General features: G+C 30.2%; 3 protein-coding genes across 7 annotated transcripts; all 3 read right to left on the bottom strand.

The window, feature by feature from the left end:
- Nucleotides 1-4,571: 4,571 nt before the first annotated feature.
- Nucleotides 4,572-9,565, bottom strand: LOC124838913 (PLATZ transcription factor family protein). Its single transcript, XM_047314636.2, has 4 exons — nucleotides 9,061-9,565; nucleotides 7,394-7,468; nucleotides 6,974-7,114; nucleotides 4,572-5,112 (listed from the first exon to the last, which is right to left on the bottom strand). The coding sequence occupies exons 1-4, from the start codon at nucleotides 9,292-9,294 to the stop codon at nucleotides 4,810-4,812; spliced, it is 753 nt and encodes a 250-aa protein (XP_047170592.2). The 5' UTR covers nucleotides 9,295-9,565; the 3' UTR covers nucleotides 4,572-4,809.
- A 13,622-nt stretch (nucleotides 9,566-23,187) lies between these two features.
- On the bottom strand, nucleotides 23,188-42,553 carry SDG25 (SET domain protein 25). Of its 5 annotated transcripts, XM_088105789.1 has the most exons (21): nucleotides 42,289-42,553; nucleotides 39,869-40,003; nucleotides 38,744-39,326; nucleotides 38,545-38,661; nucleotides 35,193-35,498; nucleotides 34,786-35,088; nucleotides 34,394-34,702; nucleotides 33,866-34,318; nucleotides 33,302-33,713; nucleotides 33,068-33,211; nucleotides 32,127-32,551; nucleotides 31,917-32,039; nucleotides 30,620-30,700; nucleotides 29,886-29,939; nucleotides 29,613-29,764; nucleotides 27,795-27,840; nucleotides 27,666-27,723; nucleotides 27,232-27,350; nucleotides 26,198-26,328; nucleotides 24,944-24,998; nucleotides 23,188-23,900 (listed from the first exon to the last, which is right to left on the bottom strand). In XM_088105789.1, the coding sequence occupies exons 2-16, from the start codon at nucleotides 39,979-39,981 to the stop codon at nucleotides 27,819-27,821; spliced, it is 3,597 nt and encodes a 1,198-aa protein (XP_087961915.1). In that variant the 5' UTR covers nucleotides 39,982-40,003; nucleotides 42,289-42,553; the 3' UTR covers nucleotides 23,188-23,900; nucleotides 24,944-24,998; nucleotides 26,198-26,328; nucleotides 27,232-27,350; nucleotides 27,666-27,723; nucleotides 27,795-27,818. The 5 variants fall into 5 exon arrangements, with proteins under 5 accessions (XP_087961915.1, XP_087961914.1, XP_087961917.1 ...); XM_088105788.1 differs by lacking the exon at nucleotides 27,232-27,350; XM_088105791.1 differs by lacking the exon at nucleotides 27,232-27,350 and having other exon boundaries at nucleotides 38,744-39,317.
- An 8,212-nt stretch (nucleotides 42,554-50,765) lies between these two features.
- On the bottom strand, nucleotides 50,766-51,402 carry LOC124838918 (large ribosomal subunit protein eL27). The gene has a single exon (XM_047314644.2). It carries the CDS (start codon nucleotides 51,346-51,348, stop codon nucleotides 50,941-50,943), a length of 408 nt encoding a protein of 135 aa, XP_047170600.1. The 5' UTR covers nucleotides 51,349-51,402; the 3' UTR covers nucleotides 50,766-50,940.
- Between the last annotated feature and the right edge of the window lie 7,688 nt (nucleotides 51,403-59,090).

Raw genomic sequence — 59,090 nt, 5'->3', positions numbered from 1 at the left:
AAACTCTCGGGCACAGTTTACCTATTCTTATATAACATTACAGAAAGACTCTTAAACACTATTCCTAACACATGATAATTCAAGTAAGACCATGCGGTCCCAAGAAAGACCGAACGCTCACTAATAACGCTCGACCATACTATCAACTTTGTTCAAAATACTATGGTTCGAAATTAAACTCTATTCCAACTCAGTTCACTACGTATATCATACGTCCATCCACACATCCAGACCAACAGTACAATCATATTTCATACTCATCCAATAATCAAACGTATTCATGCAAGCATACAAACATTCAACACAACAAGCTCAATTAAATTATATAAGCTTCCCTTACCTTTAAGCGTGACCGAACGTTCACAATTTGAACAGAATAGCTCACCACCAATCTCTTAGAAGACTACGATCACGACTTACGAAACTAACCAAATAAAAGACCAGAAAGGCGTTCAAAAATGGGTTAAGGAACTCATGCAACCGAAAATTGAGTTTGCATGTACAGAAAAACCACTCGGCTGAGAGAGAGATGAACTTACCAGTCCAGAATCCAAAACTGATCAGTTCAAACGAACGCCCTCGACGTCGGGAGTGTTCAGACGGTGCTTGAGAGGTGATCGGAAGAAGAAATGGTTAAGATTTCTTAGAGAGAATAAGGAGATTTTAGAGAGAAGGAGGAGAAAAGAGTTTCAGCAGGGTGGGGAAGAAGAAAGACATGCAGAGAAGTGACACGACATTTGAAATTTTGCCTTAAATACTGTCGTCGTCCAAAACGAACGGTCACTCCCTTACAGCCACCTGTTCTCCACTAGCTGAGACGCTCACTCACTTTTTGACACATAAATCTCACTACTTAGGATTTTGGGTACGTTTTTAATGGGTCTGACAAAAGGTAATATTATTCTAATTTATCTAATTAAAGACATAAATTAATCAATTAAAAATTTACAAAATATTTATATAATTATATATATATATATATATATATATATATATATATATATATATAATTTTAAAAACATAGAAATTAAAGAAAAATTAACAGATTAGTGCACTGGCCCACCGACCTGTTCTTTGGTGGGACAAACTAAACTTTTAATCTGTTGTTTTTCTATGGTGACTCGGTTTATTCCATTCTATTTTTAGGGGCCAAAGAGTGGATCATACAAATTCGTTTTGTCACCCTTCCTGAATCGCGATTTTACCAAATGTATTTTATTTTCTTTAGCTTGTAATTTTGTTTTACAAAAGTTATTTTTATTAATACACTACAATAAAATCATTAGATAACAACCCATCTTAGAGACAAAAATTATAATGACTAATAAATGCAGATTTATAAACTAAAAAATATTTATATTTAAAATAGTGTCTATTATGAACGAAAAATTATAATTAGTTGTGAATTACACTTAAATTAGTCTCTAACATTAGCTAAAAAAAATTAGTGTTTAAATTAGTGTTTAAATTAATCATTATATATTTTTGTCTCTAAATTAGATTGTTATTCAATTTCTTTTGTAGGATGGTTTTACAAATATGAATATATGAATATTATATTTTTTTCAATATTAACCCTTGCGAGTATTGGAATTTTTATGTTAGGGATTTCTTACTGATAAAATGATGTTGGGAGAAAGTTATCACTATGTGGTTACAAGGTTAACTTATATTAGTTATATTTCATTTAGACATTGTATGAAGAGTACATGTAGATTTGACCATTCCTTAACATAATTTTCTTCTTTGGTGGCTTCACTTATTGGTTTCATTATCCCACCATCATTGATATATCCTGTAAAATACTATTATAATCTGAATAAACAATGATCATGGATTTGTAGATAGTTTTTCGGATATCAATTAAAATATAGAACTTTTTCATGCAGGAACTAAAGTTAACTATGAAGAATGATTTTAAACAAAAAAAAAATCATATTCATGCACTTTCAATAATTTATATAATACTAAATAAAAAAATATTAAGAAGTTAAGGATAAGTTTTATTTAAGAAAATCTTTATGGTAGCCGTCACTGAAAACCTTAATTACTTCATAGACTAATAATAGTAAGAATGTGATATTAAATGTTTCAGTTATGTATATTCTATATGTTTGGGGAGGTTTTGATGAACAATGCCCTAGTAACATAGTAAAGTTTTTTCTAGAAAACATTGTAAAGTTTATAATATATAGTTGTTTAAGATCCGTTGAAAGCTAGGTGGAATGTGTTATGACGTTAGCATAAATACCTAACATGCACGTACAATAGAAGATTGAAGGAAAAAATCTTATCTTTTAGTACTTATTTCTGCTTTATTCTGTTCTTCTACAGATATAGCTTCCACCAATTCTCCATGCACCCTCATTACTCTCACTTTTCCATTATTCAAACCTCCTTTTCTTCCAACATAAAGCCTCTGATGTAGTGTCTCTGTTAGGCTAACATCGAAGAATACACACCATTTCTGTCTCAAACCTTTATATTTACAAATATATTTTTAATAAAAATTATAAGCATACACGTATGTGACTTAATATTAGGTCAACACCTATGTAGGTCACCGATTTAATTTTCCTAAACATATTTTACAGTAAGACTATTTTTAATAATATATGGTCTTATATTGTTATGTTATTTATATATACGAGGTTGACTTTGATGACTGATTTATTAGACTTAATGGTTTAAGGGCGCAACACTTAGCCTAAGCCTAAGCCTAATATAAGACAAGACATGAAATTTATTATAAGAACAACCTAACCTAACCTGATATTCATAGGATTATGTACTTGAAAACCAACTTTTGTCACTTATGAGAAACTAAATGTTTGAGAACAATCGTTTTAAAAGTTAAAAGTGTAAATAAATGTTCGTACCTAACTTTTTATACATTTAGCCTATTCAAATAATGGCGTTTCGACCTTTAATTACTTAGAATGAAAAGTTGACAATCAAATTTATAAAGGGCTGGGTTAAGCTTCCACAGTTGTAGATGTGTTTGTTGAATAATTAAGAAAAATAAAATGGTTAAATATTTTTTAATTTTTAAATTTTTAAATTTTACTGCATAATTGAATTTGGTCTATATCTTAAACCTTGATATAATTTCATTTTCAAATTTTAAAAATAAATAAATATAGTGTAATTGAATAAAATGTTTTTAACTCATCAAACTATATTTTAGATTGACGTTTTAGTTATTTACACAGGTTATAATTAGTCTAAAAAATCCTTTAATGTATAAAAAATAACCAATATAATTAGATTAAGAAAATTATATTAATTTATTTTTAAAATTTAGATAAAAATACATTTAAAAAAAAAAACTTGGGAGTGATAAATATTTCATGAAGATGAATATCATCTAATAACGTTTTTTATACTTGAGTTTGATCCTGCCATTCTTCACTCAGCCCTTGTTATTTGTAAGTTTAACGTCTTTAATCGACGGTGATAAAATAAGCGCACTTGGTAATAGGAGAAGGACTATAAACAACGTGTTTATTTACAGACATACATGCCACGTGTGAGTCAACTAGGGTACGTATATAATATAAGTAACAACATCATGGAATTCGGTCTAAGAAACAGTAATAAGAAGTTTATAAGTAAACTTGATCTGTTACCCTGTTTTCGTCAAATGGGTAAGCCGATGGGTATTTCTACAAATTCACCAAAACTTGAAAACAGAAGAATATTTTAAAATATTGGATCAAATGAAAGAAACGGCGAGTTCTTTCACTTTCAGGTCAACTGTGCAAACCGGCCTAAACTGTTAATGGGGTTATAGCTTCCTTTACCTTTATATTTCGTTAGAACTTTTACATATAGGTCAACCTCTTGGGGAGTTTAGTTTTGTAGGTTATTTTTTATTTTTTAATAAATAATATTAATTAGTATGTCTTCTTACTAGGAATCACGAGGTGAAATAACAAAAAGGTAAAGGTACTGTGACTGTGCCCTAGAACCTTCGAGCCTAAGATCCTATTACAAGAACCTCTTCCCCAGAAATTATGTTTAGAGAAAAAGCTACTTTATGTGTAACTTAAAACCATTGTCATCTTCCCTTCAATTACAATAGGATTTTCTTTACCAGTGAAGTCACCATCCCAAGTCAGACTAGGATCTAGTTTTAAAAGTTCTTTCAAAAGTACAGTTGCAGATAATCACCCGCTACAATACAATATCTCCTTCAACGATTTTAAACTTAATATACCATTCTTCTACCACTGTTAAGAATATTAAGTGTGTGATCTTTCTATATTAATCAACAGTGTTACAATCATAAAACTCAAAAGTCTTCTGATATCAGAAGATCAAACGGAGCACCACTTCGTATGAGTTCAAGCATTTTGAAAAGTCATTAATGAAAAACCAGACACAGAATATAAGATAAGGTGTTTTCCATTTATACAACACATCTGATAAACACTGCATGAGCCAGATTTCCATGGCATCCAATACAAAATCGGTGGTTTCAACAACCGCCAAAGATGACAATGGAGAATCCTAACCCTGCATCATGCATCATGCACATACCATACCTTCATTCATTCATAAAACAGCCCTTAAAACTGACCACGCCCTTAAAATCTACTAAAGAAAGCACATATTAATACATATTGTTTTTTTTTTACCATACATATATGACAAATAATAATTAAAACCCGGATATTTATTGTGGCCATAGCTTTATACTAATTAATAGTAATAATAATAATAATAATAATATATTATTAACTAAAATTTGAGGATTTTTATTATTATAATGATGATGATGATGATAATATAGAAGGTGGTGGTGATTCAGGAGAGGGGGGCCCTGTGAGGGGCACCCTTTCTTCTACTGCCAAGAGAAAGGACGATCCCTGGAAGGAAGGTGTTGCCCTTGCCCTTCTTCACGTTGTTATTAGGTTCACATGAAATTACGGAATTGCTGGTGGCCTCGGTGTTGGAGTAAGAGGAGCTAGGGGCAATCTGGGTATCTTCATCAGTTACCTCTGAACCATCCACTCTTAAACCCTCGAACTGCGATATTGCAAAATCAGATTCATCGAATCGATGTAAAATGTTTGACAAGCTTTGACCCGCGTACACCATGTAATCAACCTGCACTTTTTCATCGTTTTACGATTAAACATGCATTTTTCATCTAACAATGTAACCCATTGTTTTGTTTAGAGTAAATAACATATTCCCATTTGTAGTGACATGCATGTATATGTTACGAATGATGGTTTGACATTTGTAGCAGACATTGGTGAGATGGATGATAATGAAGAAGCAGGTTCTGCGACATGCAGGTGATATTGGAGGCAAGCATAGGAAGTAGGGCTAGGGTGGTGTTATGGTTTTGCATGTGTTTGGTCAGATTGAGTGTTTAAAAATGTCATGTTTTTTTAATAATGTTTTTATGGGATGGGTAAAAGGTCTTGGAACTTATTAAGCATGGGTTCTGGTGATGAAGTGGAGTCAAGGGTCTTTCCTTTTTGATGATTGGTTAATCAATCCAATGGTCTGCATTGGTAAATGTTATATAAAATTGTCATTGGTGTATGGATTATCATTCACCTAATATTCTTTCAATGCAGTAGTACATCTTTCTTATTCACATCAATGAAAAAAATTAGTGTTTGAAATAATTATATGAATATTATTATTTTTATTATTATTATTACAATCTTACATTCACCTTTTCACTTGCTTATTAAGGATCACATCAACTATTTTTTATATCACCGACAAAATTTTAAAGCATTTTCATTTACTGAAAAGGATTCATTTACTAGTTAAATGACAAAAAATATAAGTATTGTTAGTATGCTACGATCTTCAGAGAAAAATTATTTCCTTTAATATAGATTTTATTTAAAGAAAGTAAATTTTATATAAGACTACACTGATCATATCACATTAAATTTCTAATAATATTTAATAATGCATCAACAAGATATTATAGTTGTCCATATCAATGATATTATTTATTTAGTACAATACATCATAATTAATAAACTATTATTAATGTAGACAGACAACATTTATATTAGTAGTTTTTTTTTTATATTTAAATGCAATAACAATTAAGGTAATACAATGTGGCTAAAAAGTGACATCCAAAATTGATATAAAAATAGTTAATTAAAAAAGTTTTTGATGTATTAAAGTGTAATTTTGTTTTGCATTGTTCTGCTTACTTTTTCCCGTTTTCTTATGAGGGCAATGTTTGTGGTGGAGTGAGAAAAAGGGAAAGACAGAAAGAAGAAAGGAGAAAGGTAATGAATGACGTAATAAAAAAATGGTGGTAAGAAGAAGCAAAAGATATGCAATGAAAAGTGATGGAGAAAATCAAAACCATTTCTTCTAAACAAAGGAAATTAGAAGATTTTGAAAGTGACTTGAATATAAATGTGAAAGAAAAATACTTTTATCAGTTTCACAAATGCCATCCAATAGGGTGATTTTATTTACCCAAATAAGGACCCTTGCAAATTTCATAGATCAAATCCTATCATATAGATTTCTATTTTTTTCTCTCTTTCTTCCTTCTTTTTTCTACCATCAAGTGATCCATGTCCCCCATATTGGTGTTTCTTTGCCAAGAAAGAAATGAAAATTCTTTTTCATCTCCCTTAGACATTCCCATTTTGCTATATTTACTTATGCACTCAATAATTGGAATTGATGTTTTGTATCCTTTTATAATAAAACTGTGAACTAATAGTAATTAAGAAATGATCACTCACAAAGAGAGAGATAGAGAGAGAACCTAAGATTTGAATCCCTCACCAAACACACACATAGATTCCCTTACAAAACCTAGGTACCATTAGTCTTTATTTTAGAATAATCTATGTTGAAACATTTTACTTAACAAAAGTAAAACTTAATCATATGTTGACTGCTGATTTGTTTCAGGAAGTTTAAACCAAAAGAAGAAGAAAACAATAGTGTATGAGAAAAGTGATAAAACCTTGCATGATAGAGAACAGAAATGAAATGGCTCCTGAAGAATCCTGTCACAAGTGAAGCAAGCATTGGCAGGACCTTTGCATGTCCTTGATTGTGGCCTCTGATTTAAGAATATTACTTTGGCACTGTTTATAGTATAGGGCTGCCATGTATCCAATACAAACAAAGAATGTCCATTTCAGTCTCATAATAATAACTAGGATTATTCTTTACACATAACAAAATCATTTTATGACAATTTTTTTATCTAATTATTCCAACCTGAAATTATTCAGATATTAATTTATCAGTGCCACTTATTTATTTAATTGCATTTACTTTCTCGATGAAAATTAAAATGTATATTGGGCAACTCAATCATATATATATATATAAATCTGCAAGCTTTTTCATGTTGTTCCTTGGCAGAAATTTGTCTGACCTGAATATTGGAACAATCAATGAGTTTTTCCAGATCATCTAATCGAATCACGTCGTGATAAACATACCTTCGCACCTGTGGCATGGTATTAGAGCCTCTCATTATTGATGATCTTCTTCAAACAAATAAGGTTAACTTTGAACAAGTAAAAATCAAATAAAGCAGCTATACTTTCCATATTTATGTCAGCAAAGTTAGCTCAAGTTTCTAGTAGCCTCCTTTATATCTCTCTTGTGTATTTTATTTTATCTGGGGTAAACTTAACTGTCAAGAGTTACTAGCACCATTAATGAAATGTGATATTTTTTGAGAGGGAAAGGGTAAATTGCGAGAAGTTAAAGGGATCTGGTTGTAAGAGAGGGTGTAAATCTTCCATGAATTCAAGGGGGCTAGAGAAAATAAATGAAGTGTGAAGTGGGAGAAGAATTTGAGAGAAGTGGTGGGTACCTGTGCAAATTATTGAATAATGAGACACAGCATGAATTGGGAACCAGTGGGTCAAACTTTTCACTTTCAATGAAAGGAACAGCTGAGAAACCTTTGGAGGGAGAAATGGATAAAAAAGAAAGCTTCCATTAATGGGAAAGAAACCGAAACCAAAAAGGGGAATCAAGGAAGACATGGTGAACCCTTATGGAAACCATGTATAAATATGCATAAACACAGATATGGGGAAACACCAAATAGAATGAGACAATATTGGTGAGTTCAACCACGCAATTACTCACCCAAACCAAAGACTACTTTTAAGTTTAGACAACAAAACTCAATTGCTGTTCTTTTTCTTTTTTAGATTATAAAAATACTAAAAAGAATCTGGCAGAAGAACCCTGTAATTCCATTGACCACTTCATAGAAATCATTCAAAAGTGAAATTGCATGAACAAAGTTAAACTGATAATTTCAATTTGGTATCTTTTATTTCGTTATTTCCGTCATCTGCGGAAGAGAAAATTTAAGTTCACTCTTTTTTTGTTGAGACTATTACAAGATTCCAGAAAAGGGATTTGAGTGAAATCTTGGCAGATAAGAACTGTATGAGAAGAGAAGAGCATCTTTGGGTGACCATGGAAATTGCTGTTTAATTCATCCGAAATCAGTAGCTGATTGATGGAATCAACTTTAGCACAGTGGAGAGAATTAAAAAAAGAAGACAAATTAAAGCAGAAGGTGGTGGTAGCTAGGTATTACGCATATCCTCCAAAGTTGCATGTGAGAGAAAGCAAATAAGGTGACAAAAAAGCAGTCTTCAAAGAGAGAATTTCGATAAAAACCCTGAGAGATGCAGCTGCATCTGAATGGAAAAAGTCGAAAGGCAAAAGCTCCCAAAATAGGAAAGAGTAAAAAGAAGAAGCTCAGAAGAAAATTCTAGAAAAAGGAGGAAATAGCTAGGAACAGGTAAAAGTCCAGGTGTTTGGAAATACCCATCAAACAATTGGAGGAGGCAGGAAAAGAGCGAACTTGGAAAGAAAAAAGAGGTTCACGTGAACAATCTGCACTTACCCTTTTGAAATTTGAAGGCGACAAGTTGAAAGGAAGAAGAAAAGAGGGTGAAGAAACAGCAAAAATGGGAACTTTAAGGGAGAAGGAAAAGGAGAAGAAGAAGAAGAGAAAATAGAATGAAATTATGATGAGAATTGGAATGTAGTAATAGAATAATATAATACCTGGAGTAGAGGGTGAGAACGGTGGGAAGAGAGGCAGTGGGGGCAGATGCTAAGGCAACAGTGCAAGCAAAAGACGTTCTTCTCGTTCTTCCTGCGATCCTGGTGGACCCCACAAGCACCAAAGAATGTCTCAGCCATCAACCTCTCTAGCCATGCAGGTTTCTCATTCATGTCTCCCCCACCACAGGCTCTTGATGATGAGTATGTGCCCATGATGTCTCTCTCTCTCACCATGTTTTGAAATTCTCTCTCTCTTGAGTGTCTGAGATGATGATGATGATGAATGAATGAAAAGCCTTGGATGATGGATATTTATGAGTTGAGCCCTCTGCCTCTGTGCTAGCTAGCTACTTGCTTATGTCAACTGCTTGATGTTGATTTCTCTCTTTCTCTCTTTCTTTTTGATTTATTTGAAGAGAACCCTAGCAAAAACACATATCTCTCTGTATTATTCGATCTATTTATAGAAGAGGTTGGGTGAGAGAGAGAGAGAAAGAAAAGAAAGAGATGATGATGATGATGATAAATAATAAAAGGAGAGAGAAATGAATGGTTTTAATGGCGGGAAGACAGCCCACCAATCTGTACTGTCTGTGCATACTAACAATTTTTGCCCTCAGTCATCTGAGCACTCTCCACTCATTTATTAACTTCTTCTACTTTTACATTTGACCAAATGTCCTTACCACTTTACAACTAAATAGTATGTTTCTATAAATACATACATAAAAAACCTTTTCTTTCTTTTTCTTATTCTTCCTAACTAATGTAAATCAATCACTTTCTTAATTCATAATTAATTATTTAATTTTTTAATTAACATCTCAATTTAATTCAAATAACTTTTATTTTTAATTATATTTTTTACTGTTCTATATTATAACTCCTGAATTTCAAAGTTGAATATGATAAAAAAGTATATATTTTTTTTCAACTAGAATATTTGTCAATCAAATTATCTTCATTTAATATGATAAAACCGATAAATTAAATTTTAATATTTTTTTTTCTTAACAACGCATGTTTTATTCTTATTTATTAGTCCATAAAAGAATAAAACTTGATTTCCAATCGAATTCTGATTATCTGTGCTATTCTTTTAAATAAAAAACACGTACTCTACGTGAAATCTTGTGGGGGTGTGCTAACGGAGAGTAATCAACAAAAATATAATAAAAATAGATATCAGTAAAACCAGTAAAAATCCAAGAGTGTAAAATTATTATTATTATTATTATAAATTAAAATAATTTTTGTAACTAGTTTTTATTTTTTTAGAAAGATTTATAATTAAAAAAGTTAAGTTCAAAAAAATTATCAAATAAAAAAAAATAATTTTAAAAAATAATTACTTAAAAAATAAAACTAGTAAAATAATTATTGTAATTTAGGAAAGATATTCATTTAAAAAAATTGAATAAACATATTTAACCACAAAAAGAAATAATAACATTATTACTATTATAATTATAAAATTAAATATAAATAATTTTAATCACTTTAGATAGTTTTTTATTTATTTTGTAGATACTTTTATAATTAAAAATACTTAAGTTTAAAAAAACAGTGAAATAAAAAGATAGTTAAATTCAAAAAATATTTACTTTAAAAAATAAAAAAATTTATTTTAGTTAAAAAAATTATTTAAAAGATTTGAAAAATAAATATGAACACCAGAATCATTTATATAAATATAAATAGCTGTAAATAATAATTTTTTTAATAAAATTTTGTTATCCATGATGTTAATAAAAAAAAATTATAGATACTATTTTTTTTTTCTTATTTTCATATGTTAATTTTTCTACAAAGAAACGGTGATGCAAATAGTATCACTTAACCGACATGAAATGTTTATATTTTAAGAATATGTGAATAAACATAGTAGAGTGATTTATTTTGTATAAGTCAAAAATTTATGAGATCTTTTTAGAATGGTTTCATAGCATATGTCATTGCACATTTTAATTTCAATTTAATTCAATCATATATAAAAGACAAAGTTTTAAAATAAAATTGAAAAGCAATGCCCAAGTTATAAAATAGATGAAATTAAAATAAAGAATATGTACTTATGAGAGCTTAAAGTTACCTATTAGTTAATATAAACTGACCGTTTAAGTGTCTATATATAATATTATCTCTTTAAAATTTAAGAAATAATTAAATTATGATTGTATAAAGTTGAAATGTGTAAATCAAGCTCTTCCTTAGAATTAGTATCTAAAAAATCATTTAAATATTTAACAAGTAGCTATTTTTGTTTTATATTTTTTGTGGGTATGCAAAGGAAAATTAAATTATTGTATGTGTTGAGCCATACAATAATCTACTATCATATATAAAATTTAAAATACATAATTTGAAAAGGTCAACCTCCTTTTTTTTCATTCATAGTTTAATTATATATATAACATTTACCATTTTCATTAAATTTTAATTATTTTATAATATTGACAATTTTCACTTAATAGAGCAATCAAAATCATAGCGTATAAAATTTATAAATATTTCACAAGAGTGTTTAAATAATTTAAAACACATAACACAGTTTTTCTAAATCATAAAATTGAATAACTAAATTATTGTTTTTAAGAATTATGAAAATATTTGTACAATTAAATTTTGTTTGCTAAGAAGAAGAAATGGTGTAATTACATGTTCACTACCTCTAGTATGATACAAAATTTCGAAACAATCAACATCCAAAGTTATTAATTTATCACAAAAGTATCTAAAAAGAGGCGAACTAATAAAAATTGAGATTTTAGAGAAATAATAGATAAATAAAAATAAAATTTCTTTTTTTTTTGTCACCTATATAATTTAACTAAAGAAAAACATAATTCATCAGCTTTAAATTCTTTCCTCAAATATTTATAAAAAACAAGTCCTTGAAAAAATATGTCCTTTTATTCTTTATACATGTTATTTTTAATCTATAGAATTATATATTTCAGTTTATTTCAAGATATTAAAAATTGTATTATAAGAAAAAAAAACTGTATTATATTATAGATATTTATAACTATTAAACTTAAGTATTCATTATATATGTATCAGATGTGGGGAAGCCCCTTACAAAATTGACAGTCAGATAGGCGTTTAATTATATTATATTTCAAATCAAAATAAACCACTATAATTTTGTTCCAAAATATTTTTTTTTCAAAACATATTTTTATTTATTTAAAATATTTAAAAATCTCAATTTTTATCTAATATTTTATTCATAAAATAATAAAAAATTATAAATATATAAAAGTTTACTGTAATTACCGTCTTTCACAGCAAAGACCTGAAAATATGTATATTTATTTTTTCAAAATTACTGGAAAATTAAAAAAAAATTATGAAAATTGACAAGTCATTTTAGTTTGGTATAATTTTGTTGTGAAAAATCATATCAGATTAATAATTTTAGCAAAATTATTTTTAAGTTAAAATTTTGTTAATATGACACAACGATACAATAATATTTAGTTAAAGTAAAAATTGTATGAGATTAACACAATTTTGATTTTTCGTGTCATCTTAGCATAATTTCAATTTAAAAAATATCGCAACTAAAATAGTGTAAAATTAATACATTTTTTTTTAAATGAACTCATGTCAATACAAGTGTAGTCTATTTTCATAATTATATTTTTTTTAAAAATTCTTTTTGACAAGTTTTGAGAAAAAAATTATGCACCACATGCTTTTGCCTTTTTTTCTGACTTTTATTTATTTTGAGTAAACTTATTCAGAACTGGTTATATTATTTACGAAATATCTTATAAAACATGTTTTGAATTCTCGTTATTAAATTAATTATTATATTTCTCTTTGTTCCCTTGTTATTGTAACAAGCAAATAAATTTAAGATTAATTCCATGTTTTAAATTTAATTTATAAATTGAGATTTATACCCTAACATATAATATAAATTATGTGGATGATATTAACTTGCAACACTTTACACATGCTTGGGTTTGTAATGTAAAATGATATTACTGAAACTGTGGAAAACCAAACAGTAAAGAAAACCCTATTGAGCAGTATTGTAATGATTGATTTTTAAGACTAAATTGAATTTTGAAAAATAGAAAAGAAAAGAAGTACAGTTTCTTTTTTACCAATATACAGTAAATTGTGTTAAATCTTTCAAAAGCTCTTGGGAAAATATGGCCTCTGTACTGTCCAATCAATCATGTTGGTCAAATTTAAATGATATTTATTCAGTTACGTCAAGAGTTCACATTCCTCTTGGCTCTTATCACGCTACAGTCATCAATCAAAAATCATAATAATGTATGGGTGAATAACATAATACGTTTAAAGTAAAATCAAATAATATCCTTTACTATTTTAATAATAAAATAATAATATTTTTACTACTTTTATTCAGTATTATATTCTACTATTTTTCATTTATTTTTATGACTATTTTATCTTACAATACTATTTCTTCTACGTTATTTTATTAAAGAATAATATCATTTAAATAAATAAAAGTACGATAAACTATAAATTTAATTTATAAATATAATATATTCAAAACAATTATACACGTTATGTGATTTAAATACACTAAAATTGAGATCTAAATTTGATACACTTGATGACCCCTAATTACAAGAAAACTTATTAAGTAAAAATTAAAACTCATGTGTAATTTATGTATTAAAAATAAGAACATTATTTTTTTATTTTCTTAAATATTTAGAGACAAAATTTAAAGAACTTCTTTCCTTTAGTTTACAAGGAGACATTTTAATTATTAACAAAATATAATAATATTATAATATGTTTGAGTGTATGTACCAATTTTTTTTTTCCATAAGCAAGAACCAAATTGTGTATAATAATATATTATGACAGTGAGGAGTGTATTTGGTTATAATTTAGGATGATTATAACTGTAGATTTAACAAGTTGAAAGATTTATTATAATGTTAGAAAACTAAGAATTTGGTGGATTATATAGTGGTAAATCGAAAGACATATATTGTTATAGTGGTTATTCTAATGATGTTATGGCATAGCACTACCTCGGTTTCTAGCCTGGTCGTATGACCAAAGGCTCTTTCGTTTTGTACCTATCCGAAACAGTGGTATTCATGGTATGTTTCTCACCTCCTCTTATTTATTTATTCTGGATCTTCAGCAGAGAAGACACGTATATAATTGCAAATGCTGGAACTATGTATACTTGTTTTTTTTTTATTAAATTCATCGAGATTCTGAAATTGTTACTATTGTATTTATTGAATGACTCAAAACACCCAATTGTAGTCTTTCTGTCTACTAATGTTGGGAGCTGTGTCTGGTTTTCAATCTCCAAATTCATCTTAGTGTTGCTGACATTTGTAAAATTGCATATGACAGATTTTCAGCTGGAGAACATTCGCCAAACTAATCACACTTCTATTAAGTAAAAAAAAGATAGTTACAGTTTAGGTTTTGTAATCTTAATTAAAAGGGAGACAGCAGAATATGACAAAAAAAAAAAAGAGTGATAAGAATCCGATGCTGACTTGAAAATTTGCCCTTTCATTCTTAACTTTTCTTTTGACTCAGTTTGAAAGTGTTCTCTCCTTCACTTATTCTAATAATAATTTTTGTGTAATAAATTGCATAGAACCTGCACTTGGGAATTGAGATGAAACTTTAAATTTTAATTGTTGATGCAAGTTGGCCGAGTAATGTTTATCATGCATGTACAAACATGTACTTGGGATTAATTTTTATAAATAAAAGATGAACAATTGCTTGTTCCCTAGAAAAATTAAGGTTTAACAAGTTTAATTCAGGTCTCTTTTTAATTTACTGCATCGATATTTTGATATGCATTATTATTACTTAAACACTAATATTTGTGGATTTAAATATTGCATCTATCTTATAAGCACTTAAAAAACAACATGAAGAAGATTTTCTACTACTTTCAAGAGATTGATAACATAAAAATAGAAACGAAAGTTTGAATACAGATAAATCACTACCTGAACAAGTTGCTTTTAGCCAAATAGATCACATAAAAAAAATTAACAGTCTAGAAAGTAATTTTTAACTTGTATTGATTGGGCCTTAATTTAACTTAACAATTGAAACATGGATGAAATGATTGAGATTGAGAGAGAATGACTTCAATTTAAAAATTAATGTAGAGACTAAATTTCTAATTGAATTAGTGACCAAAATTTAGACACTAAATTCATAATTAGATTCAGCACATAAGATGCAATTTAGACACTAAATTCATAATTAGATTCAGCACATAAGACACCAAAATTTAGACACTAAATTCATAATTAGATTCATAATTAGTAACCAAAATTTAGACACTAAATTCATAATTACTACAATTAAGATGATATATCTGATATGACTAGTAAGTTACTACATTTAAGATGGTATAGAGTTAACTTTGATAATTCAATATTAGTTAAACATTAAAATATATTGTTTCACAGCTATTTTCTGCTGGAAATGTTTATATTGAACTTTTGTTGTGTATTATTTCTCCTTGAGCTATTCATTAAAACATAATTCTTAATTTCTTTTTGAGATTCTTAAACTAATAAATTTTATATTGAATATTTTTCATACCATTTATAATAGTTTCATATAACTTAATAATAAAGGTTTAAGATTTTTTTTCCCATTGGTGATTGACCATAATGTCATCCGGCCTTACATATGATATGATGTGATATTATTACATCTTAAATCTGATTATGTTATTATATATATGTATATATATGAAATAGCATTGTTGTATTGTTGGGGTTGAGTTTTGAACTGGGAAGTGTTGAACAATAGATGCTAAAAATTTGATCACATGGTTGATTGGTCCACCCATTTCTGCAAGATGCAGAATGGTTACTGCTAACCAGCTATGACAAACTACTTTCTAAGCTCTTGTCGTGCTGCTGAAAGAACACCATGATATGCACATACCAGTTGTTTTCAATAAACATAATTCTCCTTGAGACCTGTCAGAAAGTTGCTTCTTTCTCTTTTCTTTACTTGTTCGGTGAAAAAAACAGTAAACTACATTATTTCAATAACCACAATTTCAAATACTATATTAATTATGCCAAATTTAGAAATCTACACAGATTTAGCAATCATAAAACATAACTTCAAGTAGATTATATGGATCAATTGCATTGACTTGAAGCTTTATTCAATAATGATCAGTTCAGACCAGAGGAAAGGAGACTGTATGATAGCTTATGAAGTAACAAGACATGTAGTTCTTCATGTTAACATCAATCATTTCAAAAGTTTCAACTTCGTTTAATACACTCGAATTTATGTGTCTGGATATATATAAAAAATGAAGGTACTCAAAGTCTCAGTTTGAATTTAAACAATGTGAATTCATGTTTCATTCTATTCATTCTACTCAGACCTGCCTTTTTAGAACCTCTCTAATAGGAGAAAATGATGTGAGATTATATTGATTTGCTAAATAAATTTATATTATTTTTAAATTAAATATGTCTAAGTTTTTTGAATTATCGATCTTTAACTTAAATGATAAAATATAAAACATGAGAGGAGGAAGTTCAGTCAAAACAATTGTAATAATAAGTATAAAATAATATAGCTATAGATTTGACAATATTATAATCTTATATATGTGCTTAAGGTTTAGTAAAAATATGGAAGAAAACAATGAGTCCTCTTACTTATCTAAAGTGGGAAAAATTAAACAAGCGACTGGTTGAAAAATGCAATAAGGTGTTCCAATACTTAACTATCCAAATTGAAAAGGAACAGGGTTATAAAATGATTTTTTGATTAACTGAATACGCAAAATGAAACTAGGAAATAATTGAAAGATGATTATAGAATGATTTTATAATACTTTATTGCTAAAAATAGATTGAAAGGTATAAATTAGAATGGAATCAAAATCCCAAACTCACTGTACTGTATAATTATCTCTATTTTCGATGCAAGACTAAAACCACTTCCGGAGAAAAAAATAATAGTAAATTTTTTAGTTAAAGGAGGTGAGTAAATTTTATGAATTATTTTTTCAAAAATCAAACGCAACAATAGGGTCTTAATCAAATATGTAAAACATGAAGTTGATGCATTTAGGTTTGCTTTGTACTTAGCATGCAAGACAGACCAATCCAATTTACGTATTGCATGTCTTGCATTTCTTATAATACGTAGATTGAGTTGGTCTGTTTTTGCATAAAATATGTAGGTTAAAAATAGCACATCTTGTAATAGAATTGGTAAGCATACCTACCTGTATTTATGATTTTTTTTAAACTAATGATATACCATTAACATGGAGAATTTTGTTCACGTTATGCAAGTTTTTAATCAAATTTGGTGTGTCATATAAAAACCAATTTATTATATTGTTCTTTGATGTGTGTATGATACTAAACATAGTGAAGGAGACCTACACTAGTAGTATTATGAGATCTAATGCCTCTTAGATAAATCAACCCTTTATTTTTTATTTTTTTATCTATAAATATTAGTGGTTAGTTGAGAAATTGAACCTACAATCTCTCTTATAGACTTGCTAATTTTGTCCCTCCACATGGTTTAGTCCGACTCACATAGGCTAGGACCAAAAAAACTCAATAACCAAAAAGTCTTCCATTGAAAAAGTCTACAAGACCAAAATATTTCATAAAAGCCTTCTAGGTTAAGGTCTACCCATGGATCTTCTTTTTACATAAAATATACATTTTGAAATCAAGAAAAAATGCAATTAACTACTAATCTTCACATGTCTAAGTGTTTTTAATTTATCAAAGAACTACATATAAATATTTTAATTAGACTAACAGACTTTGTAAAAGATTTCAATAAATTTGGTTGTTTGCTTATATAAGAAAATTAAACAACAATATAAGAGGTTGAAATCTTTGACTGGTGAAACTTTCTTGATTGACTAAACATATTTTTAAAGTATATAAGATATTTATTTAATTTTGTTATGAAAAAAACTCATCTAGATTTAAATTAAAATTATGAATTTATGAAAACTAAGTTTAGGGAGTTTTTTTTATTATATGTTGTTTATTGTTTTCTTTTTTTAATGTGTGACTTAAATTTATAATTAAATTTTATTTATTTATTTTTCTTTAATAATTAATATATATATATATTAATTATAAAAAAATTTAGTGTGAATTTATTAGAATTAATCCAATATTATCATATTTTAGCTATACTCCATGTTTCTACTATTGTGTGAGACTTTATCACAATGTATTACATATTACTTTATTAAATGTTATAAATTTTGATAAAATTAATAAATACATCATAATTAATACTTCATTAAACTATATATTATATATTTTATTTAATAGAATAATAATAAATATGATATAAAAATATTGATTTAAATATAATAAAATTATAATATAGTAGATTATCTAATGAAATATATAATTTTATATATGTATAAAACTATTTTTTTTTCAAATTGAAATCTTGTAATAGAATCAAATTTATCTAAATTTTAAGCATAGCCCACTTAAAATAAAGAAACTTTCTTTCAACCTCACTTTAGAGACATTCTTAAAAGGGACATCTTTGAAAAGTGAACCAGAGTTGGTCCATGAAAAATGAATCAAATTGATAACTTTATTCTTCAGCCTCTATTCCAACTTTATTTCTAAGCTAATATTATAGTTATATGAATCTTGATTGTTTATTGTGTTATGTTTATATGTTTTAAATATCACTAGTCATCTTGTCCTTTGTCTCATCCATTATATTAATCTTGCATATTCAAGATTTCATGCAGAAGGGAACAAGATTAGGAGAGAGATGTGGTTCAAGCATGAAGATAAAACTAATTGTTTTAGGTTTGTGAAATTGCATATATCCAACACCATAACTAATTCATATAGAAGGAAGAGAGTACCTTCATCATATGTTACTGGGAGTAAAGCATGTCACATTAGAGTGAATCTTTTTACGGGAAGGTTTGACTTAGTCTTCTGAATATTTTCTAACACCAATCAAATTCATTTTGTTCATGTTATTTCTTCACGTATTACCTATATAGTAAATATGTTGTACTTTGTTTTCTTCGTCAAAAACAACCTAAAATAACAAAATTCATTCAGAAAGTTAAACTTGCATATTTATAATTAAAAAAAAAATATATATATATATATATATATATATATATATATATATATATATATATATATATATATATATAGGAATGACAAAAAAATCCGCAGCAGGTACTCATTATCCGCGAATATTTATTATTCGCGGGTAACCGGTAGCGAAATATTTTAATACCCGTTTCTAAACGGGTTGGGTGCAGGTATTAAACTATCCGCCCCATATATACTCGTTAACAACAAAAAATAATAAAAAATATTAATTTTTACTTTTTTTAAGTTAAATTTAATTAAAAATAAAATTAATTTTTATTTTATTAGGTTAAATTTAATTAAAATTAAATTTTAATTTATATTTAATTTACTTTATATTATATTATATATTTTTTTTATAATTTTATTTAAAAAATATATAAAATACATTTTTTTTTATTTTTTGTGGATATTTGTGAGTACTTGCGGGTTTTAAAATACTCTGAGGTATTTTTTAAGTGGATATCCTTGCAGGTAGCAGGCAGATTACTGATCAAATCTTTTTTGTAAGTCGAGTTATGAATAGATAATATCCGTGTTCGATTCGATCCAGTATACATTATGTTTGGAGAGGGGAGTAATATGTGAAATGCAGGCAAGATTCCTTTTGCCCAAAAGTATTCAATAATGAGTAACTAATATAGGGTGTAAGGATAATGGAGAACATTGTATTGGTGCATTCAATTCCATTTATTGACCAAATTGGTGATTTTTTTTCATCTTTTTAGCCTCAGATGACGTGTGCATAATTGAATGTTGGATAGAAAAGGAAAAGAAAATGTCACTGCATGATGGTTTTAATAAATTATTTTACAAAACAATGGATTACTTATAGATCAAGCACAACTATTTGACTAATTGTGTGAAATTTTTGTTCTTAATGTTACCAAATAATAGTCATTTTCTTGTGTTACATATCCTAGTAATAATTATAGTAAATTTGTTGTATGGCATGTTTTTCTTTCTCTTCTGCTTTCTTGTATTCTTCTTCTGTCTCTGGATCCTCTGAACAATTACTACCAAAATGAAGAAGTTGAGGAAATGATGCTACAAGGCATGCATTGGGATACTGATTCTACTATAAAGTTCAACCAGAAAAGTACAAAGAAAAACTGTGTTGTAATCTTATGTTCAGTCAAACTGAGTCAAAAGGTATGAGTTGTCTTGCGTCTCAGTGAATGCTACTTGCTTATGTATACAATTAATGCTGAATTAAGAGTGCCTATTTTCATGTATTGGTCATATTCACAAGGAAGTTCTAGCAGTAAATTCCAGTGGTTTAAATGCCAGACAACATCTACCTATCAATTATTAATAATGTCAAAGAAATATAATAAATAAATAGATAATTCATTGTTACCATTAAGAAAAAAAGTCATACAAGTTGGAGTGTCAATAATTCCTCGCAAGCCACTACTTTTGGCTAATTTTATGGGATAAAATGTTTGCATATATGTGTGTGATGAATGTTATTTTTATCAGCCAAAAGTGATATAAGTTTAATACATTAGCCTGAAACAAATTCTCTCCCTACCAAGAAAAATTCTTACCACTGTTGTGAAAATATAAGTATGAAAAAAAAAAGAAAAATAGAAACTACCGCTGGAATTTCGATGCCTATTACGTTTTGACAACATTTGACAACAGAAAAAATAAATATTTTACTAATAAAACATAATTCAAAGAATTCAACAGTAAATCAATCCATTCAACATGATCATAACAAAGTGAAAAACACCTAAATGTTTTAGAACATCAAAGACAGAACTTATCTAAGAATCTAATAAATAGTTTGAGAAAGGATCGAGAAAATATTAGTAAGACATTTTCATTGACTTTTTCTTTCTCCCCTTTCTGTTTCTCTCATTGCTTTTGTTTTCGGAGGATGCTAATCTTAGTGATAAATCTGTGGAAACATGGGATGATTCTACAAAACCTGTTATTTCTTGGTACTGCATCGTCACTATGAAACTCTTGAATTCTTCTGCCACTTGTTCAGTTTTTATTCAAACCATAGATTGCCTTTTATACAACGATCATATCTTACTTATTCATTACTTAACCTAATTAATATTCATTTTTAACCTATTTTTCCATATTGTTCACCTACAAATATAATCCAAACTTTATAAATTTGTTATGAAATATACATAAAAGATGTCTATAAATGGATCCTTAATAAACTAGGTACATGTTTAACTATTTCATCTTTTTATCTTGAAGTATATTTTCATTATGACTTGTTTCCTTTTCACTTCTATATATCAAGGAACACACTCGTATGGTGTATGACAAGTTCGTATCAAATATTCAATAATAAAGTGTATATATTTTTTCAATATATTAAGAAAAAAATTATAAATATTTAAATATCAAAGTATCAAATATTAATTATACAGAAAATGTTCAAAATTATAAAAAAAATTAATGATCAAATATTATAAATAAATTAAAAAAAATTGAAGACAAAAAATTTATAATTTAAATTAGAGATGAGCATACTCACTCTCATGATTCTGTATCTAATTAAACAAAAACAAAAGTAGAATATTACCTTTTATCCATTCTTATATCCAATTAATTTAGATTCTCATCAAAATCGAAACAAACTTCTAACAATAAAATGTGAAGATGTGTTGTTTAATTGACATTCTTATCTCAACAAAAATTAAGTCATTTATAACTTCTAATACTTCTTTTTTTATCAACTTCTAATGCAACTTAATACATAAGTAACTTTTTCTTTAAATGAAATAAAAGTCCGCCGCGCATATAATTTTAACGTCATACATATATTATATTTATTCTAAATTATATACACAACAAAAAACTATTAAATAGTGATTAATTTTAGTAACAAAAATATATTTAGAAATTTATTTTTTAATTAAAGACTAATTTAGAAACTAATTTTTTTATAGTCAAAATCTTGATAGTTGATGTTAGTGTGATTAATTAAGAGAATAAAATTTTGGTAGCTAATAATTAAATATATTTTATATGAATTTTTCTAAACATGTTATAAAAAATTTATTATAACTTTTTTCTTATTTTCCTCCAACAAATGCTCATTAAATAACTTTTACAAACATATTCTGAACTTAATTAACCAAGGTTTAAAAGAAAAATATAAAATATCGTTGAAAACAAAAACATATATTTTATCTGAGACCACAAATTAGAAATAAAAAAAGACAGAATTGAAATTGATAAAAAGAATTATTTACATAATTACCTTTGTTTAATACGTCTTATTAATCAAACCACCATGTGTTACCTAAAAAGGTTAAGCATTCCGTGGCATTAACATTATGACAAATTTAGACTACTGAAATCATAAGAATGTAATTAATTACATAGTCTTTGTAAAACATATATATTTTATTAATTAAAAATATTAAAGTAAAGGGAAAACTTAAATAGGGTAAAAACTTATTAAAATTTAAAATTTTCAATATATTCTAATTAACAATAAATGATATTATTAAAAGAATATATGTTAGAAGAAAGTTGATCTTGAATGAAAATCCGACAGCTGGTGTTGGTAAACCAATAATATTTTTTCAATTGGGAATCTTTTTTTTCTAAGAGTTATATCGAAAACAGAGACAAGTAAAAAAGTGAGAGAATGACTCTTCACAAAATGTACAAAATGTAATATTCGAGGATAACTTATTCTAATATTCAAAGCATATCTGTTAGTGTCGCTTTTGAAAATAGATTCATTCAAAGAGAATTTGCTTTTCTTTTTCTTTTTCTTTTCTTTATGGACATACGAATCCTTTCAGAAAGCCAATACATTTTCTTCAAATAAGCTTTCTGTCACATTCCCCATTCTTTGACATGATTCTTCTGTTCTCATTTTTCCTAGACATCCAAAAATTATATGAAGAGGGATCATGCATACCAAAAATACATTATTCCACTTGCAACATGACACGTTGTTGAACACAAATTAGAAATTTAAAGTGGAGAAATATAATGAGATACTCAACCATATAAGAGCATATTTCATTCTTCTAAAGGCTGTATAGTTCTTTTCAATTTGAAGCATGAATTTAAAGAATAAAAATACAAGTTAAAAGAACAAAATATTGTTTATCTCTGTGTGCTTATACCACAACTGCTCAGTACCACAAATCTTAGGTTCTAGGGTTGTTATGAAAACAATATCACACAATATTACAAAACTCAACAAAAGTACACATTAAACTATCACAAACAAAACAAACACGATATTATGAATAAATTATTTTGACCATACAAAATTAAGCCATAGATTATGCGCCATGGTAAGTGAAATATTTATACGAAACATGTAGTATTTTCATTAACTTAAAGATATATCTTAATTTTCATCAGAAACTTGAAATTGCAACCCTCCTCCTTTGTCCGGGCTGGGGACCGGCTGTGTTTTATTATGAGACACAGGCGGAGTTAATTGCTCAAAATACATGACCATTTTGTATGAAAATGGCAATTGCCAGTATGAAAGAAGAAAATCAAGCACTTGAAAGATTATGGGAATACCCACTTAGATGATCATAGATGCAAAACAATGAACCGGTTCATCCTTAAACTTCTGTGACAAGGCACACCACTAGATTATTCAGTTGAGTTTGCTTGATGTTTTATAATCCGAAAGGCCAACAAGTGCAGCCAAGCTCTATGATGACCAGTGGCAGATCCAAGACCCTGAACGAGTGGGGACAAAAAATACATTACACACTCCTATATCAGTGTTCAAGTACATAATTTGACTACGGAATCAATATATAAATTTAATACTTGCAAAAAAAATTAAAATATTAAATTATAATTTAACAAAAATTAAATTATAATTAAAATATTAAATTATATATGGGTCCGCCACCGATGTTGAGGTGTTTCCAACTAGACCACAATATTGTGCATACAAGCTTTAGCATTTTGATCATTCTTGAAGTCGAAAGATTAGACTCGAATCTTTTGGAAAGCCAAGGCAAACCACATTTCTCAATTGGATTTGTAACGTTTTGCCTTAAGCCAACCATTATCGTGCTTGGTCCCTTCCGTTTTTTTTTTCTCTTTAAAGTGTATCATTTGTCAATGCTAATAATAAAACACAGACAGTCATTCTGTCTGTGGATGATAGTGTCAATGGATTTGTAAAATAATTGGTTTTTTTTATATTTCCACAAATGTTCACATGGGAGTTTAATTGTATAAAACAATACGACCTAATATTCCTAACCAATGTACATAACACATTCACAACTTTTAAGCAAACTCCTCACGACCGATGTTGATTTATGAATTCATCTCAATTTTCGTGGACATTAAAGAAACTTATAGTGGTTGTTTCATAATTTATCATTTATATTATGCTACAACCTCCACAAGAACTTAATACTTCAACAGAAAATAATTGTTGGAATGGGTGAAGTTATTTACACAGGTAAAATAAGACGTGAAAAATCAGTATAATTTGCACCGAATTCGTTGTTATTCGTAAGCAAGTAATTACGGAGATAAATAAAGCAAGGAACTAATTCAACCAATAGAGGTGAAATCCTTTTTAATCTGTGCATCCATATTGTAATTTTTAACTAGGAATTCACTTCTTAAATACTTTTTGGCTGGTGCACATTATATTTTGTCAAAGAATTTATGGAAATGGGAATCACTGGAAAAGAAATAAGAAAGAACTCACCAGTCACCAAGAACCACTAGAACAAGGAACGGAAAGAGAAACATACCAGTAGGCACAATCCAACTCAGCAAACTAAAACGGTATTCCTATGTGAGCTAATCCTGCAACCACAGGAATTGAAGGAGGGAAGCAAAATAAATAAAAGATAAAAGGCAACCAATTTTATCTACAAATTCTACCAATTTTATCTACAAATTCTACGCACTAGTAAGATACACTGATCAAAATTACCACAAGAGGCTTTTTTTTCGTGACTATTTACACGCTCATACACGATTAAAACTGGCAATAAAGGAGAGAAAGGACTTTAAAAATTCAAGTAGCCAATAACCACAATTTCTTCTATTTTTAGAATCTCAAAACTAGAGTGCTAAAATAAACATTAATTATATAAGTACATAGTAGTATATATTTCAATGAATAACACGAAACGATCACCCTTAACCATAGTATTGTTGACAGATGGGAAAAGCTTCCAAGTATAGCTAATAATTTTAGACTTAATTACATGTTTGCTCCATCGGGTATTGCAATTCTAAAATTGTAGTCTCTGAAATTCCAATTGAGTCAATTAAATCTCTTAAATATTACAAAAGAATGAGTAATTTTAGTCCCAAAGTTTCAATTGCATCAATTTGGTCCAAGGTATCGCACAATTGTGCAATTTTAATCTTTCAAACAATTCATCAATCAAAATAAAATCAACAAATTCCAAATAACAAAAGGAATAAAATCACAATAGTGATATTTCAAGGAACTCAACTGAAACCTGAGAGACAAAAATCACACCTTTACCATACATAAAAATCCCAACTAACATTACGAAAACTTAGGATTAAAATTATACAATTGCAATAATACCTACAAAGACCAAAAGTGCAGTTAACCCTATTTTTTGAGGCATATACTTTCATAGAGACCAAAAGAGCATTCAGTCTCTGCTAAAGAAACATAAGAGTTAACTGTTTAGAAAGGACTGATATATCAATAAAATTTCAATAACATCATTATTGGAATGTAGATATATTACATAGTTGCAACTTATTAAGCCGCAACTTTTAATATAATTCAATCAAATCTTTGTTATATAAACGAGTGTAACTGTCAAATGTGAATAATTAGGGGGCAGGAATGGGGATTTGAGATTAACAGTTTTAATTTTCAATAGCTTGTACTAATGTTTCCAAAGCTTTTTACTCATTAATGAATTAGAAAATTTTTGTAACAAATAATTCCTTCACTACCAAAAAATATATACATGGAAACAATTATTTACAGCTTCAAAGAGAAGAAACTCAACTGCCACAAAAAAGTCCACAAGAATGAACGAGCTACTTAATTCATCACCAAACGAGCAGGTAATCCAAATTGTATATCAATCATCAATATTATTCATTGCAGCCTATATCATCAATGACGCTGATCCATAACCTGAAACACCACAATACTTAAATCAATAACAAGAACTCGTGCACTAGATTGCATGTTTTTGTTTTAAATTATATTTAACACACCAAGAACCTCCAAGTAGAAAAAGATGGAGTGGGGAGAGCTATCGAAACTATAAGCCTACATTTCCTACTTAAGGAATACTCAATTTCAACATATCATTTATCTAAAAGCAAATCAACAAACAGGAAACCAAACATGTGAAAGTCTAGACATGCACCATATTAGGTTTTGAAGAAAGACACGATTGATTCAGTGGATCATATGGATTATAGTTAACACATGACGTCTGAAACTAAAACTAAATCATTCTTTAGCTACCCTAATAAAAAAAATTGGTAACAGTATAAACTCATAATGGTGCAAAAGAATTTATGGCCACGGGACATGCTAGCCCCACCACAATCATAAGATATAAAATTTAGACTTTCCGTATTATGCCAAGGTAAATTGTATTCATTATTAACTGGAATTAGATTAGTTCATACAATTTGGAGTACACAATCAAAGAACAGTACTTGAACATTTTCACAAAGATATATATCAACAACCATAAAGAAATCTCCATGTAGTTAGGAAAATCCTAGAAATGTGATGACTAAAAACACAATGCATGTTGTAAAATAACGGAGCAGAAAGCAGTTATTAAACAGGCACCCAATGAGTATAAGGACAATACATTTATTAACAGGTAAACATAGTAAGTCTTTACACAGATGAAATGGAATCTATACAACTAATAACCTCTATATTCCTTTGACAGTTACCTATCGCAATGCAGAGGTAGCCACATCATGTAATGTAAAAATAAAATAACAATCTAGTATTTTAAAAATAAAAAATAACCCCTATGAACACCAGAGATTATTGAGAGCAGAAACGTACAAAGTATGATCACAAACAACTACTTTTGCAACTCATCCCATTTGAAGTCAAGTGAAATATTAAAATAAGAGTCAAGTCTTCAGAATGCAACATCCAACAATTATGGAAAGAGTATTACCCTGGAAACAAAACAACAATAATGATATACTAAATGTTCCAATCAAAGCCATATAATTTTTCAGATCAGTTGTACCTACCAAACAATCACACTTAAGGTGCACTCTTTTCCAAAATATCAATTCACATGTTTAATAAATTAAAGCCACATTCACAAGTTTAAAGAGTTGAATGCACATAAGTGCATAAACTCCCTTAACCAAAAATTTCCAAAATGAGTGCATGTAAAGGGACAAGAAAGCAGAAGCTCTTGAAATGAAATGATTAACAGGATTGAATACCATGATTAAACTCTAATATGCAATACGAGTACAAACCTATGTTGAAAATCCTGTCCACTCAATAATTTAACATGTGGGCTTTGAAAAGAATGACCTACAAAAACATGACACAATTTAGAGTGAAGCTGTATACAACAAAATTCACCTTCAGCAATAAATGCATACCAGTATCAAAAATCCAATCAATGCCTAATTCAATGATCCACGACACCTGCATAATAAATACATAGATATGTTATTATGAGTATATCTAAACCACACGCAATGACAAGAAAACAGCAGTTTTCCACCTTCATTTTTGTCCTAAATGTTCTGAATGAATACACATCAAACTCAAATATCTGTCAAAAAGACCATTGTGATTCATCATAAAAAACCAATTATTCAAAAAATTTAATTCAGATCAAGGTCTTTCCTATTGGTTTTTGTTAGGTAACTCTTAGGAATTAGTTATGATAGGTTCGATACCTGCTAGATAGATAGTTAATGGAATAGATAGAAATGGTTGGCTACTTAGATGGAGATTGGGGATAATTAGAACATGCGGGCATTGTCAATAAGATACGTTAGAGAAGAAAGAGATCATTTTATCATTTGTGAGGGAATTGTGACCTTTTGGGCATTTGGAGATGCAGACCTTTGAAATTCTGCAGGATAGAATTCGTTTGGTCTTTCTAATAATATACCAGGTTTCTATCAATTAGAATTAGAACCTTCCATCATGTACCTCAGCCTCAGTACAAGTGGAGACATCAACATGGGAATGTTTCCTGAGACTATTCGAAGACTAGTGTACAACCAGCCAGAGCAAGTGTTGGGGTAGCAATGCATGGTGACATTGGCATATTAGTATCCAAGTCCAACATCGGAAATCTGTGATTCTAGTGGGCAGTTTATTAGGGTGTGGGCTCTCCAACTACAACAGCTAGTTCTTCACCTCTTCATTCTCCACAGGTACTTCACCATGGTCATTTCAGATGCTGTCCGCCATCTGTTTTATGGCTGCCACAGCCCACCGTCAAAAATCAAACCTACAACTGCCATTTCATGGCTACCTAAGTGATATCCACCACCACATTCCACCATGACCCCTATTTAACAACATTGCATTCATCCAACCTGAATCTAGAAGTGTCACATTCCCTCATCTCTAAACAAGTAAAATAGATCCAGAATACTTGCTACAATTTCTATAACCCGTACCTAGCTAAATTGCATTCCGCATTCTTCACCTTACTAATATTTCAATGTAACAGAAAACCTTTTGTTTCTCTTACACAAACAAAAGCTAATATTTATTCCTCATATTCATCAACTAGGATTATATCATCAGAAAAGAAAAAAAAAACATGCATTATTTTAGATGTAAAGGACTAAGTCCCACACTGGAAGAATAGGACTCCAGTGAAGGGTTTATAATGCATTGTGCGTAATTAAGTAAAATCTGAAAGCAATAATCAAAAGGGTGATGCAAACGTTTTGTACCAGTAGTAAATCAGGCAATAAAATAGAAAACTCTTGTGTTTCATGATCTGGCTTGTACATGAGTGAGATATTAAGTAATAACTCATTGTAATGGTTGAATATTCATGTGTAAGTAACACAAGACAATCATTCAATAGGTTATACATGCATCACAGTATACACAGCAATTTTTCTTTAATAAATTAAGCTGGCTAAAATATCTAGCAGCGATAGAAAAAATAAAAACAATAATCAAAAGGGTGATGCAAACGTTTTGTACCAGTAGTAAATCAAGCAATAAAATAGAAAACTCTTGTGTTTCATGATCTGGCTGGTACTTGAGTGAGATATTAAGTAATAACTCATTGCCATGGTTGAATATTCATGTGTAAGTAACACAAGACAATCATTCAAGACGGTATACACAGCAATTTTTTTTAATAAATTAAGATAGCTAATATATCTAGCAGCGATAGAAAAAATAAAACATGCTCAGAAATTGAAGTTTCATCATCTTACTTTCTGGAACCACAGTTGCAAGGAATCTTTTTCTCCTCCAAGGGGAACTTGTAATTGTATGTTATTTCTTCACCAGCCTTTATATGTCGTTTTGCATATATGAAAATCTTCTTTTGACCCTCAACAGATATAACCTTTGTATAGCAGTTGGGCTGCCAAAAAAAAGTCCAAATTAGGAGAAACGTTAAATCACGAACAGAAGTGAAGTGTATACACCCAAAAACACTTCTTTAAATGCATGAATAATACAAAAAATAACAGTAGAAAAAGTACCTGGCATGAGTGGTTAATAAATCTAGCAATTCCACCTCTCTTTGTGGCATCAACCTGCATATACTCGAACATGAAAAATAAATGTATCATTTCAATAGTTATCACTGGATTCGAATTTATCAACATATACTTTTATCCATAGAATACTAATGAGAAAACATGCAAAAAATACATGTAATGTAACACTTTATTTAGGTAATATGTTTGTAGATCTAGTGGACTAACCAATCACAAGACAAAATTATGATGTGTCAGGATTGGCTTACCAAGAAAGCCTGTGTTTGATAGTAAGCCAGATATGATATAACAGGGAATTTAACCAAAACTATCTATTTAGATGATCATCCACTAGCCCATTTGTAAGAATATTTGCTTTATCAAATTATTGAACTCAAACCCAACTTACAGAGTCAATACTTACTTAGGTCTGACATTCAACATTTTAGTTATAAACCTATCATCTACCTTTTAATGTATAAACCCACTATCCACAAAATTTAAAAAGACAACACAATCCGTGAGATTTTACTCTGGCTACTCTTTGATCCATAAACTTCATTATTATTCAATCATAGAAAAACATAGTAAAGATATCAATCAATGCCAACATAGGGAGGATAGGGAGAATAAAAAATCAGATCCATCTGAAACAATGACTTCATAGTCACCTTACATAAGCAAGATAAATGAAACATCCAAATAAAAAATTAATAATTAAAGCAATATTTACTGACCACATAACCATCATCAAGTCTAAAAAGGTAACTGCTTCCAATTCCCGTCCTCTCATATTGACGTTCCCGTATATCTGATATCTGTCAAAGAAAAAATCATCAGTTTCCCATACAATATTGACCATTGCATGGTTGTCAATCATGAATTGAAATGAAAATCAGAAGACAAATTAAGATTCATTAGTGGGGTGGTCAAACAAGAATTGAAATGCAAATCAGAAGACATTAAGATTCATTATCAAATTTTCAAAACAATACAGAATGTTTTATGAATAAAAAAAACTCTAAAAGTAGAAATTAATTATTTCCTCATTATCAATGTGTAGGAAGGTCCCACATCAATTGCCTTAAGCTTTTGAGGTCTGTTGGTTGTAGATAACTGAAGGGTAACTTCAACTGATGCTTATTGGTTTAAATATGGAATAACACAATGCACAATAATACTTATGTTTCTCCAAGCTCTTCTCTCTCTAATTTTCAAAACCTAACTCTAAAAAACCCATTTTCTTGCTCATTCACCTCTTCAGTTCCTTTTGTCTGCCCCTGTACATCCTAAGATGCTCAAATATGTGGCGTGTCTCATCTCACAACAACCCCACCACCATCCTCAGTGCCAGTGCCCAGACCCATCTTTGAAAGTTTAACCAACAGCAAGCATTCTGAACACTCCTACCCATTGCATCCCCGGTTCATCATCACACTGTAGCAGTTCACCATCCCTCCATATCATATTGCAAGAATCACAACAGAATTAACATTCAAGCAATTCCTCAATGATTGTCAATTCAATGCGGGATTCTGGTAAAAAAACAACTCCATATAGATTGTTTCATTTGGGTGAAGAGTCGCAACAAATTGCAATTAATGAAATTCCAACTGCCATGACATCAACTAAATCCGTGTTTAGCACACATTTAATGAGGAAAGGTCTCTTGTACAACTACAAATTCTACAGCCATAAAAAGACTCATGCTGCATTTATTCTTTAAAAGGAAACCACAAGATAAGAAACTAGTAAAAAACCTAGCACCCAGAGTACCTGTGCTCACTCAAGTGCAATTAGACAGACAAAAAGTACTCCATCATCCTCAACATTTATTTATAAGAAATTTGGAAATTCTATAAAGAGAAACCAGCTAGTTTAATGGTCTTTATACATATTCGACATACAAAATATATATATATATATATATATATATATATATATATATATATATAAATTCAAATCGACTTTGCAAAATCAACCAACAATATGACCTTAAAATATGAATAGTTGTCACAACAGTTCTTTTATTACCCGAGGACGAATTAGTTCTCCAATATACTCAATCACAAAGTCCTCTGCTTCAATTGGCTCCAAGGCAACAAGTCCCCAGTCATGGATCTTGCTCCTTTGAAAACGTAATCGCTTCTTCCGTGCCTGAGAAATGCAAATAAATAGTTTAAATCTGACATATCAAGATGCTCTAAATAAAAATGGTCAAAAACACTTCTATTGTTCAATCACCTTCAATTGAGGCACTTTCAGAAGATCCGCACCCTCTGCAGCAGCAAGAAGGTTACGTAATTTTACTCTATTTGTTCTTGCAGAAAGACCCTTACCATTTGGCAACTGAGATAAATTATTTTCAGAATATATGCACTTGTTCTGGACACTCGGAAGGCCCCTAACACGTGCTTTATATGCAGGACTGGCACTTCTAGACCATTTATGCCACTCCCAACCATCAATAGAAGTCCTAGCACATCCACTAGATTTAGGACACAAGTTCAATGGTTTGGATTTAGCAGACTTCGTCCTTTCCACAATAACTTGTTTACTGCCATCCAGAAAAGCACCACCATTTGAAATTTTTAAAATCTTTGTTGGATGTGAAGATGCTGTACCATCCATTTGATGTTTCCTTTTTGATTTTGATGTTTTATTATTTGCTGTAAATATAAAAAGGCATCCCATAAAATATATGTATACATGTTAGTGTGTGTTTGAGAAAATGTTAATGGTGGAATGAATGCGTTCAAGATAAAACAAATTTAAAGCCTCCCATGGGCGCAATAAACCAGAAAAACATGACAGAAAATTAATAAAGGTGGTATGGGTAAAGCACAAAGAAGGTCGTTGACAGCACCAATGAGTATAATGAAGGTTTTTTGTCCTGTGAAAAAAGGGGGAGAAGCAGACCAAGAACATTGAAAGAAATTGTTAAAAGAGATCTCATGCTAAATATATCTGAAGATTTGGTCCATAACCAAGCCAAATGCTATCGTCATGTGATCAATGTGGCCAACCTCACCTATTGACATACAAGGCTTTTGTTTTTGTTGTGTGTGTGCAAAGACTGAAAATAGAATAAAGACATTCATTCTACAAAAGTCAGATAAGTTTCAACCAGGAACAAGAAACTGAGAAACATACGAAAATCCAGTGAGAATGTACCATTAACTTACCACTTTGAATCTGTCTCGAGGAATGACCTGTGGCTTTCTCTTTAACAGTGCCATCACTTTTGACAACCTTCTTCTCACGAACGCTATTATCAGTTGGCACTGAAAGCTTCTTTACAGTGGATTTCACAACATTCACAACATTCTCTGAAAGTGGACAGCTCTTATTAAAATTCAAGTTTATAATCATGAAACCAGTATCTACAAATTAACAACGAAATATACTTTGGACTTCACCTGAAAACTTCAACACTTTCTGACCAGCTTTATTCTTTAAAGATAATTGATCACTTTGTGAGCTAGCATTGACAGTGACAGAAGACCTGCCCTTGGAACATGAGTCCTTCTTCCCTTTAATCTTCTTTGTCTTTCCATGTTTAACAGAAGCTATTTCAACCTCAACAGCCTCACTAACATCTCCACAAACAAGTTTCCTCAACTTGCCCACAGGCTTCTTCCCTGGCCTAGAATCATTTTCTGCTACAGTCTGTGAGGAAACTAACTCCTTCCGTGATAGCTTCTTGCGGTAATAAGTATTCTTTCCAATCACCAGACGTACTTCAGAACTCTTTTCTCCTTCCTTCATTCTTCCCAGTCCAGAAGTAGCACCATTCAAATTTTCCTTGCTTGAATTGAACGCTTCTCCTTTCTATAGAATTATAATCAATTAAAGCAAAACAATAAAGTATCAATAATAAGACAAATTAAAACTAAACAAAAGATAGTTAGAGAGATCAAGCTGAAATGCAGAATTTTATGTTCTCGTAATTATCGAAATATTGGGATTGATAAAATTGTTACCTCCTGCCCATCAGACATAAAATATTTCTTTAAGGTACTTGATCTAAATACTTGATCGAGCACAGAATCAAGAAACAACGACTTCCACTCTTCCAGAACTTCATCGTGCAATTTTTGTCGGCACAATGCAGTTGCAACATATTCTGTGATCTTAGGATGACATTCAACTGACCTCGAAGGTCGAAATTTCAAATCGCGGTGTAGGACAACTGTTTGACTCTTCTCTTCAATTCCAGGTGGTAGGTTATCACTCTCCTCTTCAACCACATCATCTCCATATCCACACAACTCCTTAAATGCTTTTGAAAATATATCAGACATAAGGTTTCCAGATGCAGACTTGCCAAATGAATTTCCTTCCTCAAAAGAATCCAAAGACTTCTCATTTAGAATTTCCTTCACAGACGTTTTGTCAGCAAGTATATCTGAAAAGCAAGTGTCACTAACAGCAACCTGCAAGAATTAAAGGATTTTTCAATATAAAATGCCCGTACAGAAAAAGGATAATAAAGCTTACAATCAATTTACCTCATTTATTTTGTTTTCTTCTGGGAAAGGAACTATTTTGTTCACTTCCTTCTCAACAAAATGTCGTATGTAATCAGCAAAAGATACCTTCGAAGAGAAGTGAAGCTCATTCTCCACACTTTCAACAATGAATGACAAATCTTTAGAGTCATTGTAAGGAGAAGAAACATTTTGACCTTTCAGTAAGTTTCCGCCTTTGAACCCACTAGGAGATAAAAATGAATGAGGATGATTTCCTTTTGTTACTAATACTCCAAACTGATTATAGCCATTAGCATTGCTTTCAGGGAAATCTGGCTTGTGAACCAACTGCAGGATGATTGTATGATCATTATAGGTACAACTTAAGCAAAAAAAATAATCAAGCAAGCTATGCAGAAGTCAGTACTTACAGCTTCTGATTCAATCTTCTCGGCATTAGTAGATGGTTGAGGCTCAGGATGAGACCAAATCTTCCTCTTCCTCCAAGAATATAAATAATCTGCTATTGTATCAAAAAACACTGCATTCCACATGACTTGCATGCAATAAGCAAGAAGTACCTTGCGAACAACAGCATATGACCACCAAAAATTCTCAACGCTTCCAACTGATTTAAAACTGGCTGAGGGAAGTCTCGAGCTTTCATGATAAGCCTCATCATCATCAATATAAGTAGTAGCAGGATCACTGGGAATAACAGAACCTTTACTGACCTACACATAAAACATAAACTGTTAAAGCAAAGATTCAACATCTTAGTAAGATGCACACAATTTCAAGCTTTCAACAATAGTACTTGCAAAGGAATTAAACTTACCATCTTGTTTTCAGGAGTATGGGCAACTGATTCAAGCTTTTGCCTCTTACATTTCTTATCTGTAACATACTCAGCAATAATATCTCCAATAATTCCATCTAGCACAACTCTGCGACCAGCTTTCATGATACTCATGTGCAATTGGGAAGAAATGTTCTCAGATATCTCACTAATCAACTCTACCATATCGTCAACCTCATTAATTTTAGAACCTGATCTACAAATGGTTCCAGTGGTATCTCCTTTTAATGCATTGACAACAGACAATAGCACAAAGGTGTCACACTTCTTATCAGAATGAAAGATCTGTCAATTAACAAAAGCCGGTCACAAGGGTGATTGACATAGTAACATTACTCTTTCTAGAGTAAACAATTGTAACTTGATAGAAATATGAATTAAAGAGAAACAGAAAGAGTATTATTGATTGGAAACTAGATGTACTACGTAACAAAAGGTCCCCACAGTTAGCCAAGTGCTATTGCTCCTCAGATATTAGATGATTTCGGCCCAACCTCTAAGATTCTAATAAAAAATTATTCTGAATTATTTCCCCATACTATGCCCACGCCCAATATGTATGCTTCCCCCTCTAACAAACTGACAACATTAGCAATTGTAATAAAATCTTTGTTTGGCCATTTTGTTGGGCTTAGGCCCAAACCAGCATCCTAAAATAAACACAGGCAATAAACTGATGCTATTCAAACATCATGAAATACCAAACCATTTGGATACCTCTAAAACCCTTGCATCAGGAAGAAAACTAATTCGAGTTGAGTTCAAAGCAGAAACTACATACACTGGATATTTACATTAAAGTTTCACAAAAAAACTTACAAAAACAAACCTGAAGCCACAAGCTATATTTTAGGAAAAGCCAACCGATAACAGAATTACACATAGGACTGAAAATGCAGAAAGAAAAACAATAATAACTAATGGTTGAAACAAAAAATGAAATTTAAAATGTATTAGCCAGGTTGACTTCAATCAAGTTTCAAGAGTGAAGAACCAAAAGGCAATGGAACTCTGATTGTCAATGGGTCTCAAGATGCCTTTTAAAGTTGGGATGAGTGGTTTCTCTTCCCTACCAGTGAAACAAGAGTGTGCCATATTTAGTTAACATGCAACTTGATATTTCTTTAAAATAATTCTTTATCAGTCCTCTCTAACATCATCACAAAAAATCCATTGGTAGAAACAAAAAGGACCTCTAACCATCTACCATTGGCTGAAGATTGAATTAGAAGGCTTGGTTAGACAAGAGATTTTATCAGGCAAGAGCAGGGACGATGACAATGACCTATACAAGGAGGGAGCGGTGTCATTGATGTTGGAGGCCAGTAACATGAGTGAGGGAAGCCCCAAAAACTAACTCTGTTTTTCAATAGGCTAAATAAATGGTAGTCTAAGAGAGGACCACGAGGGGAGAAGATATTCCCTTGTCCATGTTGAAGAGAATCTTAGCCATTGCACATATTTATTTTGGGGAGCAGGTGGGCCCTAGACCACATCAGAGCTTACGGGAGGGCAAGGAATCAAATTCACAGATCTTGGATAAAAGTATGTTCCATCAGTAGTCCAATGAGAACTTTGCCGAAAATGCCCCAAGCAGATTAGCCAGGCCGACCATTGCCCACATCATATGCTAAAATAAATACCGTCTGCTACCATACAGAATCTACCAACCAATAAAAAGGCAATGAACCAAAATACAATAAGGTTTTAGCACAGTTACAACTACTATTGCTGCAACTGGACACAATTCCATAATGACCATGAATCACAACCACTACCCCGATCATTCTTATCAACTTTTCTTCTCCTCCTTTTGATCGACTCTTGTCTCAACTTAAAATAGCATAAAACAAATTTTCAGAGAATCTCAATATCATAATAACAAAAAAACACTCCAATTCTATAAAATTCTAATCATATAAACATATAAGATATCCCCCAAACTTGTGTCTTCGATTTGGGATTTAGGAACCCCATAACCTTATTATACACACAATAGTGACACTTAAGTTCAAGGAAAATAGAGATGATACTTTATAGCATTAAAAATAAATTAGTGATCACAATAGTAAAACAATCGAGGGACCATATTTTAAGATGGCACATTATCTGTGAAAAAAGAAAAGTGCACGACCTTTGAAATAGAAAACACGAAAGGTACATAACACCAAAGGATGGAACTTAACTGGGCTTCATTGTTATTCCAAGGGACTGATCAAGACATAGGAACATTATCAAGAAAAACCATAGATAGAGAAACAGCAAAAGGATAGAAAAGAAAGTTGCTTCATCTCATTTGGCACAATGTTAATTTATTAAATAAAATTCAAACCCCAAAAAAAAACCTCATCACATGTTCTGATTAACAGGTATTCACTTAAAACCTCAACTAACCCAACATTGCAAAACTTAGGCTTCTCCGATCCACCTATGAAATTTTGGCCATCACAAAATTCCAATAACCTCTTAGACTGTTAGCTAGAAGTAGACCCACTAGTCCAGTCCATGTCTTGAACCCCAGGGAAACAAGTATGATATCATAGGCTTATAAAATATAATGACAATAAACTCCAGTTTTAAAAGTACTTTAAGAAAAAAAAAGTTTGGTCCCTGAAAATTAACTTCAAAACTAAGTACTTTAAAAATATGGGCTTCACTCAAGTCTTTAAAATTTAAAGATTTTCAATTAAATCTTTTTGAAATGAATCATAGTAGAATCTTGAGGAAAAGTACTGAGATGGGAACAAACATGCTGCTGCAGAATCAAAATATTTGTTGACTACAACAATTCTGCAATTACCAAATCAGTATACTTCTACATGAGTCAGCAATTTCCGTTAAGAAGTTTCAGAATGCTGTAATAAATTAGGAAAGTTTAGATTTGGCTGTTAAATTCAGATTACGATAGGACATCAGAATCTCTAGAATTAAGGGGAAAATAAACACATCGCATAATTTTAGGATTGGGATTTTATTATTCTCTTTCTAATGCTGTAAATGATGGACTGTACCATTGATATGAGAATAAAAGTATTGTGTTTCTCCTTCCCAGATGATTTTAGAGGACCAACTCAATTGAAAAGTACACACAATGTTCCAGAACCAAAATGGCAAATCAGGCAAAAGATTAAGTGCATGTTTGTATTTCCATTCTAAACAATGTTGAAGATTAATTTCTTCCGGTCACATTTGAGTGACTTGAACTGTGTGAATGGAAAATTTAACACACCCTAAAAGATGATGATAAATAATGGGATAATCGTTCAATCATTTACTGCAACAGATCTGCAGCCTATAATATTATTTCATCGGAAAAAAACATGCATCTTACCACTGCTGAATCTTTAAGATATCCGTGACTGTGCCAAGAAATCAATTCACTGATAGAATGGGGCCCATGTTTCATACCCTTCTCATCCTCATAAAGCCAACAGCATTCTTCACGTAACTGAAATAAGCCATAAGACATGCCCTCAATGTATTGCAAACTTACTTTCACAGGACAAAACAAAGAGTAGATATTGCACTACCATCTGACAAGATATTAAACTGTTGACTGGCTCTGGGTGTGGATTTAAGTGATTGGATTCCTTACTGCAGTAATTAACATGTGAATGTGACACAGATTCCGAATCTGGGTTACTAGCCAGAGGAACAGCCTCAAAAGATCTACCTTGTTCATATACTGCCGTTGTAGGCATCCTAGTGCCTGAGATACCCATAATCAGATATGCAAACCCAGTGGAAACATGATCAGGGAACTGCTTGAAGTAATTCAATGGTACAGGGTTCATTATTGTGCCATTAATCACTGGATACACAGGAAGCTCAGATGGCAAGAAACCAGTAGTTAGGCCTTCGTATAACTGCTCCTTAATATAGGGACCACACATTTGCCCACTTTCATTCACATACATCCATCCACTCACTACAGCAGGCTGTTGCACATAGCCACATAAACTCTGGTCCATGTGTGATATATTCCCTGTGGTAGAGCACACAGGAACATAGCCATTGTTAACATTTGATGGACAGCTCATCTCCATTCCAGAATCTGGGTCAACTTTATCGTCAGTGTTACTGGAAGAGGGAACATCACCAGTACTAATGCACCTAGGGAAGCACTCAAACAAATAAGAAAATTTAATAACAAAAAAGGAGTGGAGGTAAGATTTTTTCACAGATTAATGTCTTAAGTGTAAAATGTGGCCTTAAATTAGTAGTCTTAATTCCATCAATTGTCAGCAGCTTTCTCTGTCTTTAATGATTTTTGAAAGAAAATAATTTATACGAAGGGATACAACCAATAAATAATATGAAATATCCTACTCAGGAATACAAAAAACAAATAAAAGTAAAATCCAAAATCCAAATACAAGTCCCTATGAAATGATATGGTAGCATGTCAGAAATATCAACTTACTAGCAGAAAAAACATGACAAATAGATAATATCATAACATAATAATGAATGGACTCTGAAATGAAATGATTTGTTAGAAAAATCACAATCAAACATACAACCAAATTGAACCTCAATGAATTGAGTGATAAAGCATGTCTAACAAGCTATGAATGGAAATTTTTTTATTAATTCCACCACGTAAAAGACCTATACCATGCAAGAATATCATGTAATGACCAAAAAATTAAGACCTTTCTGCATCTGCATGTAAATCTATATCTTGATGTCCAAGATCTAATGCCCTTGGCCTTTTTCTAGAATAAAAGGGGCCCCCTTCATGGAGAAAAGCAGTTGAGAATACCATGAACCTTTGGAAATAGAAAAATCTGTGCCAACAAAAAGGGATTCAACAAATTAAATATATGCAAAGTAATGTGACAGTTAAAAATTGGTATATAAAATAGAATGAATAGAAGTAATGAAAGGTAACCATTCTATGATACAATTATCAACTTGACATGTAATAAAACTAAACTAATCAATGAGTATATAAGCCAAATTTCCTCCATTTTTTTCCAACATATAATTATGGCCTAAATACTTCACTATATAATTAAAAGTTAGTTCTTGAAAAGGACTAAATGACCAAACTCAGAAAATCTCAAATATGAAATAATCTTGTCTTATAGTACTACCACTTTTCAATAAAAATGTAGTGAAAATTGTGAGGATTATCATACAATCTTATATTGTGAAAATTAATGCTTCTGTTTATGATCATTCTTGCACAGGCTTTTTTTTACTTTGCATTGTTTGAGCTGAGACCATAATCAATTGTACATTTTCTTCTTCTCTTATCACTATGCCTCTGCTCTTGCATCCACTTCACGATTGTGCTTTGTTTTGCCTCTTTTTTTCTACTGATATATTCTAATACCTTGCACTCTTGTCTCTATTCTGCTATTGTTCCACATTTCTGGAATCTGAAAGTCTTGTATTGTTGCTGGATTGTGCAGTTCTGCCCTTGCTTACAGAATTTGCTCTAAGCATTTAGGCTAGCTGGTTATGAGTTCATTGTGATTTTAACTAATTTTAACTAATTTAGACTTACAAAACTATGAATATGCATTTTTGGGTAAAGTTTAATTTACTGTTGAAATTTATATGTTCTCCTTGACCTTGTGAGTTTTTCACATCTTAATCTTCAGGTGTAATTTTTCATCTTTGGTGACAAACTTAGGCCCTTCAATTTCTGACTCCCCATTCCTTCCACATCTCATGTAATATCTTGAACTTTTACAACATAATTGACCAAGTAAGTCTAGAAACTTCTACTTCCCTTCCCCATCGCAAGTCTGGATGGAAAAGGAAGATTGAATAAGTCAGGTGCCCACTGTTTAGATTACCTTGACTGCACAATTGAGACAATGGATCTACAATACAACTTTCACTCCTCTCACTGACTCTGGTTGAATTGCTGAATAAGTTATGTACTTTATAAGCAAAACATCATACACATGCATCATTAACAGTTACATTTCTTAGCTGCTGAATAATTATCATGAAATAAGATTGCAATTGACTTTCTCCATAAACTGATTATGGAGCAGCACTCATAACCCCATAATAATAATGAGCATAAGCCTACTAAAAGTAATTATATGATGTGTTACTTTAATTTTAGAACAAACAAATTCGCAAATAATAATCATAAAAGTGATTTGACAAATGTCAGGACATCATAGAGTGTTGCAGATCTCACATCAACTATGAATAATATCATATTATAATATATAAGTGGGATGTAATCCTAAACTTACAAATAAGATTTACAGTAAGTATAAACTCAATTAAAACAGTATCAAAGTCATTTAGAACCTATCCTAGGGTCATTCCTAGGTGTGAGGTGCATTAGAGAACCAACATCAACTAGGAATAGTAAGGATTATAGTATATAAGTGAGGTTTAATTCTCATCTTACAATGCAACCATCTTTCTACCAACCTAAATAGAACTATAGAAAATTTTTTACCATACTAGAATTTGGAGCTGAAACATCAATTGAAGACAAACATAATTCGGCCTCATATGATGGAACAGTGACACTTTGTCCTAGAATTAGGGCTTCAGTTCAAATATAAGGAAAATTTGGGTAATTTAATCAGATTGCAGCAGTCCAAGTAGGATAGGCAAATTAAAATTTGCTTAAACATGACAAAAGAAAACAAACAGAGGTTTAAGATTATATCACTCATAAATTATATAAATCCATCTGTGGCATTAATTTTTTTCTTCCTTCACCTCTGTGTGTCTCTTTGCAATTCATACACAGTATCAGTTAAGTGCCACTTCAAACACCAACAAACACAGAAAAAATACAAGCACAATAATGAAGGGAACAAGAATCCCCCTATAATGTATGGCAAAACAAACCTTTTGTCTAACATTCCAAACTCTCTTATCTGATGTAAACTAATTTATGACAAAACAAGACAATTCACTCATTTGTTAAGGACGAACCTTCATTGGTCTCAAACAAAATTAACTAATCATAATCAATATATAACTAAATAACAAAAATAATTGACAATCTGCGCGTTTTATTTATAGACAATGGAGGATGGAGAAAGTGTGAGTGGAAAAGCAGATTTCAAGATTCAAGAGAGAGAACCTTCTGATCGCGCAATTGAGTTGGTTTTGTTCGATTTGATTTGATCCGGTGGTTTTAGGGCATAGATGAATCTGATTGGTTTTGGGAGACACAACTGAATTTCAATTTGCAGTTGAAAGGGAATTGGAGATTAGGAGAGGTGAGGGCAACACAGAGGTTAGGGATCAACTCTCAACATTTTGCTTTGTTCCTATGATTTGCCCTCATCTCACTCCTCTTATTTCCTTCTTTTTTTTTTCTTTCTTATTTTTAATTTTTTGTATTGACTTCCTTTGTTCTGACTAAAAAATATTTCCGGATAATCCATTTTACAATAAAATTATATAAGAAAATTAAATATCCAAAATACTGAAAACACCTAATTGCAAGCGTACACTTTTTTTATAATGAAAAATAAAATAATTATTATTATAATAAATATAATTATTAAATAAATATATTTTATAAAGTAATTATTAAAATAAATATAAATTTTTAAATTTTAGTGCAGATGATTTTTTATAATAAATAATTATTTAATATATTTGTAGAGTCTTTTCCTAAGTTATCTTTTAATATATTTTGTTTTTATTTAAAACCCTTTTAGAGGTCAAAAAAAAGGTAATAGGTATAGAAAAGCACTAATATCATAATTTATTGAGCACAATTATTGTCATTCAATAGCATTTTTAAATTTTGGTATAAATTTGTCATAATATTGTGGATTTGGTACTCATCCTACTTATTATAAAGGATTTTGTGAGTCAGAAGATACTCTAGCAATTAAGTGTCATCTTAATGTAAATGAAGATATTTTAATTGTGCACATAAAAACAAGTTAAAAATAAGTTTAGGTTTAAGTTTTACCTAATGGACATCTTCGTCATTTTTATTATTAATAATTATTTTTACCAAAAGTAAATAAAAAATTATGAAGAATAAAAGATGTTATAAATTAGTATAATAATACAATTTATTATTTATAATGGAGGGACTCGATTAACTTTTTGCGAATAATTTAAACATGTGTAGTAAGTGAAAAATTCATAGAAAAAAACAAATAGACATTATAGCTAAATTGAATTATCATATAACACTTTTTATTATTTCTTTCAAATTAACATTGTCCAGTCATGTCAGAATCTTTATATGGGCAACCACTTCAATCTTATCATATCATTTTATGATATTATTTTTCATGAAAGAATATTTATTGGAAATTGTGTTGATTCTCCTAAGTAAAAAACATGTGGGTACATCATCAATTTTCAAATTAATAGATATGTAAATAATTATAACATTATAAATTATCAGTATTATATTTTTTTTACTTGTATTTTGTGTTTTTGAAATTTTGAACAAGATGAATTTATGTTTTTTTAATTGAAAACGGATGTTTGAGACTGTCACTCTTAAAAAATATTTATATCAAATATTGGACATTGTAAAAATGAGTTCAAAGAACCAGAGAAATAATGTAATACTAATGTGGAAACTAAACATAATTATTTTATTGGTTAGCTTACCTAATAGGTATTTAATTGTAACTTAATATATTAATTTTTTTAAGAAAGTGTATGCCTCTAGGTATTAGACAATAACTTGTTAATTACAAGTATACAAAACTTCTAACTAACATAGTAAAACATAGGAAATGATCATTGGTTCATCAAATTAGTAAGTCATTGAACACTTACATTAATAGACAAATTTAAAGTTATTAAACACCGGTTTACATTTACATAACTATTAAACAATTTTTCAACTAACAAACAATCACTATAGAACATTTTTAAAAAATAAATATTTATACATGTGTTGAATTTCAATATTTTGACATGGACATTAGATTCATATGATATGATGATATAATTTAAATTATTAAAATAGTTGGTACAACCATTACAATTATTATGTTAGTCAAAATGATTAAGACCAAATTTAATTATTATTATTATTACCATATAAGAATGAAAAAAGCAATATAATGATTGAATGAGATGGTGAGGAATAAGTGGAAAGTTGTTTGGGACAAAGCAAAATGTTAAGAAAACATGATAATCCATATATTGTGTTAAAAAATAATAAAAACCTTTTAATTTCACATAATTGTGTCTATTATAGAGTAGTAGGAAAATGTTAAGAAAATATGATAACTCATATATTGTGTTAAAAAATAATAGAAACCTTTTAATTTCTCATAATCATGTCTATTATAAAGTAGTAGTTAATTTGTTTTGGGATGCATACTCAAAGACAAACACTCCTAGAGTGTTTCAATTAAATCGGTTCAACACATGGTTCTTTGTCTTTTTTTTTTTTCTTGTCACACTTTCTTGATGACTTACTCGAAAAGAACATTATGGCCAAATACAAAACCATAATCCTCTTTTATTAACCAATATCCATTAAATTTGTTTTTATTTTATTTTAATATAACTTCTCATAATAACCCATGAGTCCTTGTATTTTATTAAACCACATTTAGGTTCATCATAATATTTATTTTAAGGAGTCACATAATAATTAATTTGTCAATTAATTTTAAAATTCTTCTACTTGACTCATATGGTCATAACATTACATAAATTGGTTCAATTATTATTCATAATTAAACATAGAGAAATAACAAGAGTCATGGCAGTTGCAAACCATTCAGACCACATGTTCTCTTCCATTACTATTGTATAATCCTTTTTTCCTTAATATAACTTTGCAACGAGAAGTCGGGTTCAAAGATAATGTCATTTTTAATAACAATAACATAATTTGTTTTTCTTATTGTAATTTGCATGCACATGCACACAAAGAAAAAAAACACAAATCTCATAAACTTATGAATTAAAAAGCTTAGAGTGTCACATAAGCATTAATAACATTAACATTCAATGATAGACATAATGTCCATATTCTCCAGGTCGGCAAAAAAATTGGGTGGTAACCCTTTTGTTAAAGAGTCAACAATTATAATATCAATGCTAACTTGTTATATTAACGCTTTATGATTATGAACTTATTTTTTAACGATAAAGTATTTCAATTTCATATGTTTAGCGCCTTTGGAATACTTGTCACTCTTAAAAAGGAAGACTATTGCAGAATTATCATGATAAATTTTCAACGGCTTACTGCTTCAAGTTCTAAAATAAAGTTTCATAACTAATAAGCTTGAATTGTGGTCTCAAAGCATTCCACAAATTTAGCTTCCATAGTGGATGCAATAATGATAGACTGTTTCACACCTTTTTTATGAAATTGCTCATCCGATTAAAAGATACACATAACCAAATATGGACTTTCTTGTATCCCTACAGTCAACAAAGTTTGAATTTGTATAACCAATCACTTTGAGGTGATAGGATTTCCTATAAGTAAACATGTGTTTCTTTGTTCCTCATATCTATCTTAAACTTTCTTTACAACTTGCCAATGATTGAACCTTGGATTACTTTCATATCTACCAAGCATACCAACTGCAAAGCTAATATTTGGCATCGTACATGTTTGAGAATACATCAAACTCTTAATAACAAATGTATAAGAGATATTTGTAATTTACTTTTATTCCAAATCATTCTTTAGACATTGCATGAGACTGTATTTATCTCCTTTATGTATTGGAATGAAAAATGTTTAACATCTATCCATTTTAAATCTCTTTAAAACTTTATTAGTATATGGGCTTAATACCCTATTTTGTCCCCAGTTTCGCTAAAAAATGTCAAATTAGTTCATCCTTTAAAAAATGCATCAATTATGTCCTTACTTAATAAAATTTGCATCAATGAAATCTCTTCCGTTAAATCCGTACAAACGGCGTTAATTATTTTTCTCTCTCATCTACTTTTTCTACTTTTTCTCTGCAACGCAACAGCTTTTTTCTCTCTTCTACTATTCTTCTTCTCTCTCTTCTACCAATTATAATTGTGGCTATAATTGGTCCCCAGACCTCTACAACGGCTCATGTCATATCTCATATAGCAAATGAGCTCCAAGTTCCTTTGCTATCATTTACAGCCACTGACCCTACCCTTTCTTCTCTTCAATTCCCATTCTTTATTAAAATTGCTTTTAGTGACATCTATGAGATGACTGCAATAGCATACCTCGTTAACTACTTTCAATGGAGAGAGGTAATTGCAGTTTATGGTGACGATGACCATGGGAGGAATGGAATGGGTGCATTAGGGGATAAGCTTGCCGAGAGGCGTTGGAAGATTTCATTTAAAGCACCTATGACTCCTGAGGCAACTAGAGAGGAGATTACTGATGTACTTGTTCAGGTGGCCCTGGCAGAATCCCGGGTTATATCTTCACACAAGTACTACTTGGGGTCCAAAAGTCTTAAGTGTGGCAAAGTCTCTTGGGATGATGGAAAATGGTTATGTCTGGATAACAACTACTTTTCTATCTACTTGGCTGGATATACATAGTCCCCTATCTCCAGATGCAACAAATGACATGCAAGGGGTCATTGCACTACGTATGTATGTACCAGATTCAAAGCTCAAAAGATGGTTTATTTCTAGGTGGACAAACATGACTACTTCTGGAAAGAATGGTAATGGTACCCTTGGTTTGAGTACTTATGGTATCTTTGCATATGATACTGTTTTTGCTCTTGCTCATGCACTTGATGCATTTTTCAAACGAGGGAATCAAATTACATTTTCACATGATCCAAAGTTATCTCAAATACGTGGAGACAACATGCATCTTGATGCTGTGAAGATCTTTAACGAAGGAAATTTGCTGCGTAAACATATTTATGAGGTTAATATGACTGGAGTATCACGCTTATTCAAGTATGATTCTGATGGAAACCTTGTTAATCCAGCTTATGAAATCATCGAGAAGAGAAATAAGAAGAATAGTAGAAGAGAGAGAAAAAGTTGTTGCGTTGCACAAAAAAAGCAGAAAAAGTAGAAAAAGTAGAAGAGAGAGAAAAATAATTAACGTCGTTTGTACGGATTTAATGGAAAGGATTTCATTGATGCAAATTTTATTAAGTAAGGACGTAATTGATGCATTTCTTAAATGATGAACTAATTTGACATTTTCGAGCGAAACTGGGGACAAAATAGGGTATTAAGCTTAGTATATGCTTTCTCATATCAATGTAACCATCATTATGATCTATTACGAAATATTTTTATTCATATTATATAACATGTCTTATCCATATCTTTTATTTTAAAGTTGTTAAAGACAAACCTCCCTCCCAATCTTACTTAATAGACCAAGATCATTAGTCGCAAGCAAAATATCATCAACATATAGAATTAGAAACATAAACTTCCTCCCACTTACCTTCAGATATATACATTGATCAACAATGTTTTCCTTAATCCAAATAACATAATAGTATTATTGAACTTAGTATACCACCGCTAAGAAGTTTGCTTAAGTCCATGTATTGATTTATTAAGTTTACAGACATCGTGTACTCCTTTACTTCTTTAAGGAACCTTGTCGGTTGATCCATATAAACTTCCTTATAAATCTTCATTCAGAAAGACAAGTTTAACACACATTTGACGTAACTCAAGATCATAATGAGCTACTAATACCATGATAATTCTAAAAGAATCTTTCTTTGAAACAAACAAAAATGTTTTCTTATAATCAATGTCATCTTTATGAGTAAAACATTTGACAACAAGTTAAGTCTAGTAACATTTGATATTGCCATGGGATTTACATTTAGTCATAAAGACCCATTTACACCTAACTTTATCGCATCCTTTTGACAATTTCACAAGGTCTCATACAACATTCTGTGCCATTAATTTAAGCTCGTATTTCATAACATCTAAGCACTTAGCACAATTATCACCATTAGTGACTTTTGAAAATGCAATAGTGTCGCTATCAATACTTAAGTCATTTTATACTCTTGTAGATGAACCACACAATAACTTAAAATATCATACATATCTTTCTTTGTGAGATCTTCTTAATACTACTTTTAATGGTTATTTTACTATCGGTTCATTGTTAACCTTATAATCATTAATTTGTTGTAGCTAGTACTACTTCTTTAAGATTTGTTGTTATTGATTGTTGTGTGGTTCTACAACATGGAAACAACAAATCTTAAAAAAGAAGTACTAACTACAAGAATTTGTACTCTAACTTCCTTAATATCCATATTTTATGAATCTTCACTCATACTGATTTCACCCTTCTTAATTAACTGAACATTTCCAGATTTAAAAGTTTTTGTATTATGGTAGGACAATAAAAGATATACACTATTGATTTTCTTGGATCATCAATGAAATATCCACTGATCATTCTTTTATCTAATAACATCCACTGATCATTCTTTTATCTAATTTATTTTTTTGTGAATTGTATATTCTTATCTCAAACATACAAGTGTCTCAAACTAGACTTGCTACTTGACCATAATTCAATATGAGTCTTTTGAACAACTTTACTAAGAACCATATTCAACAAATACATGATAGTCTCATACTTCCAAAATGATACGAGTAAACATGAATTACTTCATATACTCCTAACTATATCAATTAAGATTTAATTACGTCTTTTTAATACACCATTTTGTTTTGATATGTATGGCATTGTGTATTGAGCACAAATATCACATTTCTCAATAAACTTAACAAATAGACTAAGATGTGGTCCATTTTCATCATATTTCTCGTAATATCCACCACATTTGTCTGACCTTATATCTACTTGTCTTTCCATTTTATTTATATAAACTTTATATTTGAGAGTTTAATTAAAGTAAAGTAAATTTAATTGTAAAACTTGAGTTATATAATTTAGTTAAAATTTAAAAGAGCATGAATACAATAGCAGTATAAAGTATAGATAAAAAAAATTAAAACCAGATAATACAAAATTTCAACCATTTTTTTTTTAAATTATGATTATGGAATTACAACTTTTTATGTTAAAAATACATATTAGATAAAAATATATTACAAGTGCATGTTAGAAATATATATATACACACACATACATATATAAGATTTTAGAGATATAAGTTAAAAATTAAAACATAATTTATTTATCATAATCGGTTAACTCAATCTATTGTTATTTTAGAATATAAAAAGTTTAGTTGAGAGTTCGATTTAGTTATATTGTGTGGTTGTAGAGAATATTTGACTCTAAAATAAATTAGTAAATAATTATAATATTAAAATGTAAGTTATTTGCTTCCCTTGAATCGGTTGTTGATTCAGGAATTTGCTCTATTTGTTACCTCCTAATTGGCTATTACATGAAGTTTAATGATTTGTGTAATATATGTTCATGGTATTTGTCCCTTAAATGTTTTTGTTTTGATTTGTTTAAAGGGCTTAATGATAAAAGGCAGGTTATTTGACTCTTGTTCATTCTATGTATTACAGTTTTTAACACAAATTTTGTGATAAGTTACACACGTATTAGGATTAAGTTCAAATATGTTTAATCACATCAAATTGTATTGTTTAATTTTGTAAATTTTATGTTGCTAAAATATTAACCTACACAATATCATATGACTAATTTTGTGTTGCTAAAATGCTAACCTACACATTAATATCACTCCTTATATATCACTTTCGTTCCCTTTTAAAAAAATTACTGATTAATCTGCCAATAAAATCACACCGTAAACTTTTAAGATGGTATATACAGTAATCAAAATTCGAATAGAATCAAATGCAAGCACGATAGTACTTCTTATAATCTTGCTATAATCTTTAATTGGCTAAATGTACCCAGAATAACGTCCTAATATACCATTAACTACTGTATTCATATATTATAATAATTTAATATTGCAGTAATGTTAATAAACTAATAAATATAAAAAAAAATTAAAAGTTTTAAATACTTAATTAGATATTCAAAAACCATAAGTCTTAATACAATAATAATCTTATTAGTTACGCGAACAATCATCCTGACTTGAATTCTGTTCCATCAACGACGCCAGTGGACGCTGAAGCTAAGTAATGCAGCGTATATCAAGATAACTGCAAATCACCACACATTGCAGTACCAACCCGCATGCATTTCTATTCCAAAACATCTTCATCCAAAATCAATCTCATAAACTCTAACCCAGACAGACCATAGTCAAACCCTAAAACCAAAAAAGGGTAACACCTAAACGTGAATTTCAATCAAATTTCCGTCTTTATACCAATAACTCGGATACAGCAAAATCAGTGTATACATGAAACGACCAAATGAGAAATTAGATTTGATATCTCTAAAACAAGGGGATTAAATCTGGATGGAGCAAGGCAGATTATAAACAATAATTCGAAACTTCAATGGCTGAATACGTTATTAAGTCATATGTGTTGAAGTCTCAACATTTTAAACTAAGTATATGATTTCTTACTTTTTAATTTTGCCTTGTTATAACTATGTGGTTGAAGGCAGAACGCGGCTAACTATCAAAATCGAAGAACATAATCAGGCAAATCGCAAATTCGTCACATTCAAACCAAAGGCATTCGATCTATAATCCCTAAAAGCTCCATTTATAATCTCCACAAGCACATTAAACATTCAATTGAGCCAAAATTTAAACAACAGTTTAAAAATCTAACCTCAAAATAACATTATAAAGCAATAATTAAAACGACAAAGGGAGATCCAATGAAAACGGTTGAAAACAAAAGCGTACAATTTAGCTCAGAACCTGAGCTTGGTAAAGAACCACCGGTTCTTGCCGGTTTTGAAGCGATCCTCAAGGCGCTTCTTGGTCTCCTTTAGGGCGGTGACCTTCTTATCCTTGGCGTTGAGGACATCGGGGTTGACGGCGTCCTTGAGGTCCACGTCGAGCGTGTAGCGAGTGGGCATCAAGTGCTGGTAATTGACGAGCTTGATGAAGGCCTTCACGCGCGACTTCTTGGCGGTCTTCTTGGCCGAGTCCTTCTTTATGACCTTGCTAGGATACTTCTTTATTCCTGCAACCAAACAGTGACCGTAGGGGCGCTCGCGCGTGCCGTCATCGAAGGTTCGCACTATCACCGCCTTCTTCCCCGCGTAACGGCCCTGCAGCACTATCACTGCTTTGTTCGGCTTCAGAAACTTCACCATTTTTGCGCCTCTCTCTGTACCGTCTCACTCTCTCTGAAACTGAGGTCGCGAATAAACGAGGGTTTGGTGACTTATAGATCTACAAACCCTAGAGAATTTGGGTTGGGCCTTCCTAGACTGTGTTTTCAAAATGGGCCTACTATATTTACACAAACTTTTTTTTTTGTAGCCCTCTCTTTTCAAATATATACAGCCCTCTTTCTTTGCTTAAAAATATCATTACTGTAAAAATAAAAATTACAGCAGAAATATTCTTAGATGAATATATAATTTTTCATCGTATTATTAATTTTGTATACATTTGTACAGTTTTTTCTTTGTAGAAGAAGATCTCAAAGCAACGAGGGTCTTTGTGAGTTGTCATGAAAGTTGTCATTTTCCTTTCATAATATACCTCAAACTTTTTTGTAGGTTAAAAATAACTAAAATTAAAACACGTGTTAATTTTTCCTTCAATGCTTAAAATTAACTCCACATACTTTATTTCATGCAAAGGGTACCCTTACACATTTGCTTAACTAAAGAGAATGGTATTTCATTACATATTACCTTTTATCATATAAGATTTTTGTTAAAATTTATTTATTAATATTTTCATAAGATGAGATCAACCAATTTTCATTTGAATAAATTTGTTCAAATAAATTTGCAAAGAGATTAATCTCCATACTAACTAAATCACTATATTTATACATGTTTTTCTATATTTATACATATTTTTCTTGTGATCCTTTAGATATTTTGATATATTTAAGTATAAGATCAATAATACATGTAATAACCTATAAAATAAAGTATTAAATTTATATTTGTTTTAAAATATGAGACTAATTATTTAAATGTTAAAATAATTCAATAATATAATTAACACGCTTCATTGTCTGAAACATTCGTTATCTCTCCAAATCTCATCTTTTGAGTCTTCCTTCGTATTTCAATAAAAGTTCTAACTTTTGAGATATCCATGCCGCAAAGGTTCTTAGACGATTATTGTCGCGTACTCTTCATTTTCAACTGATCAGTTTTTATTACTGAGTAAGTTAGCTTCTACTCTCTTTTTTCTTTTGATTTTCATTTTAAGACATACAAACAGATTGAACACACGTGCATTAACTTTCTTTTCCTACTTTTTTTTAATAGTGGTCTTAAGTACTTACCCTAATCATAATTCTACGATCTTGTAAGTAAAAAGAGAGTTAATTAAGCTCAGGCAAAAGTAGTTTGCTTACTAAAGTTGTTTGAGCTTTTCAACCAAGGAAGTAGATTAATGTTTGATTGAATATGTTATCAATTGAGATGATTGTTGAATGATGTTGGTGTATCGATGAGTGAATGTTTTATATTGAAGCATAATGCTATGTATGACTGTGAATTGGTATTTGATTGAATCTTTAATGTTGTTATTTTGAAGTTTAATGAGGTACAAAACTATTGTAGAAAGGGAATGTGATATGTAAGACCCGAGAAAATGTAGAGTTTATAAATAAGATTTGAGTATGTTTTATTAAAATCTGCATGAGTTCACAAGGTGTTTTGTAGCTTAGTTGGTGTGCAAGTCTTGAATAAAATATAAAATTCTATGTTAGTTTATTTATTTTGTGGATATAAGTGTAACCCATGTTATTGTATGGTTGTTAAATTTATGATGTTCTATACTTTCAATGTAATGTGTTGGTTTGTTGGTTAGAGATGTGTGTTTAGGATTGAATGAACACGTGTTCAAATATCTGGGAGATAGGTTTATTTAGCAGTTATAAACATATTGAAGAGGAGAAAATACTTTTAGAAGATAGTAAAGCGGAGGTATGTGGTTGATTGATCTTCACTCTTAAAACTTCATAATTAACTAAGGTATGGGAAACTTATCTTTAATTTCTTGTTTTATTATACAGTGAATTTTCGAATATCTTTAATTTTCTTTCGAAGTACGGTGAGTTATATTGTTTAAATGATTGATCTTTGCAATTATTAGTTTTAAAAGGTTGATGTTTAATAAAAATGATGCGCAAATTAGGGTTAAGATTCCTTTTGAATTTTATTAAGAGTTAAAGTTTTCTTCTTAATTGTAATTAATAATTGAATTGATTAGGGTTATGATTTATTTTTATTAAATATCAAATTATAATTAATTGGATCCTAATTAAATTTCAAAATCAGACTTTTTATTCTAAACCCTAATTAATTTACTAAATCAGATTTATTGTTTCTGATAAACCCTAGTTTCATTTTTTTCCCCAAATTGATTTGGGGATTTTTCTTCTTCTTGGACAGACCTGGGTGGGTCATTTTGTCGTGCCTTAAGGGAGAGCTTCTCTCCTTCTCGTGCATCCAACCCAGCTTTAGGATTGCATACGAACACTCTTCCCTAATTTCTTTTCCCTTACCGATCTTCATTCTATTACTGGAGCAAACCAATCCCCAGCAATTTCGTTCCTCATTTCTCTGTGCCTCACTCGCGGACCATCCAATCTTGGAGAAGCGGGTTTTCGGTGCGTGGCTTACTGGTGGCGGAAATCTGGCGCGGCTATGGCGCGGCTATGGCGCGGTGACGACGGAGCGATGGAGCAGCGAGGTCGCGGCGACTGCGCGATGGAGATTAGGACCGTTCTTCATCTCCTCCTTCTTTGTTTTTATGTTTTGGGTTATTTTTTTTAACGGCGATGAGGCGCGGCGAAGGCGCGGAGGAGCGTGACGAAAGCGCGGCGGAGATGCGGCAATGGCGCAAGGGTGCGTTTGCAGTTCTGGTTCTACTTCCATTCGTTTTGATTCACGGCACAAGATTCCTTTCTCCTCCTTCTTTCTCTGATTTTTGATTGGGTTCTGTTGGGGTTTTCCTGTTGCTATATTGTGGTCTTGCAATTTGGGATTTTGGGATGGTTCGTTGGATTTTCCCTGCAGGTTTTTTATCAAATTTTGGAGGTTGGAGTTGAATTGGGAATTTCATTTCTGTTTGCGTGTTTCTGATCTTGAAACTGTTAGGTTTAGTTAAATCTGAGTTTGCGATTTTGGGGTTTAATCTCGTGTCTGTTTCGTTGGGGGCGTGGTGGCTGTTGGTGGTAGCGCAAGTGGAGCTGCCGGGGTGTTGCGGCGGCTGGCCGTGGAGTCCCTGGATGTGGGTTGGCTTGGCAGACAGTGGTGGCCTTGTTGGGCCTGTGGTTTGGATTAGACTTGGGATTGAGTTGGACTGAATTAACAAAACAATAATGAGAAGAAGATAAGCAAAATTTAAAATAAAGCTTGTCTCTAATCTTATAATAATTGAAAAGTTATAATATAATAATTGGAAATCGAAAATGCATGGATCTAAAAATAATAATAAGTTAAAGATTATGTCTCTGAAATTAAAATAAAGGGAATTAAAATCAATTAATTAATAGTTTACGGAATTGGAAATAAGAAATAAATACTAATTGGTTTTAAAGATGAAAATAATGAGATTATAATCATTAATTATAATATTAAATTACTTACTAATTTTAGTTTGATAAAAGAGAAAATAACGTGATTATAATCTTTAATTAGATCAATAAATGTTTTATTATTTTTGGTTTGTTATTAAATGTTATTTATTTATTTATTTTGATAAAGTAGAACTCATTAGGTGTTTATGTTGATTAAATTGGGAATTTAATTTTAATGATTAACTAAAGTAATAAATGATCTATTATTTTGAATTATATTGAATTATATTCATTTATTGTTTGTTATCTATTGTTTGAGTGAAACCTTTTGAGTATATTATATTTTTGAACGAGAATAGTGGTTGTATTTACGTGTACAATAAACTTTGACTGATAATTGAAAAGAATGAGTGTTGGAGTTGGAATGGTTGAATGTTGGAATTGTACTTGAGCGTGTGGTTGATCGATGAGCATAAAAGTGGGGATAGGTCCGCTTAGTGTACCTAGCAAAGCCTGAGACTATCGACCGGTCGAGATAGCGATTCCCCTTTGGCCTTGTGTGCGAAAAGGGGGTGTTTGGGTATTGAACCTTCTATGTATGAGGGTGATGGTGTTTGTCTTGTTGTGACAGGGAAACATGTTCCTTAACCAGGTAAGTGGGACTACTCGAGCAGACCTGTAGGAGGGGCTACAGGGGACCTGTGGGGGAGACCACAGGTTTGAGGTAGGGTACAGGGGTGTGACTAATTCTTTTCACTATGGAGTTATGGTATTGTGGAGACTCATGGTGTTATTCACGATGAAGGATTCATGATGATGTTAGTTCTGATGGAGGTACATGTGATGATGATTCATAGTGACGATGTGTTTGTAGACGATGTTATAGGATAACGTCGATGGTATAATCGTAATAGGGTTAATGAGGATAATGATGGTAAGAGTGTAAAAATGATTGTGTTAGTAGGACAACGTTGTAGATGATTTAATTATTATTAAGTTATGTTTGTTTCCTATGTACAAATTTTATTGTCATTGGTTGTCCTATGGTAGCTTACCCATATTTGTTTGTGTTGTGGTTGTGTGTGTATTTTGCGATGATCGTATGACATTTGGTTATACGAGAGCAGGGATGTTACAGATGCTCCAGATGCATGATAGAGACGCGAGAGTGGGAAGACGACTTAGGTTAATTAAAGCTTTTATGTTATAAATTTTAGAAACAGTGTAATAGGGTTTGCTTTACTTCGTCTTGATTTTATTAATTTCGGTATTATATAAGTTGATTTCCGCGATGGTATTATGATTTTAAAATTTAATTTTTTTTTCCTCGTAACCGAGATATCCCAAAAATCGAGATGTTACATGGTATGCTATTTTTGGTCTAAAAATAGGGGTTTTATATGCGAAACTTTGAAAAAATGATTGAATGGGTAAATATGATGCTTAGGTATTTTGTTGGTTCATTTTAGACTTGTTTAGCTAATTAGTTCACTAAATTCTAGCTTATAGCATGTGAAATCTGAAGTATGTGTTTTTTGATAGTTGAGTTTATCTAGTGGACCAAGTCCTTAACCAAATGAGTCAATTGGTATCAAATTTGAAGGATAAACATATTTACAAATAAATTTTATTGTCAAATATACAAGTGGTATCATTTGAATAAGTCTTCGGTGCATCTAGATCAAATTATGAAGTTTCTAAATTTCTAGATCAAGTGGTGCTTAAGCGCTAGAAGTCAAGAGTTTTGCGCTCAGTTGCACCATGGTGGCGTTTAGGCATCAATTTTACGCGAAAGTTTGTGCACGGGGTTATATATGTATTGAAGTATGGTTTGAAAAGAGTTTCTAAGGTGAATTGTTTTATGAATGTTTCAAGTAGTGTATGTTTATTGCAGAAGCTCACTATTGGGGTTATCTTGACATTTTAATTTCTATCCATTTTCATATACAAAGGGGTGATACGTGGTGAGAGTAACAGGAGGTCCTAGGCTAGGTTTTACCTTAGCCTAAGATGTTGTTTAAGTGTTGTGTTTAGTTGAATATGAAAGTCTTATATGTTACTTTATGAATGACATTTGTAAGTAGAGGGAGATGAACAATCAATAAAACATACCCTAAATGGTGAGAGTCTAGATATATAGTTTACTCAGTGTAGTTAATGTTTTTTTGTTGTTGTAATAGAAAAAATCTTTAATAAAATAGTAAATATTTATATTTAAAAGTTTTGTATATAAAGATCGACTTATAGTTATTTCGGATATATTTTATATATGTTTATGAATTAATTGTTCTAATTGATTTTGTGATTTTTTTCTTAATAGTGTTTTATATTATTTAAAGAGGAGGTTTTAATACACTTTATCACTATATAGTATGTATTTTCATATATTTTTAATTATTCTCCCCACGTTTATCGTTTTTATTTTTCATACTATTTTCCCTTTTAGCAAAAAAGTAAATTACTATTTATTATTCGAAAATTATAACTAATCATTGGAATAAAAAACAACAATTATTAGTGTAACCTAATCTTAAAGATTACAAATAATTAAAAACAACGTCATTTATTTACTCGCTATTATTGTACATTAAACATACAAAGTAAAACGATATTAATACTAATTATGAATTACAGAACACTAATCAACACTATAGTAATTATTTATTACAAAACTTGTGGGAGAGTGAAGACCAGCCACAAAACAGTAAGATACAGGGAATTGATTTTTTGTACTAAAATAAAAGGAGGTTGATATTTAAAGTTAACAGAAACTTTAGTTTTATATGCATTCCCAGCCCACAGGATTCCATCTTCTGGTTTCTGTCACCAAAACCACTCATGCTTTCAACTTTCTTCAAATTCCAATTTATTTATTATTCAAATTTTTTCTCCATAAACAGGAATAATTTCTTAAGCAATCAATTCACATTATTATCTATTAAAAAAACAGCTATATAATAAATAATCACCAAATTTTCTTGACTCTGTCATCTTAGTTTTTTTAGTTCAAATGTTGATTTAATAGGTATATTTTAAAAGTCACTGGACTTTGTCATCTGCTAAACTACTAGCAAATTCTAAACGTGTAAAATGCGTTTGATAACATTTCTGATTTTTTTTTTCCAAAAACCACTAATGTATTACAAATTGATTATTTATATCACTGATATATTTTCTTATTGTAACTGTTTTTGTGTTATATTTACTACTTATGAAATTAAAATAACTTATTATTTGTTGCAATATATAAAGTTTAATTCAGTAAGGAAAAAGGAACATCCTAATCCTTTAACTCAAAAATAGCTATATACTTTTTAAACAATTCTAAAAAATTATAACATAGCATATACGTTTTGTTAATATATGATTATAGCATTGCTCGTTATTATCCTTATTAATTAGTAATAATAATTTATAATAGTTGTCGTACTTAGATGGAAAAAATGCTTTCGGACAAGAGAGGAAACTACAATAACACCCTTGTAGTTTGTGGTAAAGTTAGAAACGGCAAAAGGATGAAAGTCTTTAAGAAGGTTGAAGAATTGACAGTTTTCGGTTTTTTCTATAAAGGTTACATTTTCCAAAGTTCGAAAATAAATAATACTGAAAATAAATAATACTGAAACAATACTATAATTAATGTGAGATATTTTACATGTTTTTTTACGTTGAAATATATATATATATATATATATATATATATATATATATATATATATAAGATTAAATATTAATGATAATTCAATGATGAATTTAATAAGTGATCAACTTTATTAGTATAATTTTCATATAACTTTGTTATTATTTATCAAAATAAATTTTAAATTTAGTTTAACTTTATTTATATATTTATCAAAATAAATTTTAAATTTAGTTTAACTTTATTTATATATAGATGTATAATATATGAGTAGATATAAATTTATTTTATATCAATTAATTAAATTTAAAATCTATTTTAAAAAAAATTAAATTTAAATTCAATATTGATTTTAGCTTTGTTTTCATTTATATTAAATAATTATCAATCTTGTTGTCTTTATTTCTTTCAAAATATTTGTATTTATGGATGATAGTGATGAATGAGGCTTTTGTGGATGCCACATTGTTATTTGTGGGAGACACTGTTTTATATGGTTTTCCTTTACATTTTTTTTAATTGATTGAGATAGTAATCTTTTAGTTTTGAGTAGTGGAAGGTAATGGAAATGTTCCTTTACTTTTTCTGTCTTCTTCCTTACAAAGTTATCAAAATGGATGCAGTGGAGAGAATTGTCATCTTTCCATAAACATTTATGCTATTATACATTCTTTTTGTTAAACATAATTGAAAAATAAAGT

Source organism: Vigna umbellata, chromosome 2 (assembly GCF_029865625.1).
Source record: "Vigna umbellata cultivar VRB3 chromosome 2, Vumbellata_1.0, whole genome shotgun sequence".
Classification (NCBI taxonomy): domain Eukaryota; kingdom Viridiplantae; phylum Streptophyta; class Magnoliopsida; order Fabales; family Fabaceae; genus Vigna; species Vigna umbellata.
This window is presented reverse-complemented; position numbering and strand designations above follow the sequence as displayed.

Excerpts from the sequence above, each read along its gene's own strand:
- LOC124838918 (XM_047314644.2), bottom strand. The coding sequence starts at position 51,348 with ATGGTGAAGTTTCTGAAGCCGAACAAAGCAGTGATAGTGCTGCAGGGC.
- LOC124838913 (XM_047314636.2), bottom strand. The coding sequence starts at position 9,294 with ATGGTGAGAGAGAGAGACATCATGGGCACATACTCATCATCAAGAGCC. Across the intron at positions 7,469-9,060 it reads GTTCTCACCCTCTACTCCAG|GTGCGAAGGTATGTTTATCA; the intron begins GTATTATATTAT and ends ACCATGCCACAG. Across the intron at positions 5,113-6,973 it reads TCTGTTCTCTATCATGCAAG|GTTGATTACATGGTGTACGC; the intron begins GTTTTATCACTT and ends GAAAAAGTGCAG.
- SDG25 (XM_088105790.1), bottom strand. The coding sequence starts at position 39,981 with ATGGTATTCTCAACTGCTTTTCTCCATGAAGGGGGCCCCTTTTATTCT. Across the intron at positions 34,703-34,785 it reads AGAAGATTGAATCAGAAGCT|TTGGTTCACAAGCCAGATTT; the intron begins GTAAGTACTGAC and ends ATCATCCTGCAG. Across the intron at positions 32,040-32,126 it reads TGAAAGTGCCTCAATTGAAG|GCACGGAAGAAGCGATTACG; the intron begins GTGATTGAACAA and ends TGCATTTCTCAG.